Source organism: Lolium perenne, chromosome 5 (genome assembly GCF_019359855.2).
Source record: "Lolium perenne isolate Kyuss_39 chromosome 5, Kyuss_2.0, whole genome shotgun sequence".
In the NCBI taxonomy this organism is placed as follows: domain Eukaryota; kingdom Viridiplantae; phylum Streptophyta; class Magnoliopsida; order Poales; family Poaceae; genus Lolium; species Lolium perenne.
In genome coordinates, this window is record NC_067248.2 from 23317876 (window position 1) to 23385659 (window position 67784).

Genomic DNA, 67784 nt, shown 5'->3' on the forward strand with positions numbered 1-67784 from the left:
CTTGCTGGCCATGTATGCCTATATAAGTAGCCTGGACCCCTCCTTTACCCCTACCCCTTAGACTTTCATTGAGCTTAAACACAACTTTGAGCTTAGTCTCCCTAGGGTTACCATCCCTCTGTAATCAAGGCATCCTGGTTGTTGATTTGGATATTGCTGAGTGAGATTCTAGTACAAGCTACTCTCTCTCCCTCATCAATCTCTTCTTCTCCAACCCCAATCTCTCACCGGGAATTCTGCCGCATGCCTCTTCCGGGTGATTCTATTGGCGTGGTCCATCGAGCCACGGGTGTAAGTATCGGGTGTATCGGGTTGGTGTGCGTGCGTGAGTACCGGCGTTCTTCGTGTTCTTCGTGTTCCTCGCGTTCTCCCACCTCTTCCCTTGGTTTTCGGGGTCAAATCGCGAGATCGGGCCAATCCCGGGATCTTAGATCTCATCATCCTGCCTCCTAGAAATTAAATACCAATGAAAAGAACTTTTTAAAAAAGTCCCATGAATCAACTAAAAATGCATAAATAATGATGTATAATGATAAATATCATTCAAAACTAATCATATGAGTCATAATATTGATGATGTAAAATGCATGTATCAGCAACTCATCGTCGAAGTTGATCTTCATGCCTGAAAGTTGATATATATGACATTGGAAAACATTGAAGTGTTCAATCACGATGTTGCCATCACGGTGCTCAAGCTTTGCAAGCCTTTTGATTACCGCATCCTTGTTCATAGATGTCTTCCTCTCATACATTGACTCCAACTGATGCCACATCTCATATGCATTTGTGTCGTTTGCAACATGGTGGAATATATTGTGATTGATGTACAATCGAATCATACTTATTGCCTTTCGGTTCAACAAACTCAGTTCTTCTTCCATGACATCGTTTGCAACATGGTGGAATATATTGTGATTTATGTACAATCGAATCATACTTATTGCCTTTCGGTGCAACAAACTCAGTTCTTTTTCCATGACATTGTCCGATAACTTGTCTTTCACAATTGGATGGTACAAATCCTTACAATAAAGCATGTCTTCCATCATGGGCTTCCATAATGAGTAATTCAAGTTTTATCATGCCACTTGTGGTTGTGCCTTCTCCAAAGCCACTGCGATCAACAACCTATGAGCAACCTTAAGCTCCGATACCACTCTATTGGGAAATTAGCATGGTCAAGCATAATCTAAAAATACATGGTGGAATAAGATGTAAATTTCAGCACCACTCATGCACTAACTCCACGGATCGTTGCTATATCACGGAAGAAAACATATGCATCAAACATATATGGAGGAACAGATTATGCCCCAATAGAGGACAAGTTATGGGTGTTCTCGGCACACATATAGCTGATTTCTGCGATTAGGGAGGACAAGTCCTATGTGCTCTCAGCACATAGGTGTAGCAACAAGCAAAGCAACAAGCAAATCAACGCACAGAGACACCAATCCTTTTACGTGGAAAACCTCTCAACTTGAGAGGAAAAACCACGGGCCGAAGCCATCCAAATCTTCTTTCACTATAATCAAATTTGGATACAACAAGTTCTTCTTTAGAGAGCACTAGAGGATCTCTGACATCAAGATGCAAGCATATCTTGGATGCCATTACATGATTTGGGGAACAAGAGCTAGAGATTGGATCAATCTCACCAAAGATGGTGGAACAACAACTTGAAGGAGACAAAGATGCAGATGTGGTCTTCACAACCTTGTGGGCAAGGCCCGGCGCTTGATTAGCTTCTTCCTTCACCTTCCTCTCTTTCTATTCTCTCTTGGCTTTCTTCTCCAATGGAGGCTATCCTGAATTTTTGACACTTCATCTAGTGGTGGCTGGATGGGAGGCTTAACATCCCCCTTCCCTCATGTGCGATGTCCAAAATTGACCCTTTATCATAACCCTAATGGTGAGTGGGCTCTTGCACCTGTTTGGGCCGCCTGAAAGGCTTCAATAAGCCATCTCCTCACAGCCCATATGAGGAGGATAACCAACAACAATCATGCTAACCAAGAATGTGTATACACAAGAATAATGATGACGACCAACCATGTGCTAAATGCAATTGCAACTAAGGAGGAGTATGTGCATGTTCACACTGGCTAGCAGGAGTAGATATAAACCTCAGTGTGCTCTAGCTGAGAGGCCTGGGTGATCGTTCTAGTTTCTCTAGAAATTAAGTACGTAGTTGGTAGTTGGTGAAACGTTGAGTGTTTGATCTCACAATAATGAATATACAAGCCGGGGTGAGATAATGGGATTAGGAAACATCAAGAATTCACCTCAAGAGCTCTAAATTCGGACATAAACACTCTTGTTCGGTGTTAGGGCAGCTGCATATATATCAACCGACAATGCTTTTGCACGATCGACCACGTGAGCTTGTTGCAGAACATGATCCATGGTTTGAAGCAGCTCGTAGGAGAAGATGTTCGCATCATGTTTGCACCTAACCACATCCAGGCGGTGTGCATGTCCAAGAACGTCACTAGTAATGCTCGATCTGTACTAGATCCTCGCTATATGTTTCTTATTGAGTTGTGTGTAGCTATCCCTCTAGACACTATTAGTAGTAGTACAGATCGAGACATTCAAATCCGTGAAGAAACGAACTATCTCTGAGACTGCGATGCGACGAGTCGCCAACGTGCAATTTACAGACTGTATCTGCATGTAGGTGTTCCAACCGTAGGGGCTAGAATCTACTGCCCGCTTCCTGCACCGGCCATCCAACGAACAAAGCCCTATGTTTAATCATCGCCGGCAGCCCGCAGTTAGCGATCGGCAAAACATGCGAAGCAGCACCTGATATTCCGGCGAGGTTGCGTCATCCTTGAGTTATCGCCGTTGCCGTCACGTGTTGTGTGTTGCCTTCATCTTCTATTATCTATTACTCCATATACTAAAAGTAAAATATGGATGTTTAAAGAAGACACCACATTAATCTACATGTACTAAAATTATTTGATCCGTTAATCTTAATTATAATTATAATGGTTAAGATTTAAAGCCAGAAAAATTACGTAAATTGTAGTCATGGACAACCTGTCACGTACACATCGGCAATTATAAGGACGAGTCATCACGCGAAAAGGTAAAAAAAAAAAGATGGGTCGTCCCAGCAATCAGAAAAAAAAACATGGGACAAAGATACCTACCTATCCCGGCCAGAACATCACGTGTATGATGTGGTTTCCCGTAACGAGGCAGTTCGGCTGTCAAAAATAATGGCTGTGATCTACACGTATGTTCGTTCGTTCAATACGTGTAAGGAAAAAAACAAAAACTAGCTGATTTGTTTCCTTACAACTATATCCCACTTAATATAAGGAAAAAAGTAATATTTCCAGATGATGTAGATGGTACGTGTATTCTTTACGAAAAAGAAACTAGGCATTCTCTCTCAAAAAAAAAAAAACTATGCATCATACGTAGCTTAGCTAGACCATAGTTACACAGCACATGTGATAATGTAAGCTGAAAAGGTACTGATCCGTGTAGTATATACGTAATGTATGAAAAAATAATTGCCGACTGGTATTTCTGAAATTTCGTTAGAAACCAGTTTTATCTACCACCAATTTTTTTCTACCGGACTACATTTGATAATATTAATATAATTTGCTCAAATTTAAATACCTTTGAGAAATTTTTGAAGAATATATGAATTACTTTTGAACATCTCAGGCGTAACAGTAGCATGTATTTCCGATATTGCGAAGAACATGAAATAAACGGTGCCTACCGGTACAAAATAGAAAAAAGAAAACCTTGGTTATCCATATATTTTTTTCCGCATTAGAAAAGCTACCGCAAATTCAAAATATATTATTCAGAACACAAGGTACGATCTATACCGATCTACATGCGCATCTACCCGACATGATCTCATATCATTTTTTTTCACATCGGTCAAATACTACCCAAGTTAATATAATTTATCAAATATAAATATATTTTGGAAATTTTGAAAGAATATATGAATTCACTTTGAATATCTTGGGCAAAATATCGGCCGGTATTTCTGGTGCCTACCGGTAACTTTACCCAACTGATAAAAAACATTGACAATAGTAGAATTTTTTCCGCCTGAGGAAAGCTTTCACGAATTCCAAATATATTATTTACTAGACTAGGTACTATTCATGCCAATCTAATCGTACATCTATCAGATTGGATCTCACATAAAATAGATGGAAACTAGGTGGAATATACACTACTACCGTCTCTCCCTTAAAAAGAGAACTCACGGTGCTAGGTTGTCGATTGATATCTTCCTAGGCATATCAATACTAGCAAAAAAAAACTTCGTACACGAAGCTAGCTAGGTAGATCATGGTGGAAATGCAAATATATGCTAAAAATATAGAGTTTAAACTGTTCAAGAGGTGTATCATAGGTTGAGTATATTGATCAGTAAATATGCATGTTTGAGAAAACTGGTCAAAACAAGTGGGTTTCTAATTTCGGTTATAACACATATAAAGTGTTACACATGTTTATAAAAATTAATTCTGCTCTCTAATGCAAACCTTCCTCGGGGGATAGGGAAACTGCGACAGATTCACATTGAAATAAGAATAAATAATTGCACACCTCGCATTTGTGAGGGCCACACTGCTAGTTCAGTAAAAGTCATAAAACTTCACATTCATTAGTGCACGCTGAGCACACATGATTTGTACTAAGCTGCAGTTTTTTCAACCAACTCGTTTATAATATGGAGAAAGCAATTGTGTGTGCAAAAGTGAGGAGAAAGCTCGGAAGTGGAGAAGAGAAGATAGGAGGATGAGGAAGATCAGAGAACGTCGGTTCTGAATAATATACTAGTCAAACATAATACAGATTATAGACTTTAGTTGGTTTCGCCTATATTCTTTTTCTGATATATGTGGTTACCGAGTTTCAGTTTAGGCCTGAACCAGCGACTAGGTAAAAGGTGACGCGGCGGCGGCAGGTCGGCGATGACACAGCGCGGTGGCAGATAGATAGTTGTGGCCAGCCGGCCAGGCATGGTGGAAAGTCAAAAGCAGAGCTTTGTTATACAAACAAAACAAAACAAAAAACAGAGCTTCTCGTTCGTTGGAGGGTTCCGGCAACAGCCTGTAGTTCTAGCCACGAGGGCACTCGGACTAAGAGTCTCTTTGTTTGGGCTGGCTGCAGCTGGCTGTGCTGCTGTGGAGAGAAAGTTGTTGTCCTGAGAAAGCTCCTCATTTGAGTTTTGCTCTTTGGCAACTTGGTTGTCTACCTGGCTAGACCAATGAATTATCTGAAATACCCCAAATTTAAAAAATGTAATTTGCTAATGTAAGTTTAGAAAATATGCTTACCAAAAAGAGAAATCGATAATACACTGTATTCAACACCAAAAATATTATAAATTTGTATAACATTTTTTATATTCATTACATGTATTACCCAAAATATAATGACGCAGAGGTCAGATCAATCGGATACTAATCTTATGGACCAGAATTATACATAATATTCAATGTTACAGGGAGCTGTCAGAATAGTACACTAGTTGTTCTGTGGAACAATATACTAGTCATATGGAACAAAACAATGGACGCAAAGGTCGGACATCGTGGCGGACATCGGTCACTCCATGCATCAACAGGAATCCAATTTCACGGCGCAGCAGACAGCGTCCGCCTTGCACGTCTCCGGCTGAAGCTGCTGCTCGAGCTGCCATCGTTGCGTCACGGTCGCGGACAAGTAGCGCACAGATTGGTGAGCATCAGACGGCTATGTGCGGACGACCGGAATTGATTGCCGACGGCGGCAGTAGGGCGCTGGATGCGAAACTTTAGTCCGCGGCGGGTGGAGCAGTGGCGGTGTGGCGGCCGTAGGTGCCGACGGTGGCGGCTGCGCACGAATCGTGGGATAGACACGGGATGGGAAAAATAATGATTCGGCCAGGGAGAAAGGAGGCTCGGTGGCATTGTGCGGTAATACCTACGAACTATATGGGTAAAGATGTATACCGTGTCGGGTTTGAGTGAAAAAAAAGCTTGGGAAGCACCTCTGATACGTGCTTTTTTGTGTATGTGGGAGACAGACATGCTTCAGTAAAAGCCCACCGCACAGCCCACCCCTTTGTTTCGTTTGAACAGCTTATTTTTGTGGAAAGCACCTAAAAGCCGAAACAAAGAGGCCTTAAAAATCGTTAAAGCTTCCTTAACTTGGTTCTACTAATAATGAACCTCTAAAACTTCTCATTGTTTTAATCGGGTACCACTCGACTTGAAGAGTTGAAATCAATATTAAGATCAAAACCATTCGTATCAACAAAATAATTGAGGTTTTCCGTTTTTAATACCAGACGTCTCAGATTTGTCTAGCGTCTAGACAAACTTCAGACATCTATTTATAAACGGATGGAGTAGTAGAGGTTATTCTAGTATTGGATCCAGCATCTCATTCCTTAAAGCGTTTTCTTGGAGTACCATGACAGCCTCCGGTGACCTGAAACTTTCATGATTACTCATAATTTCTTAACTATATTTGGTAATTGTTAAAATGGAATAGATAAAAATTCAAAACCGTGGGTATGCATTCATTTGTGAAATTGTTGATATGATGTGATTTTAACCGGGCAGAAGGTGTTTTCTTTTTGCGGGTGGAAAACCTCCCAACTTGAGAGGAAAAACCACGGGCCGAACACACCCAAATCTTCTTACACTATAGTCAAATGGGGATACAACAAGTTCTTCTTTAGAGACCACTAGAGGATCTCCGACATCAAGATGCAAGCAGATTTTGGATGCCATTACAAGATTTGAGAAACAAGAGCTAGGGATTGGATCAATCTCACCAAAAATGGTGGAACAACATCTTGAAGGAGACAAGGATGCAAATGTACTCTTCACAACCTTGTGGGCAAGGCCCGACGCTTGATTAGCTTCTTCCTTCACCTTCCTCTATTTCTCTTCTCTCTTGGTTTTCTTCTTCAATGGAGGCTATCCGGGATTTTTGTCACTTCACCTAGTGGTGGTTGGATGGGAGACTTAACATCCCCCTTCCCTCATGTGCAATGTCCAAAATTAGCCCTTGGCCATAACCCTAGTGGAGAGTGGGCTCTTGCACCTGTTTGGGCCGCCTCAAAGGCTTCAATAGGTCATCTCCTCACATCCCATATGAGGAGGATATCCAACAGTAATCATGCTAACCAAGAATGTGTATCCACAAGAATAATGATGAAAACCAACCATGTGCTAAATGCTGCAATTTCAACTAAGGAGGAGTATGTGCATGTTCACACTAGCCAGCTGGGGTAGATATAAACCTCAGTTCGCTTGAGCTGAGAGGCCTGGGTGATCGTTCTAGTTCCTCTAGAAATTAAGTACGTAGTTGGTGAGACGTTAAGTGTTTGATCTCACAATAATGAATATACAAACCGGTGTGAGATAATGGGATTAGGAGACATCAAGAATTCACCTCAAGAGCTCTAAATTCGAACATAAACATCCTTGTTTGGTGTTAGGGCAGTTGAATATACATCAACCGCAATGATTCTGCAAGATCGACGACCACCGGAGCTGGTTGCAGAACATGATCCATGGCTTGAAGCAGCTCGTAGGAGAAGATGTTCGCATCATGTTCGCACCTAACCATATCCAGACCGTGTGCACGTCCAGGAACGTCATTAGTAATGCTCGACTGTAGCGTGACTATTTCTATGTTTTCTACTAGATCCTCGTTATATTTTTCCTATTCAGTTGTGTGTAGCTATCCCTCTGAAAACTATTAGTAGTAGTACAGATCGAGACATTAAGTCCGTGAAGAAATGAACTATCTCTGAGACTGCGATGCGACGAATCGCTAACGTTGCAATTTATAGATTGTGTCCGCGTGTAGGTGTTGCAACCGTCGGGGCTAGAATCTGTCGCCTGCTTCCCGCACTGGCCATCCAACGAACAAACAAAGCCCTTTGTTTAATCATCGCCGGTAGCCCGCAGTTAGCGATCGGCAAAACATGTGCAATAGCGCCTGATATACCGGCGAGGCTGCCTCGTCGTCGAGTTGTTGCCGTTGCCGTCGCGTGGTGTGTGCTGCGTTCATTCAGTAAAATTCATAAAACTTCACATTCATTAGTGCACACTGAGCACACATGATTTGTATGAAGCTGCATTTTTTTTTCAACCAACTCGTTTAGAACTTAAGCAGTGATTGGTGCGGGTATCATCCTCGGAGTTCCCATCTTAATAATATGGAGAAAGCAATTGTGTGTGCAAAAGTGAGGAGAGAGCTCGGAAGTGGAGAAGAGAAGATATGAGGATGAGGAGAAGATCAGAGAACGTCGTTTCTGAATAATATACTAGTCAAACATAATACAGATTATAGACTATAGTTGATTTCGCCTATATTCTTTGTTTGATATATGTGGTTACGTGAACCAAGGCATAGCATGGTGGCAGTGAGCTGCTGATAGCTCTCAGTCCACCCGAGTTTAAGTCTCCGTACTCGTATTCTTGGTGTTGTGCATACAATTACCGCTATAAAAACACAGGGCTGCTGGGTTTCTTCCCCAGTATGGCCAATCATTTTTTTATATATGTGGTTACCGAGTTTCAGTTTAGGCCTGAACCAGCGACTAGGTAAAAGGCAACGCGGCGGCGGCAGGTCGGCGACGACACAGCGGTGGCAGATAGCTAGTTGCGGCGCCAGCCGGCCAGGCATGGTGGAAAGTCAAAAGCAGTGCGTCTCGTTCGTTGGATGGCTCCCGCAGGGAAGAGGGAACACATAGCAGCTTATAGTTCTAGCCAAGGGGGCACTCAGACTAAGAATCGTTAAAGCTTCTTTTAACTTGGTTCTACTAACAATGAACCTCCAAAACTTCTCATTGTTTTAATCGGGTACCACTCGACTTGAAGTGTTGAAATCATTATTAAGATCAAAACCATTCGTATCAACAAAATAATAGAGGTCTTTCCGTTTTTTACTACTATCTCCGTCTGAGATTTGTCTAGGGTCTAGACAAACTTCAAACATCTATTTATGAACGGAGGGAGCAGCACAGATTATTCTAGTATTGGGTCTAGTAACAACAGTGCTCCTGATTCATCTCCTTCCTTAAGGCGTTTTCTTGGAGTACCGTGACAGCCTCAGGTGACCTGAAACTTTCATGATTACTCATAATATATTAACTATATTAGGTAATTGGTCAAATGGAATAGATAAAAAAATCAAAACCTCGGGTATGCATTCGTTTGTGGAATTGTCGACATTATGTGATTTTTAACCGGGCAGAAGATTCTTTCTTTTTGCAGGTTATTATACTGGATCCACATGTGGTCATTTCAGCAGCCACATATGAACTTCGGTTGTACTTGCTTAATGGTGGTCGTACGAGCTACCTTCGATCAGGGTGGATGGCAGCATACTACTAGGATATATAATACATAGGCATATCATGTATTGTTTTTTTTTATTTTGTTGGCTCATTCATGTAGCCACTTTTATGTGATCCTTGAGGTTGTATGACTATAAAGCTTGAACCTTTTAAATAAAATGTTATGCGCATCAGTTTGATGAAGAGCCCGGGGTGATATTGTTGGAGATATGCCCAAGAGGCAATAATAAAATGGTTATTATAATATCTTTGAGTTTATGATAATGTTTACATACCATGCTATAATTGTATTAACCGAAACATTGATACATGTGTGTTATGTGAACAACAAGGAGTCCCTAGTAAGCCTCTTGTATAACTAGCTTGTTGAGTAATAGATGATCATCGTTTCATGATCATGAACATTGGATGTTATTAATAACAAGGTTATGTCATTATGTGAATGATATAATGGACACACCCAATTAAGCGTAGCATAAGATCACGTCATTAAGTTATTTGCTATAAGCTTTCGATACATAGTTACCTAGCACTTATGACCATGAGATCATATAAATTACTTATACCGGAAAGGTACTTTGATTACATCAAACGCCACTGCGTAAATGGGTGGTTATAAAGGTGGGATTAAGTATCCGGAAAGTATGAGTTGAGGAATATGGATCAACAGTGGGATTTGTCCATCCCGATGACGGATAGATATACTCTGGGCCCTCTCGGTGGAATGTCATCTAATGTCTTGCAAGCATATGAATAAGTTCATAAGAGACCACATACCACGGTACGAGTAAAGAGTACTTGTCAGGAGACGAGGTTGAACAAGGTATAGAGTGATACCGATGATCAAACCTCGGACAAGTAAAATATCGCGTGGCAAAGGGAATTGGTATCGTATGTGAATGGTTCATTCGATCACTAAAGTCATCGTTGAATATGTGGGAGCCATTATGGATCTCCAGATCCCGCTATTGGTTATTGGTCGGAGAGAAGTCTCAACCATGTCTACATAGTTCGCGAACCGTAGGGTGACACACTTAAGGTTTGATGTCGTTTAAATAGATATGGAATATGGAATGGAGTTCGAATTTTTGTTCGGAGTCTCGGATGGGATCCAGGACATCACGAGGAGTTCCAGAATGGTCCGGAGAATAAGATTCATATATAGGAAGTCACTTTCCAAGTTTGGAAAAGATCTGGTGAATTTATGGAAGGTGGTTTCTAGAATTATCCGGAAATAAATCACTATGGAAGGAGGAGTCCCGGAGGGACTCCACAAACCCTAACCAGCCAACCAAGTGGGAGGGTGGAGTCCATGGTGGACTCCACCTCCTTGGCCGGCCAAGAAAAGGGGGAAGGGGAGAGTCCCTGTCCCTCTAGGTTTCGTCCATAAGGCAGTTTTTCTGTTGGGGTCTTATTCGAAGACTTTGGGCAAACCCTTGGGGTTCCACCTATATAATGAGGAGGAGAGGGAGGGGGCAGACCATGGCTTGGCCGCACCACCCCTGCCCCCTTGAGGCCGGCGCCCATGGCACCCCCTCTCCCCAAACCCTAGCATCCCTCCTCCACTACTTCTCCCGCATATGCTTAGCGAAGCTCCACCGGAGATCTCCATCGACACCGCCACCACGCCGTCGTGCTGCCGGGATTCCGAGGAGGATCTACTACTTCCGCTGCCCGCTGGAACGGGGAGAAGGACGTCGTCATCAACACCGAACGTGTGACCGAGTACGGAGGTGCTGCCCGATCGTGGCACCGTGATCAAGATCTTCTACGCGCTTTTGCAAGCGGCAAGTGATCGTCTACCGCAGCAATAAGAGCCTACTCTTATAGGCTTTGGAAATCTTCAAGGGTTAGTCTCGTTCATCCCCTCGTTGCTCCCATCTTCTAGATTGCATCTTGGCTTGGATTGCGTTCTCGCGGTAGGAAATTTTTTGTTTTCTATGCAACGTATCCCTACAGATATCCCTCATTTCGAAAGAAAAAAACACTTTGCGGAGGTCTATATGTTATACCTGCACATGGCACTTATGTGCTTAATAAAGCCAATGCGTCAGGTTACTTTGCGAAAAGTAGAATAGGGAAGCATAATTTCAACTAGCACTGCTTCAAACTTGAACATGCATCATGAAAAAATTCCCTAGGCTCCGCCAAGTTCTAGGTGAAGAACTTACCAATGCACAAGATTGCTTGGCAAAGACTCTAGGCTCGATATTTGCCACAGGTAAACACCCAAGACGCAAGGGACAGGAAGACCGTGTTCTGTTGGACCCAAAAACTCATTCTCTGCATAACGGTTGGGTTATGTTAACAATTATAGCATACTATAGCATAAAAATCTGTTGGACCCAAAAATGAACTTCAAATAAGGCCTCATATTTATATTGGACCCAAAAATCACAGCGATGGGGTCAGTGAGCCAAGTACGATGCAAAATAATATTTTGTTTATGCATATGACAAGGCTCGCTAACACCACCCCAAGATCACTGCAAAAAAAAAACTAATCATCGGCCATATGACAAATATTAAGGATTTAAAATGAACTTCAAATAAAGCCTCATATTTATATTGGACACAAAAACTATGGAGATGGGGTGAGCGAACCATGTATTGTGCATATGACGAGGTTCGCTCAAACCACCCCACGATCACCGCCAAATGAATTAATCATCGGCCATTACAAATATAGCATACAAATCTATGTATCATACTATAGCATACATACAAATATATATAGCTAGCATACAAATCTATATAGCTAGCATACACTATACAGCATACAAATAGCATACAAATCTATATAGGTAACATACAAATCTATATAGGTAGAAAATAAATCTATATAGCTAGCAAACAAATATATATAGGTAGCAAAAAAAATATAGGTAGAAAATAAATCTATATCCTACCGTGGGGGAAGGTGGAGGTGGCAGCAGCGACGACGAACGGTTAGGGAAGGAGGCGGCGCGGGCGAGGAAGGTGGTGGCAGCGCGGACGGTCGGTGGTGACGTGTCGGGAAAGATGGCAGCGGCGGCGGCGACGCGTCGAGGAGGATGGCATTGGAGCCGGCAACACGTTGGGAAAGGTGACAGCGGTGGCGCGTCTGGGAAGGGGGCGGGTGTAGGGATTCGTAGCATAGAAAACAAAAAATTTCCTACCGCGAGAACGCGATCCAAGCCAAGATGCAATCTAGAAGACGGTAGCAACGAGGAGATGAACGAGACTAACCCTTGAAGATTTCCAAAGCCTACGAGAGGAGGCTCTCATTGTTGCAGAAGATGATCACTTGCCGCTTTCAAAAGCGCGTAGAAGATCTTGACGGTGCCACAATCGGGCAGCACCTCCGTACTCGGTCACACGTTCGGTGTTGATGAAGACGACGTCCTTCTCCCCGTTCCAGCGGGCAACGGAAGTAGTAGCTCCTCCTTGAATCCCGGCAGCACGACGGCGTGGTGGCGGTGTCGATGGAGATCTCCGGCGGGGCTTCGCTAAGCGTTTGCGGGAGAGGTGTAGGAGGAGGGGCGGCTAGGGTTTGGGAGAGGGGTGGCCTGCCACTTAGGGGGTGCGGCCAAGCTATGGCTTGAGGTGGCCGGCCCCCTCCCCTTGTCCCTCATTATATAGGTGGAACACCCAAGAGTTGGTCTACAAGTCTTCGAATAAGACCCCAAACCAAAACCTTCCATATGACATGAAACCTACCCAAGGTGGGATTCCCACTTGAGGTGGGATTCCCACCTTTCCTTGGGAGGGGGTGGCCCGCCACCTTAGGTGGAGTCCACCTGGGACTCCACCCCCTAGGGCTGGCCGGCCAAGCTTGGTGGAGTCCCTCCTTCCGTAGTGATTTATTCCGGACTTTTCTAGAACCTTCTAGAACCTTCCATAAATGCACCGGATCATTTTCAAACTTATAAAATGACTTCCTATATATGAATCTTATTCTCCGAACCATTCCGGAACTCCTCGTGATGTCCTGGATCCCATCCGAGACTACGAACAAAACTTCGAACTCCATTCCATATTCAATATCTACTAATACGACATCAAACCTTAAGTGTGTCACCCTACGGTTCGCGAACTATGTAGACATGGTTGAGAACTCTCTCGGACTGTTATCACCAGAATTTGACCGAGTCAGAGGTGGGCCGCGATCAAGATGGATTTGAAGAATATACATAGAAGAAATATGTGAATCGGCCTTTGTATGCAAAATATGGGCTAGTTGGCCCGTGTATCTGTAACATATTAGGATACGTGTCGGTTAGTTAGAGTTTTACCCGTGCACGGTTAGGTGCACGCCTAAATTAGAAAGTCCCCTGGACTATAAATATGTATCTAGGGTTTATGGAATAAACAACAACCAACTTTCAACCAACAAATCAATCTCGGCGCATCGCCAACTCCTTCGTCTCGAGGGTTTCTACCGGTAAGCATCATGCTGCCTAGATCGCATCTTGCGATCTAGGCAGCAGAAGCTTCATGTTGTTCATGTGTTGCTCGTACTGAAGCCTTTTTGATGGCGAGCAACGTAGTTATCATAGATGTGTTAGGGTTGGCATAGTTCTTCGTATAAACATGCTATCGAAGTGCAACCCTCGCATATCTAGCCGCCCTTACACCTATCTTAGGTGTAGGGGCGGCACCCCGCTTGATCATTATTTAGTAGATCCGATCCGTTACGGTTGCTCCTTGTTCATCAAGGATTAGTTTAATATCTGCAATAGTTAGGCCTTACAAAGGGTTGGAGGATCCAGCAGCACGTAGGGTGTCGTTTGCTAGTCCTAGACAGGATGTTCCGGGGATCAACCTCGCGTTGGTTTTTAGGCCCTATCTAGGATCGGCTTACGATCACCGTGCGTGGCCGCGAGGCCCAATCGTGAGTAGGATGATCCGATTATGCGGTGAAAACCCTAAATCGTCGTAGATCTCATTAGCTTTATCTTGATCAAGCAGGACCACCATATATTCGTGCACCTCGTATGAATCATGGGTGGATCGGCTCCTTGAGCCGATTCACAGGATAACCTGAGAGCCGATCGAGGCTCGTATTTAATGTTTACGTGTATGCCATGCAGGAAACTAAGCGAGGCATCTCCATCACCTTCCTGACCAGGTATAGGTCAGGTGGCACGCCCTTGCAATCAGCATCGGACGTGTGACCAGAAGGCTTTGCGGGCCATCGCTCGGAGGGACCAGGGCCAGCCGCAGCCCTAAGTTGTTCCCGGCTCTACTGTGTTGCCCGTCGCTGCCCGCCGGTGGGTTTTGACAGCAACACATTCCGGCACGCCCGGTGGGACACATCAAGGAGAGTTGCCACTCCAGTCCCGTCCACCGCTGCCATTTGCATTGGCAGCACCAGAAGTACCGAATTCACCGGCGTTCGTCGTCTACAAGATCGGTGGTGACCCTAGTGACTACCAGTTCTTGCATGAGGCGCCTAAGGAGATCCCTCACGGGTACACGTGCACGTATGTGCCAGATTGCGGTAACTGGGCGCTCACAAACCAGGCCACAACATCAGGGACTTCCGGGAAAACAGGAGGGACGTCAGCGACAGATCTTGAGAAGCAGACGTGGCTGACTAAGTACGCCACCCCGACGAACCTCCAGAGCTCAGCTCCTGCAGTTGGCTCAGAGCTGGAAAAGCAAACATGGCTGGCTAAGTACGCCACCCCGGCGAATCTTCAGAGTTCAACTCCTGCAGCCAGCACAGCGGATCAGATCAGTACCATACTGAGAGACCAGTTCGGCATGGTGCCGAAAAGGAGGGCAATCGGCTATTCCAAGCCGTACCCCAACGACTACGAATTGATCCCGCTACCACCTAAATATCGGCTCCCTGATTTCTCCAAATTCAGTGGATCAGATGGTTCCAGCTCCATCAAGCACGTAGGCCGATATTTGGCACAGCTAGGACCGGCCTCAGTGTCGGATCAACTACGCGTGAGGTTCTTCTCACAGTCCCTCACGGGATCGGCTTTCGGGTGATACACCTCGTTGCCACCAGACTCCATCCGGACTTGGAAGCAGTTGGAAGAACAGTTCCATATGCAGTACCATTCAGAGGCTTCCGAGTCCGGCATTGCCGATCTAGCACAACTACGTCAGAAGCGTGGAGAAACTGTGACAGAATACATCCAGCGCTTCAGGAATCTTAGGAACCGATGTTATTCGGTTCGTATAACTGAAAAGGAAGCAGTCGAGTTGGCAGTGGCGGGCCTCGCAACACCGCTCAAGGACATGGCCTCCCAAGCAGACTATCCCTCACTGGCGCACATGGTTCAGAAACTGTCGGCATATGAACAGCGCCACCCGGACCTGTACCAGGATAAATTCAAGCGTGCAGTAGTCCTGGTTGAGGCAGAGGAAGACGAAGTTTCTGCGGGAGATCAAGAAGTAGCAGTGGCTGAATGGACTGGGGGGGCAAACCCCGTGTCCTGCAAATGGGTAAAGCCACCAGGCCCGCCCAGGGGGTTTGATTTTGACGTGACCAAAACTGAGCAAATCTTCGACCTCCTGCTCAAGGAGAAGCAGTTGACGATTCCCGAAGGTCTCAAATTCCCCACGGTACAAGAGCTGAACGGAAAGCCATACTGCAAATGGCATAACTCGCTCTCCCATGCCACCAACGACTGCAGGGTGTGGCGTCAGCAGATCCAAATGGCGATAGAAAAAGGACGTCTGATTTTCAACCAGTACGCCATGAAGGTCGACACCCAACCTTTCCCCGCCGTTAACATGGTGGAATGCACGTACCCCGAAGGTTGCCAGCCAGGATCCTCGTTCAGCATCAACATGGTAGGACTTGGACACCACGCTGGCAAGGATGGAGACGAGGGCAGCTGCTCTCATAGCAAGGATACAGAGGAGGCCGCTCCACGCGATCGGCTCCGTCACGATGGCAAGCGCTACGTCACAGAGGGAGAAGTGAAAAACATAAGATATCAGCGACCCCTCTCTGATCACCTCCTCAACAAGTATGTGAGTCAGTATGACCAACGCCGACGATCCAGTGATGATGATGAGAGAGATCGTCTGGCTAGAGAAGCCAGAAGACATCGTCGGCACGATCGCGATGAGGAGGAGCACGAGCGCCGTGCCAAAGAAAAGTCAAGGGAGCAAGACGACAATGATAGGCACTGGGACTGCCCCTTCTTCAGACACTGCTGGGATTCAGGAATGAGCCGATTGCCCACAATCGGCAATTGCCCAGAATGCAACCAGAAGAAGAAGGAGGCAACCAACGTGTCCGTGTTCAAGCGCTTAGGGCCTCTCCCGCCACAAAGCAAACGCGCTGAGTCCCCTCGATGGGAAGATCTCGAGGATTCAAAAGACGAGGGACAAGAAGAAGAAGAAGACAGGTACCACCGGCCAAGGTGGTGCCCTGATGGACTCAGCCGTTCCCAAAAGCGCAGGGTTCAGCGATTGCGCGGCCTGGAGGAAGCCGAGAGGTTATACTTGCATACGTTAAGGAAGGCACGGCCTGATCTGGCTGCGAAAGTTCAACGAACCCTGGACGAAGAGGGTCGTCCACGGAAAATGGAGTGGCGTCCCAAGCAAAGGAAAGCCGATGATGAAACATCGGCTGGGACAAACATGGTGTTCATCCTCCCTTCGGAGTTCAGTGCTCCAGGATTAGACGAGGCACCTGTGGCACAACTTGACTGCGGCCCACGGCCGGTTATCTTTGAGAAGCCACGAGAAAGAAGCTATAGACATCTGAAGGCCCTGTACTTGCGAGGTTATATTGATGGGAGGCCTGTAAATAAGATGCTGGTAGACACCGGAGCGGCAGTCAACATCATGCCATACTCTATGCTACGTCGGCTGGGACGCTCTAGCTCAGATCTAATCAAGACCAACGTGACATTGAGCGATTTCAACGGCCTAGCGTCTGACGCACAAGGTGTTCTGAATGTGGATCTGACCGTAGGAAGGAAAACTATCCCTACAACATTCTTCATCGTAGATAGCAAGAGCACTTATGCTGTTCTGCTAGGAAGAGATTGGATCCACGCCAACTGCTGCATTCCCTCCACAATGCACCAATGCATAATACAGTGGGATGGAGATGAGGTAGAGGTCGTCCACGCCGATGACTCAGCCGAAATTTCAACAGCTGGCATGAACGCATGGGAAGCAGCAGGCCAAGAACCCCTCTCAGGTATCAATTTGGACGACTGCGAGCGCATCGACGTGACGAAGGGAAGGGTGAAGCTGGTTTTATCCACTGGCCTGACCATGTAGCTGAAGCAAAGCGATGAGCAAACGTGGCGAGGCTGATCCTTGTGATCGGCCCCAAAAATCTATGAAGGGACATTACAGAACCTTCAGTCAGCGCTTCAATCAATATGGAGGCCGATCCCAGCAATCGGCAAAAAATATCCTCACCACATGTTTTGCTTGTGTTCGTCATTGATCCTACCGGAGCCGATGTACGAATTACAGAGCCGATATCTGCCATTCCCTGATAGATTCGGCTCGGGGGGCACCTAAACACGATGAACATGTGCAGGAGAACATGTGTGCAGTTAAATATTGGGGCCGATAGGAAAAAATCGGCCAGTAAAAAAAAAATTTACATGACATACAGCCGATGCAAGGGCATCGACTTTAGAACTAAGAAACGAAGCCGATGCGCAGCCATCGACTCTAGTACAATTATACGAGGTTTACCGGATCTCCACCAAATCCAGTTCAGCTGTGGGGCCCTCTGCTTCTTCGCGGGAGTAAAACAAGGAGAACTTCTTCAGCTGCTTTGAGCCGATCCGGGTTCCTGAACCTTCTTGTCGAGGATTTTCAACCTTTGGTACTAGTTCAGCCGTGTTGACAGAAGGGGTATATCGGCTTTCTAAGGAGGAAAGGTGATCAGCTTTGGTGCATCCTCTCTAACATTCTCGCCTCGAGTAAGGCTCGGGGGGCAGCAGGCCTGGTGGATGCTCTGTTTAAGAGCCGATTGGGGTACCATCGGCTGATCTTTCGTCGCAACCTTCTTCACAAAATGATGAGTGTTAAAGAAGACCATTAGGTTTGGTTGGAAGAATTCAAAGGCTTCCCTGAAGATTCTACATTATCCACCAAATTTCAAAATCATCAGTTGAAGAATGGGAGGGTAAATTTTAAAGGACCGATGCGTTGCTATCGGCTCATTACGCATTGGCAAAGGGGACAAATCGGCAAGATCAGTAGGAGAGGAAATCGGCTAAGTTAAGCTCAGAGGAAATCGGCAAAATCAAATTGGGAAAAGTTCTTCATTGATAGGCGAGATTTCTTACATAAAGAGCTGATTGCTCTCAAAAGGAAGTACTAGGGGATACATTGCCCCATCTACTGCTACTGGTCCTATACTAGAGGTCCTATCTACGGGCCGTCGCTGCCCTCGTCGTCGCCGCTGCTCCCGGCGGGCTCATCGTCGCTCCAATGGCCGCCGACCGGGCCCTCATTGTCCTCGTCCTCTTCGTCAGCGTCATCATCGTCGCTGTCGAAGTCGCTGAGGTTCCCCGGCCAGGGGCAGAACCGCTTGGCCGGCGGCTCGTCGGAGGAGGTGTCGTCCTCCTCCTCCTCCTCTTCTTCCTCCTCCTCCTCCTCGGGAGAGGTGAAGTCACAGGAGAAGCGATCGTCGTCACTCTCCTCCTCCGTTTCCCCGTCGGCGAGGAAGCGGAGGTCGCTTTCCCCGTCGGTCAGGGACTGATCGTCCTCCGACCAGATGGAGAAGTCATGGCTAGACTCCTCCCCGGCCTCAATGGCGCGGCGGGTGTTGGCTGCGTGGACCTCCGCCGGGTTCGGCTCCGGCGTCGGCTCGCGAGAGGAAGAGGACTGGGTGGAAAGATCTGATGAAGCAGAGGAGGAAGAAGACATGGTGGCGCAGGAGGGCTTTTGGAGTGCTAATGCGAAGAAGATGCGGAAATAAACTGTGCGGAGCGGTTAAATAAAAGGGGATATAGTGGAAATTCAATGCCACAGCAGTTTCCGAGGAAGTGGTGCCTAAAAGAAAAGAAAAAAACTGCCAGGTCACGCGGAGAAGTTGAGAAGGCAAGGCATCATGATGACGGATACTGCAACGGTTCTGCCACGACATGACCCAACGAAGGAAAAGCAGAGTGATTTTGGAATTACCAATTCCAAAACCAGGGGGGCATGTGTTATCACCAGAATTTGACCGAGTCAGAGGTGGGCCGCGATCAAGATGGATTTGAAGAATATACATAGAAGAAATATGTGAATCGGCCTTTGTATGCAAAATATGGGCTAGTTGGCCCGTGTATCTGTAACATATTAGGATACGTGTCGGTTAGTTAGAGTTTTACCCGTGCACGGTTAGGTGCACGCCTAAATTAGAAAGTCCCCTGGACTATAAATATGTATCTAGGGTTTATGGAATAAACAACAACCAACGTTCAACCAACAAATCAATCTCGGCGCATCGCCAACTCCTTCGTCTCGAGGGTTTCTACCGGTAAGCATCATGCTGCCTAGATCGCACTTGCGATCTAGGCAGCAGAAGCTTCATGTTGTTCATGCGTTGCTCGTACTGAAGCCTTTTTGATGGCGAGCAACGTAGTTATCATAGATGTGTTAGGGTTAGCATAGTTCTCCGTATAAACATGCTATCGAAGTGCAACCCTCGCATATCTAGCCGCCCTTACACCTATCTTAGGTGTAGGGGCGGCACCCCGCTTGATCATTATTTAGTAGATCCGATCCGTTACGGTTGCTCCTTGTTCATCAAGGATTAGTTTAATATCTGCAATAGTTAGGCCTTACAAAGGGTTGGAGGATCCAGCGGCACGTAGGGTGTCGTTTGCTAGTCCTAGACAGGATGTTCCGGGGATCAACCTCGCGTTGGTTTTTAGGCCCTATCTAGGATCGGCTTACGATCACCGTGCGTGGCCGCGAGGCCCAATCGTGAGTAGGATGATCCGATTATGCGGTGAAAACCCTAAATCGTCGTAGATCTCATTAGCTTTATCTTGATCAAGCAGGACCACCATATATTCGTGCACCTCGTACGAATCATGGGTGGATCGGCTCCTTGAGCCGATTCACAGGATAACCTGAGAGCCGATCGAGGCTCGTATTTAATGTTTACGTGTATGCCATGCAGGAAACTAAGCGAGGCATCTCCATCACCTTCCTGACCAGGTATAGGTCAGGTGGCACGCCCTTGCAATCAGCATCGGACGTGTGACCAGAAGGCTTTGCGGGCCGTCGCTCGGAGGGACCAGGGCCAGCCGCAGCCCTAAGTTGTTCCCGGCTCTACTGTGTTGCCCGTCGCTGCCCGCCGGTGGGTTTTGACAGCAACACGGACCAATAACCAATAGCGGGATCTGGAGATCCATAATGGCTCCCACATATTCAACGATGACTTAGTGATCGAATGAACCATTCACATACGATACCGATTCCCTTTGTCACGCGATATTTTACTTGTCCGAGGTTTGATCATTGGTATCTCTATACCTTGTTCAACCTCGTCTTATGACAAGTACTCTTTACTCGTACTGTGGTATGTGGTCTCTTATGAACCATTCGTATGCTTGCAAGCTATTTAGATGACATTCCACCGAGAGGGCCCAGAGTATATCTATCCGTCATCGGATGGACAAATCCCACTGTTGATCCATATGCCTCAACTCATACTTTCCGGATACTTAATCCCACCTTTATAACCACCCATTTACGCAGTGGCGTTTGATGTAATCAAAGTACCTTTCCGGTATAAGTGATTTACATGATCTCACGGTTGAAAGGACTAGGTAACTATATATCGAAAGCTTATAGCAAATAACTTAATGACGTGATCTTATGCTACGCTTAATTGGGTGTGTCCATTACATCATTCATATAATGACATAACCTTGTTATTAATAACATACAATGTTCATGATCATGAAACTATGATCATCTATTAATCAACAAGCTAGTTATACAAGAGGCTTACTAGAGACTCATTGTTGTTTACATAACACACATGTATCAATGTTTCGGTTAATACAATTATAGCATGGTATATAAACATTTATCATAAACACAAAGATATATAATAACCACTTTTATTATTGCCTCTTGGGCATATCTCCAACAGCGGGTAGGGTTGGCTAAGGCAGATTTGGATCCAGAATGAGGGAAAGAGAGGAGGGAGGATATTAGTAATACCACTTTGTGAAACATAATAGAAGTGTGTTTCTGTAGCAGCACGCTGCAGATAAGTTAGTAGTCGCGTGCCTCCATGGCCGGCCTATTGCGGATAAGTTAGTACTTGTGATTCTCCTTGGCGGGCATGCTGCCAATAATCTTGCCCATGTAATCTCCCTCCTTTGGATCTGACCCTAAGACGAACATCTTCGAGAAGCTCTGTCATAGGAGCTTCACGATCAATCGACGAAAATCTTTGCTAAATTTTGTGTTTTAAGAGAGTATGATACGGTTATAGGCATATATATATAGCACCTAAATTAGTACGATTACTATATGCTTATCGTCTCATACAGTGTAACCATTGACGTATCGTGCGCACTCACGAAAAGGAGACGATAGTGTGTTGGTTAGGTACGGACACCGCATGCCAGTCGCGTGGCAAATAAGGGCACGCTACCACTATCTTCATACATGTCGTGTGCGTTCATCATAGCCCATTGCAGAAAATTTCTTGTCATCCGTACAGGTAGTCCCTATTTACTAGTGGCGTGTCATTCCAGAATGTACGCTATCACTATGGCGTTACTAGTCGCGTGCCAGTATTCCACCCGCTGCTAAAAATGGCAGTCGTGTGCCACATTTGGTGCCCGCTTCCATTAGTCGTGCCCCTACAGCTTTTTCCCTACTAGTACCTCTGTGGCGTGCTTCTTTGGCCCACGGTATTTCTCTAGGTGAAAAAACTGATCAGGTTTTTTTTTCTTTGATTTTTTAGGTGTCCAGAAGGTATGTAAAACAATAAAATACGAAAATGAGGTTTTCTGCCTCCTAGAAATTAAATACCAATGAAAGGAATTTTGTAAGAAAGTCTCATAAATCAACTAAAATGCATAAATAATGACAAATATCATTCAAAACTAATCATATGAGTCAGAATATTAATGATGTAAAACACATGTATCAGCAACTCATTGTCAAAGTTGATCTTCATGGCTGAAAGTTGATTTATATGATATTGGAAGACATTCATATGTTCAATCACGTTGTTGCCATCACGGTACTCAAGCTTTGGAAGCCTTTTGATTACCGTAGCCTTGTCATAGATGTCTTCCTCTCATACATTGACTCGAACTCATGCCATATCTCATATGCATTTGTGCCGTTTGCAACATGGTGGAATATATTATGGTTGATGTACAATCGAATCATAGATATTGCCATTCGATTCAACAAAATCAGTTCTTCTTCCGTGACACCGTCCGATAACTTGTATTTCACAATAGGCTGGTACAAATCCTTACAATAAAGTATGTCTTCCATCATGGGCTTCCATAATGAGTAATTCAAGTTTTATCATGCCACTTGTGGTGGCACCTTCTCCAAAGCCACTACGATCAGCAACCTCTGAGCAACCTTGAGCTCTGATACCACTCTATTGGAAAATTAGTACGCTCAAGCATAATCTGAAAAATACGCGGTGGAATAAGATGTAAATTTGAGCACCACTCATGCACTAACTCCACGGATCGTTGCTATATCACGGAAGGACACATATGCATCAAACATATATGGAGGAATAGACTATGCCCCAATAGAGGACAAGTCCTGGGTGCTCTCGGCACACATATAGTTGATTTCTGCGAGTAGGGAGGATAAGTCTTATGTGCTCTCAGCACATAGGTGCAGCAACAAGCAAATCAACGCACAGAGACACCAATCCTTTTACGTGGAAAACCTCTCAACTTGAGAGGAAAAACCACATGCCAAAGCCACCCAAATCTTTTTTTCACTATAATCAAATGGGGATACAACAAGTTCTTCTTTAGAGAGCACTAAAAGATCTCAGACATCAAGATGCAAGCAGATTTTGGATGCCATTACAAGATTTGGGGAACAAGAGCTAGGGATTGGATCAATCCCACCAAAGATGGTGGAACAACATCTTGAAGGAGACATATAAGGATGCAGATGTGGTCTTCACAACCTTGTGGGCAAGGCCCGACGCTTGATTAGCTTCTTTCTTCACCTTCCTCTCTTTCCCTTCTCTCTTGGTTTTCTTCTCCAATGGAGTCTATCCTGGATTTTTGTCACTTCACCTAGTGGTGGCTGGATGGGAGACTTAACATCCCCCATCCCTCATGTGCAATATCCAAAATTGACCCTTGGCCATAACCCTAATGGAGAGTGGGATCTTGCACCTATTTGGATTGTTTGAAAGGCTTCAATAAGTCACCTTCTCACAGCCCATATGAGGAGGATATCCAACAGCAATCATGCTAAACAAGAATGTGTATCCACAAGAATAATGATGACAACCAACCAAGCGCTAAATGCAATTGCAACTAAGGAGGAGTATGTGCATGTTCGCACTGGCTAGCCGGAGTAGATATAAACCTCAGTTCACTCCAGCTGAGAGGCATGGGTGATCGTTCTAGTTTCTCTAGAAATTAAGTACGTAGTTGGTAACACGTTGAGTGTTTGATCTCACAATAATGAATATACAAGCCGGGGTGAGATAATGGGATTAGGAGACATCGAGAATTCACCTCAAAAGCTCTAAATTTGAACATAAACACCCTTGTTCGGTGTTAGGGCAACTGAGTATACACCAACCGATAATGATTTTGCACGATCGACCAACGGAGCTGGTTGCAGAACATGATCCAAGGCTTGAAGCAGCTCGTAGGAGAAAATTATCGCATCATGTTCGCACCTAACCACATCCAGGCCGTGTGCACGTCCAGAAACATCATTAGTAATGCTCGACTGTAGCGTGACTATTTCTATGCTGTCTACTAGATCCTCATTATATTTTTCATATTCAGTTGTGTGTAGCTATCCCTCTAGACACTATTAGTAGTAGTACAGATCGAGACATTCAAGTCCGTGAAGAAACGAAACTAACTCTGAGACTGCGATGCGACGAATCGCTAACGTTGCAACGTGTAGGTGTTGCAACCGTCGGGGCTAGAATCTATCGCCTGCTTCCTGCACGGGCCATCCAACGAACAAAGCCCTCTGTTTAAGCATCACTGGCAGCCCGTAGTTAGCGATCGGCAAAACATACGCAGCAGTGCCTGATATTCCGGCGAGGCTGCCTCGTCGTCGCGTGGTGTGTATTGCGTTCATTCAGTAAAAGTCATAAAACTTCACATTCATTAGTGCACGCTGAGCACACATGGTTTGTATTAAGCTTCAGTTTTTTCAACCAACTCGTTTATAATATGGAAAAAGCAATTGTATGTGCAAAAATTAGGAGAAAGCACGGAAGTGGAGAAGAGAAGATAAGAGGATGACGAAGAAGATCAGAGAACGTTGCTTCTAAATAATATGCTAGTCAAACATAATACAGATTATATACTTTAGTTAGTTTTTCCTATATTCTTTGTTCGATATATGTGGTCACCGAGTTTCAGTTTAGGCATGAACCAGCGACTAGGTAAAAGGGGACGCGGCGGAACGACACAACGCTGGCAGATAGCTAACTGCGGCCAGCCGGCCAGGCATGGTTGAAAGTCAAAAGCAGAGCGTCTCGTTCGTTGGATGGCTCCTGCGGGGAAGAGGGAACACATAGCAGCTTGTAGTTTTTTAGGCTTCTAGCCAGGGGAGCAGTCAGACTAAGACTCGTTAAAACTTCCTTAACTTGGTTCTACTAACAATGAACCTCCAAAACCTCTCATTATTTTAATCGGGTACCGCTCGACTTGAAGAGCTGAAATCGTTATTAAGATCAAAACCATTCGTATCAACAAAAGGTCTTTCCTTTTTTTAATAATATCTCTGTCTATAAACAGACGTTTAAGATTTATCTAGCGTCTAGACAAACTTCAAACATTTATTTATGAACGGAAGGAGTAGTAGAGGTTAGTATTGGGTCTAGTAACATCCGTGCTCGTGATTCATCTCATTCCTTAAGGCGTTTTCTTGGAGTACCGTGACAGCATCCGGTGACCTGAAACTTTCATGATTACTCATAATTTATTAACTATATTCGGTAATTGGTTAAATGGAATAGATAAAAAAATCAATACCTCAGGTATGCATTTGTTTGTGGAATTTACATTACGTGATTTTAACCGGGCGGAAGGTGTTTTCTTTTTGCAGGTTATTTGCAGGCTTATATACTGGATCCACATGTGGTCATTTCAGCGACCACATATGAAGTTTAGCTGTACTCGCTTAATGGCGATCATACAAGCTATCTTCGGTCAGGGTGGATGGTGGATGGCAGCATACTACTAGGATATAGAATGCGTAGGCATATCATGTATTTATTTTTATTTCGTTGGCTCATTCATGTAGCCACTTTTATGTGATCCTTGAGGTTCTATGATTACTATAAAGCTTGAACATTTTAAATAAAATGTTATGCGCATCAGTTTGATGAAGAGCCAGAGGTGATATCCCTCGTTTCGAAAAAAAAATGCTTTGCGGAGCTCTATATGTTATACCTGCACATGGCACTTGTGTGTTTAATAAAGCCAATGCGTCAGGTTAGTTTGCGAAAAGTACCAGAGGGAGGCATAATTTCAACTAGCACTGCTGCAAACTTGAACATGCATCATGAAAAATTTCCCTAGGCTCCGCCAAGTTCTAGGTGAAGGACGACAGCTTAGGTACCCCTCGCGTCGTCTCCTCTAAGGCGACGGGAGGGGCGAAACCCTACCCCCCCGCCGCCGCCGCCCCCCCGCCTTGCTCCCCCTTCCCTCGCCGTCCCCTGAGGCGGCTGCCGGCGAAGACCAGCAGCGCCTAGGATGGGGGCGGCGGGGATCCGCGCGCGGAACCTCTCCGTGGTCGTATTGAGGCAGGCGGCCACGGGGAGGTTGGTCCTCTCCGGTGCTCTCAGGCGGCGCTCCGCCCGCCGTGCCCCCTTTCCAGCTCGGCCTTGCCGGCGTTGGGTGGTGGTGGGAGGCGGTGGGGCGCTGTGGGTGGCGGCCCTGGTTGGGACCAGGTTCTCCGGGGCGGCGGCCCCGGGTGGCATGGACGGTGTCGGCCCTGCGGCGGGCGGCAGCCGTGGCGTGGTATCTTCTTCCTCCCGGCCGTGCGGGCGGCGCGGAGGCGGCGGTTGAAGGTCGCGGCGGCGCGGGGCTGCTCGCCGGCTCCTGCTCCAGATCCCAAGGTGAAGCCTTCTCCTAGCTTGATCTGTTCATCCCCCTGCTCGATCTCGGGCCTGGCAGCCTTGCTCGCCGGATCCTGTGGACGGGCAGGCGGGTTTGTGTTGGGGACATGGTATCGGGGGAAACCCTTGGTCGATGCTGGCCACGACGAGGACGACGCTGCCAGCGCCGTTCCCCTTCTTGAAGGCCTCGTTGAGGTACCTACCTCTCCGCACCACCACGCCTCTGATGGGGCGAAATCCCCTGGTTTCCCGTGTGGACGACGGCGGCGTTGCGACGTCGCTCTCCTTCTTGAAGGCGCCGTCTGGGGTCCTGCAACGGTGTTGGTCGAACAGTGACGCTTGGAGGTGGCCATGGTGACTCCGGTCGCTTCTCGTTGGTGCGTCTTCGTCCGACAGCTTCGTCTGGTGCTTCGGTGGTGCCTGTGGTGGTGCTGTTCTCGGCGTAGCTCCCTGGGCGTCTATGATGGCTGGCCTAGGTGACTTTGCTCCCTGCTTCATTGTGTTCTTGGGGGAACTTCTTTGCCTCCCGACGGTACGGCGTCCTTTCGATCCAGGGCGAGGGACAGGGGTCCTTTCCGGAGGCGAAGTCGATGAAGCTTTGAGCCTGTTGCCTGTTGGTGTAGACGACGACTCGTCCCCGGTTGCTTCTCTCTTGACCATGCATCCCTCTGGTCTCTCCCAGCGTTGGATAGTGCTAGGTGGCTCAAGCTGTGTGTTTTTGTGTATCCTTAGCTTGCTTGTGTTCCTGCTGTAAGCTGTTTGTAATATGCACGTTGTATCTGCCGTTGTGGCGTTATTAATTTAACGCAGGGCTAAGGCCTTATGTTTAAAAAAAAGTTCTAGGTGAAGAACTTACCAATGCAAAAGATTGTTTGGCAAAGACTCTAGGCTCGAGATTTGCCACAGGTAAACACCCAAGACGCAAGGGACAGGAAGACCGTTCTCTCCACGGCACTACTGCGTGCCTCTGTCGACGCCCTGCACCATTCCAAGACATGCCCTGTGCTCCCAAGATCCACACACAGGTGACAACACCATGCACATGGAGAGATTCGGCCTAGTGCCAAACCCCAGGTTTATTGTTTTTCGTCACCACATGGCCGCACCGCCCGTTTGGCGCCTAGCTCAGATCTGTGTTGTTGTTTAAGGACAAACATGGTTTAATTTATGTTGGAGTCAAGCTATACACAATGCCAGGTTACGTACACTGTACGTGGCATCTACCCCATCCAATTTCCATTTCAATGTTTGTTTAATTAGCCAGATCAGGAGGAAGCATAGGATTCTTCAGCCCATGGTCAGGAGAGACCAGGGGCAGACATTGATCCAATCAGGAGATGGATGGATCCTGGCAATAGGATCATGACATGATTCATTGCAAGGGGGCAGCATGGCTACAAGGGTTTTAAGACATTGCCAGATCCAGAATTCCAACTTGGAGTAGTACAATTCTCTACTACTAGGTACTACTAGTGAACTAGCTAGGGGGGGTTACTAGCTAACAAGTAACCTTAAGTTAGGGCAACACTGAGATGGTGTTCCCAGCACCTAAAACTTCAGTCCTAACAAGTCTTAACTAACCTGACCTGAGCTACATCGTCGCGCATTACGTTTACAAAAATGGCGACCGTAAAGAGATGGGGGTGGTGCGCTACGTCGTCTCCTTGAAGCTCTTCGTCAGCCAGATGGCAGTCTCCCTGGGGGATGCCTTCTCGGGGCCAAAGGGCTTCAGCAGGATGCCCAGCTCGTCATACCGCTCCTGCTGTAGCAGCTGCGCGCTGAACTCCAGGAGCCCCTCCAGCGCCTCCGCACGCTGCTGGAACGACGACATGTCGAACCGCTGCAGCCTCGAGTCATTGGAGCCCCGGCTTGAGGCGGCCGTGGCGTTGCGGCCCGAGGAGTCACTCCCGTTGTCCCCGTCAGCCGTGCGCAGCACCTGGATCGTGCACTTGTCCTTGGTGATCGACTGGTTGACAGAGGGAGGGGTAGAGCAGGAGCCGTGGGCTGATGAGAGCTTGTGGATGGGGTGGAAGGGGTCTTCCGATGAAGCCAGTGGGAACTCTGCAATCCTGTCAATTCGGGGTGCGTTCACAGAGACATCGGGGGAGCCGCCTAGCTGGTCCAGAATGCTGATGCTGCGCTTGATTGGTGTTGTTTCATATGTCGACAGCGGGAGGGATACCCTTCGAGCAGGAGCGCTTTTGCTTAGAGATGTTGTTGAGGGCAGCTGCACAGGAGAAATTGGATGCTCAGAAATCATTTGTACCGGCACCAACTAAACAAAGTGGCAAAGTCATGCTGAAGCCAACAAACTAAAATAAAGATTAAAAATGCACCAGGACAAGAACTTAATAACTCTAAAAGAGACGTTAGATGCTCGGTAAATATTGGACCATTTGGTTGGCACTTCAGTAATGTCAAGAGCTTTAAGAACATAGAACAAGCTATGTGAAAATACCTCAGTACGGCTTGTTCTGGTATAAGATGATTTCGGAGTTTCAAACCGATTTCTGCCTGTGAATGTCTTGGCTGGAATACTCTTGGGAGTCCTCAGGATGCTTGGTGTCTTCGTTATCATGGCTTTACTAGTAACCTCTTCCTCAGCCTGGCTGCTGTCAATGGATAACTCTTTGAAACTCTGGGTAGTTGTATATTCTTTGATGCTCCGTATAGAGCTGACAGAGTTCCGCTCAGGAGATGGTTTGCTAAATGTTACAGTCCTCTGACTTCCCAAGGAATTTCTCCTGGCCATTCTTCTGCGCGCGGAATCAGCAACATCATCAGGATATGTCATCTTCTTAACTTTGTCAGTCAGACATTCATGGATAGGAAGCATATTGCGAGTAGGACTAGATTTCAGTTGGACTTGAAACACATAAGGCTGAAGTTGTGGATGCTTGAGCAGTTCTGCAGCCTGGTCATGTAGTGGATATTTTATTTACATCAGAGAACAAATTTGTGCTAAAATAAATAAAAGATTAGCAAAGACTAAGAGAATATCGAGGAATTACGCTTGGTCTGTGCTCTGGACTTTTCCGCAGCATGCTCTTGATAAGTCCCCTACTGCATTAAGGAAGTAGGACTTTCAGAAGCATGCTCAGTATTCAGGTAAGAGGTGACAGGCAAAATGAAGTGAGAAACAAAAGAAAGGTAGCTAACAAACTTACAAGGGACCAGAATATTTTGTGGGTAATGGTGATACTATTGACTTTGTGATCTTGTTAATCAGAGCTTGCATGTCCTGCAACAAAATGACGAAACCAGACCATCATCAGCTCTTGGGTCTTAACATGATTACTAGAACAGAGACAGTAGCACAAATATCTAATCAAATAGACTAGGGCATATATGCAATACAATGGGCATCTAGTACTAAGTGTTTCTATCCAGGTTTACTAATGTATTTGTAGGACACAAGAATCCAATACATGCCAAATAAATCTAACTTAAAAGCATAAAGTGTTCACTAAGTAAATATAACAATGTTTTGTAGTTTTCACCATCAAGTTGCAACAATGTATAAATGGCTTACATCCATTGGCATAAGAAAGAAGGCAAGTTAGGGACTTACAAAAGCTCTAAATGCAGGTCTGAGAGCTGTCATTTCGTATATACAGCATCCTGCAACAAAAGAATATAAGTATTGAATCACACATTTTATATCTAGGTTCAGGAAAGTATTTTGTCAAATACCTAGAGACCAAATATCAGACTTGCTACCATATGGTATATCAGCAAGAAGTTCTGGGCACATATAACTTGGTGTTCCTACCACCTGGGAAAGGGAGAAATATAGTAGTAAGAACACAATCGCATATGTACAAGAAAGACAAAAAAAATATTTGATTACTTACAGAAGATGCCAGATCATCAGAAGTCAATATTTTTGCAAGCCCAAAGTCACCTGCATTATTAGATTTGGAAGTGCATCATTACCAGGATTGCAGAATAAATACATAAAGTGCTGCACTTTTCCTGAGACTAAGCTACGTACCGAGTCTTATAGTTTGGTCTCTGGCAATAAAAATATTGGAGCACTGAAACAAATTAGCAGCTTTAGTATACATTATCACCACACATTAAAAGACAGCTACCATTATATGCTCCAAATGAGATGCTCTTACTGACCTTCACATCTCGGTGGAGAATGTGATTTGCATGCAAGTAATCTAGAGCCATTAGGAGCTGTACGAGCCACTTGCAAAGCTTCTGCAAAATCAGAAAACAGGGTTGACAGTGCATTCCTCGACAGAACAAGCTAAAGATGCCAAAATGAGAGCAAGGAAAGGACCGCACCTCCTCAGAGAAATAGGTACCATTTGCTCTTTTAATAGCTTCAGACCTATAACAATAGACATTGTGTTAACTAGAGGGAGTTGAGTTGTGACCTAACTATTTAAACGATATCACGGCATACGTACATGTCTCCTCCCTGACAGTAACCTATAATAATGCAGACATAGCATCCCTGCAAGTTTAAACGCACAGAATGAGCAAACTGCATATCAAGTAAAACTGAAGCAATTTCGCCTTCCTACTACTTGTTGATATACTCTTTTCTTGTACGTTTCACCTACCTTTTCTACCCATGAATCTTTGTACTCCACAATGAATGGATTTCTCACTGTCGCAATAAGCTGCATCTGCACGAAGAACATTTCCGCGCAGCTCAGTAAAAGACAGCACAGCACAAGACAAGACAATATATATTGCAGGTTCTGAGACTCAGATCAGCTCCTCACTACTAGCCAAACAAAACTCAATAGCATCACCATGAGCAAAGTAATTTATATTACACAACCAATTCTTGGCCACATCTAGTCGTGTACCCAGAATGAAATTACTAACTAGGTGCCAAAAGATGAAAAGGTGTAGCTTGCCAAGATGAAGCAGAAGAGGATTTACCTCCTGGTGTGCAGACCGGCGAGTGCGGTCGGTTTGTCGCGCAAGCCGGATCTTCTTCAGCACATACCTGCAGGAGAAACAGAGCTCCATACCATCAGAATGACTGAACAGAACCATACGACCCCAGAAGGTAAGTAAGTGAAAGGGCGGTGCTAGTGAGCCTCACTTCTTCTTCTCCACCTTGTGCCTCACCAACAGAGCGGAGCCAAATGCTCCTTTTCCAATCTGCTCCAAAACCTCATACTGATCCATCTTCGTGGAGTTTGCAGCTCACACACAGCAAGATATGTTTTGTTTCTTCACTGCCCTGGAGGGTAATAAAAAAGAAGAAAACAAATCAGTACTTCTGCCAAAGAAATGGTGAAGAATGTGGAACAGCAAGTGCATTGAAGTAGGCAGTGACTCCATTTTTTTGGCTAAAGTAGCCAGCCAACACTCCAAGAAACATTTTCAGGGAAAAGGGGAAGGGGAAACCGTAAGCTCACATGAGAACACAATAAAAGACAAGTGAATCCGAAATTACGGACGCAAAGGAACGGAAGCACTGGGTGACAAAACCTGCCGACAGCTCCTCCTAAACTGTTCTGAAAAGAAGAAGATGAAATAAAGGAGGAGACGGTGGAGCTCCGGGGCCGCAAATGTCACATCTCCAGGCAGGAGCAAATCAGTATTCAAGAGTAGGGGAGAGAGAAAGAAAAAAAGAGGATCAGCCCCACTGCACAAGTCAAGCGGCTGCCAACTCCGATTCAAACCACCCCCAATGATTATTTTCCAGACCAAATCCCAAATGCCTGCTCCATGAGCACACCCAGCGGGAGCGAAATGATCCCCAAATGGCGGCTATCGATCTAAACCAAGAACCCAATCTAAGTATAAAAGATAGAGGAAAGAAAAGGGATGAACAGTCCAATCAGGTCGGAGCTCTGGAGCCTGAAATGCCAGCTCCAAGCCCACCGGACGGGGAGGGGGTGGACTTACGAGGTCAGGAGCGCAGATCTCGCCGCATTTGATCGGAGACGGAGAGGGTTGGAGCTTGGAGTTGAAGAGGCGGCGGCGGGGGAGTGGGGAGAGAGAAAGATGGGGTTTTTGGGTGGGGTTCAAACTCGGCGAGAGGCCCGCCTGCTGCTTTCCGAATCCCCACAGAGGTTATATAGCGCAAAGGTAAAGCGGAGGCGAGCTGGGGGAGAAGCCTCGCTCCCTCCCGAGGAGAGAGAGAGAGAGAGAGAAGAGCAAGGCGGCTAGAGAGAGAAGGCGATGGCAGTGAAGAAGGAAGTGCGATGACTGAAGAGAGGGAAGGTAGTAGTGTGTGTAGGGTCATGTGGTGTGGTCAACTTGGTGGGTTTATCTTATTTTTTCAAGGATTTTTTTTTAAGTTCTTGGATTGCATCCATGATATGATCATATGATGAGGACAAAAAGGGGTCATTAGTGTGGGTGATTATACTAATGGGCTGGTGACATTTTATTTTATTAGTAAGGGCTTGTTTGATTCGAAGATTTTCACACAGTAGGTATAGAAAATATACACCATTGAAATGGCATGGTCTCTCCAATCCTATAGAATGAGAACACTGCAAGATTCTGGATCCACGAGCGTTTGATTACACAGAAAAATAAAAGAAAGTGTAAAAACAGGTTGGAGTGAACAGGATATTTTCTCGAAAACATGGTGCGAATAAATCCTTTGTAGGAATTACAATGGATTACAACTCCATGAATCAAACAACGTTTGTAGAGAAAAAAAATTCTATAGATCCAAATCCTACACAACTCTTTTTGATCAAACAAGCTCCAAAAATAAACATTTCACTTGCCATGTATGCAATCAGATGAAGATAAGAGAGGATGACTTATTACGCAATAGTTAAATCTTCGTAATATACTGGTTGAGTTTCTTTTTTATACATATTAATTCAGTTTCTTCGCCGAACAAATTAGCCCACAATATTATTCCCGACGTAAATTGACAGAAATGATTTGACTAGCGGGCAAAAATGTCCCATAGCCATGGCCCATGGGTGGCTGACATTTCTGGTAACCATACTGTAAATTGCCGCACGAGATTCTCAATCAATTTAATTATTCAAATCTGGTAGCATTGAAACATTTCATGTTCGGTTTTGAGTGGAGGGGTAATGGGGAGTTAAGAGCTAAGGAGTTGGGAAGTGGGATGGAAATGAGGAATCAGGAGATAAAACATACTACCTAATTTGCAATGAATAAGACATCTATTATTTTTAAAAAGTCAAACCATTTAAGTTTAACTAAGTTTTTACTAAAAACCGTTAACATGTAAAATACAAAATGAATATAGTTAGATATATCATGAAATATATTTTCATATGACATCTATAAAATAACATAGTTGTTGACATATTTTTTTATAACTTTATTTAAAACTTATTTGGCTTGACTTTAAAAAAATAAAAGTCTTATTCATTGGAACTGAGTGAGTATAGAGTTAGGTTACCAACTCATCCTAAAAAATGTACATGTGATTATTTGCATGGTATTTTAGCATCTTCAATTTAATGCATGCCTTCTGTGTAAACAGTATTTGCATGGTAAACCCATCGGAGAGGAGATTCGAAATTTCCGTTATTGACCAACCCCACGATATTTCGCTTAGTAACTAAATCCTTGACTGACAAACGCAAAAAAAAAAAGTGAAACACACGCAAAATATGTTGTGCAGCGAATTTTCTCTAGAGGGGGCTTCAACGATCGCCTGGATTAGGTACGATTTAAACACAAGAATGAAAAGAATCATTCTACTGTTTTGTTTCGTTTTCGCCGATCTCAAATTTTTTGCTTATATTATTCAGAAGATAGGCCCAGATTGAAAACTATTTGCTAATGACAATAGACTACATAGGGTTGGGGCTCACACTATACAGTGAAACATTATTTCTCCTGCATGCAACCAATACTAGCACAACTTGCAGTACTATATAATTCACCCATAACTACTGTGGCATCTTTTTTTATAAAACAACAACCATTAAAAAAATGTATAATCTACACGTATTTGTAAGCATAGGAAAAAAAGAGTTACGTGTAGTACATGAAGCCCACTGGATGCAGCCTTCGTTTTTCATCGCAGGAACTTACCTGATCGACGAGGCTGTGCATACGACAGTTTTTCATGGTCAAATTCCTAAAACTTTATCGAAGTTCAAATAGGCCAAAATTAGGAGGCAAACATAATGCATAATGGTCCTTCTGTTTCTTTACGTAATGCATCCAACCATTTCAATATTCAAATGTGAGCAATAATTGGACCATGGCACGTGAGTGATGTGACAAAATAGCAGTGAGAAGATTCCTCAGTGGTCAATTCCAAAAGAGTAAAAAGTGAGGAGCAAATTTGAAAGAGCGCATCTTTTCATCTATAACTAAACCTACAGACAAAATAAAAAATACATAAAATTGACAAACTATTTTATGATAATCCTTTCTGTTAATCTTCTTAAGGTAGTAAGTCGATGCAACTGCACAAGAGTTTTAAGCGCGCTTTCCGTATGCAAAGATTTCCAAACATGAGTGTGCTCCGGAAAACAAGAGTGGAAAAAAACCAAAGGGACTCTTTGGTTCAAAAGAAAGTTAGAAGAATATGAAATTTCCCTATGATGACACCCTTCATTTGTTTCCCTTGGTTCAAAGGAATGGAGCAAGATAAAACACATACAATTTCCTTTGGTCTAGGTATTAAGGGGATAATTAGTTGGGATTTTACCATCTACTTGGACCTCAACTCAACTCCATACACACGAGATGTTAAATATAAATACACCGCCTAGTCTCTTTCCATCATTGGTTCAATTGTCTTGTGCATCAATCTTTCATGGTATTAGAACCAAGAGGTCTTAAGTTCAAGACCATGCTCATGTAGTTTTTTTTTAAAGATTCTGTATCATGCACCGAACTCATGCTAAGAACTAAAATAGCCTAGACATGAGGAGGAGTGTTAAATATAAATACACTGCCTAGTCTTTTTCCGTCAGTTCGGACTTTTGGTTCAATTGGCTAGTGCATCAATCTTTCACGAGGAACAAGACTTAGTAGCGTATAATTTGACAATTGTTATTAGGATTCTTGTGTTTTTTCTATTTTATTTACGAAAAGATGAGCATAGCATCGGCCTATGCATCATCCATTTGTGAGACAAAATGAAATACATGGTTTTTGTGCAGTCTCGACTCATCAAGGCCTCCCAGCGCCTGGCACGAGTGACTCAAAAAGGAGCGTAGTCCAAGTGCACAACTAATATGGAGTAATCTAAACTCAAAAATTATTACACCATCATTTTGATTATATGCAACTACTGTAAATGCATAGATATGGACTACGAAAGTTAGTTTCAACAATTTAAACCTTATTCATATGGACTGAAAGAAGACATGCATGTTAGAGTATTGTAGCTTGTCTAACATTTCTTCAGTAAGTTATAGGATAATTTCTTCAAATATGTTCATAAGCACAACAAGTGATATGGAGAAAAATAAACTTTGCTCGTGAGATGAACAAAGGAAAACTACCAAAAAATAGTTGGTTTTATAGAACACATCGAAAAGTGTCTTGATCTTTCACAAAACAACGTCGCACTGGACGCTCAAATTCGTGCTGAGATGAATATCGGAAGAAAATCGTAGTGCGTTTCGTCTTGATCAATACATCGGTTCTAGAAAAAGTGATCTAAGAACCAGAATCCTTAAAATAATCATTTGAAATCTCTACAGTCCAAAGAGAACCGATGACATTCACCTTTCTTTCCTTTTTGCAGTCTTGCTCCTTCTATGCTTTTGGTCGCATGCCATGCCATGGCGCCTTTTCTCTGCCTGATGAAATCGACACATTGTGCCATATGCGCATGTATCACCTTCTTTTGATGCATCATCCATTGCTGCTCGGTAAAGCTGCTCGATCGCATTCACATTCCTTGGATCAATACTGTTATCAAGCTAATCGCAGAAAATATTCTTTGTTTGGCTTCTCGATCAGTTGCTCTCGGTGCTAAAGTACTTGCACTACATTACTTAAAGATAGAGAAAAACAATATGGGTACCTGCATGCACTACGGGTTGCAAGCACAGGTTAGAGCATCTCCAGTCGCGTCCCCCAAACCGTCCCCCAAACCGCGCCGGATCGAGCGTTTGGGGGACGTGTTTTGTTCGTGCCGCGTTTGGGGGACGTCGCTCCCCAGCCGCATCCCCCAAACGCCTCCCCCAAATGAATATTTGTGCACGAAAATAAAGGTTTTCATTCAATTTTGATTATATATTACAAAGTTTGAATGAAAACGGCTAGATTTCATCTAAACCTAGACTACTGACCGCCCGGCGGTGCGTTCGACGGCCCCGCCCCGTCGTCGCCTCCCCTACGCCGCAGCTCCTCCTGCGCGCGCCTCCTCTCCTTGCGTTCGGCGGTGGCCAGACGGTGCCGCTCCCGCCGCGCGTCCTCCGCCGTCCCCTGCTACGCCGCCTGGAGGGAGAGCTCGATGGCGCGACGAATTTGCGCCTCTTTGCGGGCACGGGCGTCGTCTTGGAGCTTCTTCTCCGACTCGAAGGACTCGACGAGGGCGCGTTGCTGATCGGCCGTCTCGTCCGGGTGCGGCCCGTCGTCGTCGGACCACTCGAACTCGTCGTCGTCGTCGTCCTCCTCCACCTCGGTCTCCTCCGGCTCGGCCTCCTGCTCCTCCATTGGCGCCTCCTCCTCCACATCTGTTGGCGCCTCCATCATCGCCGCCGCAAACGCGTCGGCCTCCGCCGCCAAATGGTCTGTCCGCCTCCCCCATAGCGCCGTCAGCGCCGCCTCCCGCTGCCGACGCTCCTCCGCCGTCACCTGCTGCTGGCGCTCGATCGACTCACGCAGCCGGCGCTCGATCGACTCACGCCGTTCACGGTACAGCGCCTGCCGCTCATCGCGATGGCGCCGGCGCTCATCAGCCCACCGCTGCTCCATCTCCTCCCGGTACCGGCGCCGTCGCGCCTCTTGTCCCGTCGAGGCGTCGAACGCCGCAACGGTGTCGCACTGCTGCTCCTGCCACGCTGCTGCAATCGCGTCCTCCTCAGCTGCGGAGGCAGGGGCGTAGAAAGCCGCTAGATCCGCCGTGTGCTGCGCCTCACGCCGCTGGCGGGCCTCCTCCTCGAGTGCCTCCTCGAGTGCCTCACGCCGCTGGCGGGATGGAAGTGGAGGAGACGGCGGTGGAGGGAAGTGGCCATCGCCGGGGCGGTTCGCCATTGCCACTGGTGGTGGAGGAGACGGCTGTGGAGCGACGAGGGCTGTGTTTGTTGCCGGCGGGGTGTGGTGGCTACCATTGATGAGCCGGGAAACCTTTTATAGACGCCGGCGTGGGGAAGAAAGCGCGGGAACAGACGAGAAGAGGCGGGAAGATCGCGCGGGAACGGGCGGCGGCGTGCGAACGCCGGCGACGCGTGGAGGCTGCGCAGCACCGACGAGACGTCTCGCCTGCCCCTCCGTCGCCATTAAGGCAAAGATGCCGCCGTGTGTCACTGCGCGCGAATAACTTCCGTCGCGAGGTAGGCGACGGTTAGGTTAAAATTAATTGTGCCGCTGACGGGTCGGCCCCGCCACTCCCCGCCTCGCTTTTCGTTGTGTCCGGCGTGCCCGGTGCGTCCCCTGTGGGACGGGGACGGGCTCGGGGCGCCGGACACCGTATCGGGACGCGCCGGACAAAAATGAGCTTTGGGGGACGCGACTGGATCGTTTTTTTTTGTCCGGCGCGCCCCAAATCCCTTTGGGGGAGGACGCGACTAGAGATGCTCTTAAGTCGCCATCATCCCGTAATTAAACAAGCGCCAAAATGGTTATCTCTCCGTTCCGTTAGGTGCGGCTTTTATTTTCTTCTCTGCTTGTCCATGCATCCAAACTCCCTTTTTCTTGTTCGTGCTGTCGTGCAAGGCCAGGGAACGACGAGAACTAAAATATTCGTCAGGGATTTATGTATGTGAACATGTCATATGTGTTGCGAAAGGTGACTTTGATTATATTCTCTCTTTGAGCTTGAGGTTAATGTCATATGGATTCCTGCGACGATTCTGTTAGGACAGCTTGCTGCTTCCGAGAAAGGAAGGGCTTTGTTGGCCTCACCCAAATCCTTTATTTCCTTGTCGTGAGTATGACATGGATGTTATTATTTTAGTACTCCCTCCACGCTGGTTTACAGGGTATTACGTATTTTCAAAAAAAAACCTTTAGCAACTAATTTAGTTACAAAATATCACAAGAATTATACTATTGAAAACTTCTTTTAAATATGGATCCAATGGTATAATGTTTGTGCCATATATCTCGTATTTTGTTGACCAAATTTGTAGTTAACTTTTTTTCTCAAAATACGCAATACCCCTGATTTTTCCCTCTTCCTCTATCCTCTAGGTACATCGTTTGCATCAATAGAGAACCTTTTCCTCTGTATGAATCTATATTATTCTATTCCAATTTCTTCCCGACACTTTCCAAGAAAAATCCCGAATTGGATCCAAAATTGACGGGTTAATGTGAGCTTATCCATGGAGGTGGTACTCATTCTTTACCACAATGTAAGTCGTATTTATTTTATATTATTATTATTTAAGAAATAAATCTACAGAAATAAATATCAGTGTCTATAATAGAAATTAGATGCTCTGCAAAAAGAATACATGCAATGGTGTATCTATTGATATGATTCGGTTTAGCCAACAGGGTGGAAGGGTGGGGCAGGTCCCACCCTAAGATTTGGCTCAACCCATATGTCTTATATAGAAAATAAAGAAAAATAATAAAAAAGCCCATCCCAAGTAAGGTTTGTCCCACCCTAAAAAATGGGCTGGATTCGCCACTGGTTTAGTAGATGTTGTTATTTCTATGAAGTTGGTTAAACTTGAGAAAATTTAATTTGGGGTAAAATAAATAGGACTTTCAATAAGATTTACTACTCCTTTCTCGGTATTTAGCATGCCCGTGTCATATCACAAAACAACAATAAGATTTGACAAGTTTACTGGTTTTACACACCATACAAAGTCATTGTGAACATCTCGCCTACCAGAGTCTAGATTTGTAGTAATACTGGGTTGCAACACCTTCAGTAGTATTTAGCACACACACATGCTTGATCTGAGAGAATTTTTACTGCTCTCACGGGAGAAATGATTTTATTCCTCCAGAATTACTACTCCTCCTACTAAATCAGCTGGCACTTATAATGGATTAGAGTGAGTATAATATTTATGTAAAACTCCCACGCTCCAATTCTTCGGAATACAAATATTTCTAGCAAGAAAAAAATCGAAACAACTGTAGGACAATCAGCCGCACTGTACATATAATTGTACGTGCATATATAGATGCACGAAAATGAAATCCGACAGGGACCTTACTGGGGCTCACATGGAGAGGAGCAGTGGAATCCAATGCACAAATCGAGTTAAATACAGCCACAATTAGACGCATCTGATGAATCATACACGCATGTGAAGGAGGCAATCTCATCGAGCTGAGAAAGTGACCCGTACCGCTTAACCCTCGACCGATGTACTTACGCATATAACTGTAGAAAAAAGAATTTCAACTCAAGCGAGAGATCTATTGGTGTGGTTGGGCTGCTTGCGAGGTAGAGTAAATTGTGTGCGCGTCTTGCAATGGCACCCTTTCTCCAATACCAGTATTCGTTTGCCAATCATTTTGTCTGCGTGGTTCTTACACATGGAATTGTAATCTTCGAGCAATCGAGCAACATTACAAGATTTCATTAAACGTGTAGTGTTCAACAAACGTAGTCGTGTTTTCGTCATATTGATACATAAAACTATCTTGAATTGATGAGCAGAAGTATACTCTGGTCTCTGGGTGTGAATCATAAACCTCCACACACAACTGCGAACACGCTATAGTGAAGGATCAGAATGTTTGCGGAGAAGGCCTTCACCTCTTTGGCTTTACCCGCCCCCTTGACAAGGCCAGCCGGGTTCGCAATTCACAAAAACCGAATAATTGAAAGTTTTCTCAAGCTTTGACTGAATGGCCGTCTTGGCTGCCTTGGCTTTGCTAGACAGATGGGATGTTGATGTAGAGTTCACTGCCATGGAGGTCCTACCGAAATGTTATCCCTGAGAGTCGGAGGCGATTAGGTTTTCTATCTCCAATCGGTGTCGCTGTCGATCTGCCACGTCTCCGTTGGTGTTATGGCCATGGAGGCACGGTGGATCTTAGTCCTTGTAGGCGGGAGATCATTGTTATTTGTTGTTGTTTTTTTTATCTGTTTAGGGTTCGTGTCCTATTCAGAAAAGCTGATGGTGATGACTTTTTTAAGATGGATTAAATTCCTCCCGACTAGCCTCTGTTCTGGTGATGCATCTAGCATTGCCGGAGGGCATGTGGAGGTTTGTCTCTAGTGGATCTCGCTGGATTTGGTCCATATTTATTCTGATTTATGCTTCTTTTCATCGGTAATGGCTGCTACTCTCGTGCGTTAGTTCTTTAGGGTCTTAGCACGACGACTTCTCGTAGGTGTAGTACAACGAGCTCTACTACGAGAAGCTTTGCGCATCTCAAATGAGGGAGGTGTGAGGGCGGTGGCGCACCTTCGGCTCGTTCGAGTCCTTGTAGTCATCACTAGGTGGTCCGAACACCTTTCTATAATTTTTATTACTTTGTGTATCCTTATATTACTGTTGAGAATTATGAATAGATCAGTGGACTTTTTCGCCAAATAGAAAAAAAATTATATTTTGTTGACTTCGCTCTCTTAGGAGATTGGAGATTTTTGGCTCTCGAGCTCCGGTGCATATTAAAAATAATTAAAAATTATATTTACAAGATTTAAAAAGTGATGCAATTAAATAGTAAGAGTAGCTAATGATGTATCCCACAACCGTGCAAAGTCTCAAACCGAAATGTTTCGTATTTTGAGTAACACAAAATTGAAAAAAATGTAAATGTGAACATAGTAATTTTAAATCTCCAAAAAAATTCAGATTTTTTCATGCTTTGAAAGAAAGTGAAGGTTTAGAAACAAATAAGACGGCCAAAGAAAAGAGTGAACGTGAGACCGATGGAGAGCACGATATGGAGATGGATATAGTAATAAGGGCATCTTCAGCAATCTGACACGAACAAAGCAAAGTTGTCCGTTTCCGTTAAAACGGACACCTGGAGGCCAAACTCTAGCCCAGTGGATCAACGCATAGTGATCGTCATGTCTTCATCGATCCATTTATGGCTCAAATTTGGATCACAAATGTGTCACACCAATATAGTATGGTCAGCGCCTTCTCCTTATTGCCCGCCTGCCAGCGACCGCGCCCGTTTCGCCTTCTGCATGTCGCGTCCACTTCGCTAGTCTCGCCATCGCTATTTGCCGCGGCAACTTCCTGCAACCATGATGGCGTCATAGCAAGGGATGGCCCTTCCGCAAGACCAAGCATGACCATGAGGCTAGCTAGTCTCGGGCCGGCAAGAGGAAGGAAAGGGACCGCCGCTACGTCCATGTGGACTACTCGCGGCAGCTATTCGATGAGGGTCGCACCGTGCCCTGGCCGGATGCCAACCTGCCGGCGGATTGGCTTCTCAACTCGCGGTGGGTGTCGGTGCCTCATGTAGCACGCGATGGACGCGAGCGGCGCGGCGAGATCCTCCACCGCTGTTGTATCCTCCCGCTGGATCTGCACGAGGATCCGGCCTTCGATATCAACTCCTTCACTGGGCACTCCTTCGGGTCATGGGAGTTCGACCCACGCCACCGAGCGGGCTACCTAGCTGATGTGGTCTTCTTCAACCGGGAGCGAGGCGTAGGCCTAGACGAGGAGGAGGACGACAAAGATAGGGACCAACGTAGGCCTAGACGAGGAGGAGGACGACAAAGACAGGGACCACGCGAATGACCTCTTCGACAACATGGGGCGCCTGCTCCGCCATACCTGCTCGTTGTCAACCCAGAGATCTAACCGGTGGAGGTGATCGAGGAAGAAGCCCTAGAGCTGGCAATCGTCCAGAGCAAGCTCAATTCGCTCGGCTAGTGGCATGGCCTTGCTACCCAGCTACGAGACTCCGCCCTAGGGCAGTGAAGGTCGATAACGCCACCGGTCACTCCTGGCCGTGGGTGCCACAACCAGCATTGTACTGGCCTTGACCGTGGGCGCCTCCAGTCTTCGTGGATCTTGTCGACATTGGCGTGGAGGAGTAGGCGCCCATTGTACAGACCCTAGTTAGGGTTTTAATTTAAGTCTTTTTCATTTTTTAGCACTATATGTAAATTACTATGTATTAATAAAAAAATATTATTGAGAGAAAATGTATCGGGCTGCTGGGATGTCCACGATTCTCCAGACATAAACTCAAAACTAACCATCTTCGTGTCCGTGATTCGATCCATCTATTATATACTAAAAGCACAATACGAAAGTCTAAAATAGAGACACCACATTAATCCACATCATCTCAATTATTTTAATGGTTAGATCTAAATTTAATGGCTGAGATTTAATGCAAAATTATTCGTAACATAACCGTGTAATTCCTTGGTTGACACGATATATATCTAGAAAGTTATGTGCTTTTGATACGTGTATACTCCCGTATGAATTAAAGTCCAGCAAATTATTTCCGTGAAAGATGCCCATGGAAATAGCATAGTCAGTTCAGAAAAAAAACAATATATGGCTGAGTCTGTTTGGAATACAGATCCGTTAAAAAATGGGGATTCACTAGACCTATTCTGTAGAATCGTAACAGCTCATTCTGTTCAGAAAAATAGATACGATGCACTAGCTTATAGCTAGGTCCCTATGAATAGCTCAGTCCGTCCAAAAAAAAAACCGATGTGATGCACTAACTTAGCTAGCTAGAGCGCTTAAATTGTGACTTTGGACGGAAATATCTACTATTATATACTTATAAAAGCAATATACACATCTAAAATAGAGACGTCATGTGAGATCACATCATCTAAATTTATTTTAATAGTTATATCTGAAATAGAAGGCTAGGATTTATCGAAAGATGTCACGTAATGTTGAATGTAGCTCGATTTGACAAACTTGACATGCTCTATGGTTGTATGAGATAAAATGTGTCCGTCCAAAAAAAACGATGTGATGCACTAACTTAGCTAGCTAGAGCGCTTAAATTGTGACTTTGGGCCGAAATATCTACTATTATATACTTATAAAAGCAATATACACATCTAAAATAGAGACGTCATGTGAGATCACATCATCTAAATTTATTTTAATAGTTATATCTGAAATAGAAGGCTAGGATTTATCGAAAGATGTCACGTAATGTTGAACGTAGCTCGATTTGACAAACTTGACATGCTCTATGGTTGTATGAGATAAAATGTTAACACAAAAAGTGACACTGTCTAGACAAAACATGAAAAAACAAACTTGACACGGTCTATGGTAAAGTCCTATCTTCATAGAACTCTTGGTGCAACTTCTTTTAGCATATCTACAATTTTAATAAGTCGATGTAAAAACGATCTCTTATAGGAGCATCGTTGGTGTATCAACAACATTTTTAGAAAATAACAACATATTTAATGTTAGTACGGACATAAAATAATTAGGAAAAAATTGCATGATCTACACCGATTACACGAATCTATTAATTTCTATAATTTAGGATAACCGATTTGGTTTTATGATCATACATGATCTATGCAAACATTGAGTACGCACGCATAGATTTGGTGCAAGCATTTCATGGTTAAATCTTGAAGATTCTTGAGTGTTTCTAAGAAAAATACCGATCACCTGCCATATTTATCTATCTATTATATATCAACCAAAATTAAGATAGATGAGTTCTAAAACTGAGACGACACATCACCCCAATTATTTTGATAGTTAGATGTAAAATATATTGCTATGATTATAAGAAGATATCAATAGTTATGTAGCTGTATAATCTGGCTTGACATGGTCTGAGTATCAAAATTCAAATATCAAAGAGAAATGTCATCAAATAACCGTTATAAAAGACATGTATTTCTAAGGAAAGGCAATTATATAATAGTTTGCATAAAATATCTGATCAGACTCAATTCGGATGTCCGGTTCAAATAGCCTGCTAGATGTACAACATAAATTCTTCTAAGAGTTGGTAACTTGGTATTTCATACCATGCATGACCTCATTAACGGAATCAAAAGATGTAATATACTGTTTGTACTTTTAACTTGCAAAAACCATGAAAATTGTTCCCGTAGTAAAAAACTGATCCATAAAATTTTGAATTATCACACAAACACTTTTGACACATTAAGGATGATGCCGTCGCAATTTGCAAGGGCCACAATTCTAGTTTAAACAAAGAAAACCAACATATTGCATGTCTAAAATGCGATAGGATGTTGGGATGCAGAGAAAAAAAGAAGCGGGAGAAGAGGCCAACCCCGCGAGTCGGCAGTGACGATCCAAAATCTGATGGATCATGGATAGATGCTTGCACCTGCACTTTGCAGCATACGCATATGCACTTTTGCTCAGGTCACCGGTCACGTCACGCGCCCGTAGCTACATCCATTAATCCATCGGCGAGTTCGTTCGTTTATTCGGCGCACAGTACGAACCCGTCGACAGCGAGGCGCCTGTGGTGACTTCGTCAATTTCAAGATCCAATCCGCCGGCTCAGTCTTCCGGAGGTGCTCATAGGGGTAGGGTGTGTGCGTGTGTGCGTTCATAGGGGTGAGTGTATGCGCGTGTATGTGAGCGCCTGCGTTTGTACTGTGTTTCTAAAATAACGCGGTCTTCCCTTCTTTTACTACGCTTTACTCCATCATTTACATCTCCTTTTACTTTCGCTTCTACAAATGCAGAGTTGCAGACTGATCGACCTGCATATCTCATCCATTACACTACAGCGAAAGCTCTCATAATCGCTCGCCCATATGTTATTTGTAAACTTGGTTAAGCTTAAGAAAAATTGCCTTAGGATAAAATAAAACTGACTTTCAATAAGATTCTCTACCCCGTTCTTGATATTTTGCATGCTCATGCCATATCACTAAACATCGATAAGATTTGACCTAGCTTACTGATTTCGAAGGGCCTTCGGCTGAAATTAATTAAAGTAGAATACGAGAGTTTTGTACCAGAAAGCCAACTTAATGGCTAAAATCGGCTGGGGTAGCCGACGGAAAACAAAAACAGAGGCTAGACCACCTCTGACGTTAGCAAGAGGGAGAACTAAGAACTTAGGATGCAGCTTGCTGCCCTCAAGGCTCTTATGTCCTCCTCCACGATAAGCTCGAAGACGCGGTCGACTCCATTGCACTCCCGCTGAAAGATGCGGTCGTTTCGCTCTTTCCAAAAAAATCCATAGATACTTTGTATGGTGTGCGAAATCAGTAATCTTGTTTTTTTTTTCACGATACGTAATCCGCTGAACATCATCGGACCGAGGCAACCGAAACATCATACTTTGTGTTACGATACGGTATCTAACTACAACACCAATATTTTTTTTTATCATTAATTATTGTGACCTTTATCGAAAAAAATTAATTATTGTGACATATCAGTTTTTTATTCCTGAAATGCATATACTTGCGCTCTCTCTTTGGGCGAATTTCCGCTCTGCCATCTTGCGAGTAGAACCGGTTGTTTTAGCACTCAAGAAGACAATTCACTCTAATACCGTGTTTTTGGAACATATATACTGGAGTTTAAGAAATCATTCCTTTTTTTAATCAATCATACCCCACGTTAGCAAAGAGGGCTTTATCCATTTCCGTTGACCTTGACCATGCCGGCCGGGTTCGCACCTCACAACAGCCCAGAAGAAAACATCCATTCGTTCTCCAACTTTGACTGAGTGACTGTTTTGGTCGGTCGCTTTACCTAACTCTTTTGACTTGGCTTTGGTAGACAGTTCGGACATAAAGGAGTGTCCAATTAGACTAGCCTCAATGAAAATATGATACATGTCATGTTGGTAAAAATCTAATGTGTTACATCAATTAATGAGATGAGAGATGAGAGTAGTATTATAATATGATACCGTATCATGACACATAAATCTAGAAAACTTCATGATAAATACATCATGTACACACATTTGCATTGAGATTCAACAAAACATTAAATATGACATAAGTATGATACCATATTATGATAGTATGCATTGTGGAGATGGTATCACAAACTAATATCATGTACATGATACTAGTGTATGATATTACCCATTGTGACTAGTCTTAGGCAATTGAGCAGTACCTGCCAGGTCGGTCCCATCAATACCGTGCACTGTTCACTTCACCTTTGAGCGTCGGCAAGTACTCATTTTCGTTTGAACATCTTTGGTTCCTTGGCGGATGAATTTCTCGTAAACATGATGTCTCGTTTCATGTTACTTGCAACTATAATCACGATAGTACTAATTTGGCTGATAATGGTAGTACTGTTCAGGAGAAGATGTTTGATGGGGTGATTCATCTGCTATATTTGCTGATTGTGTGGATCTGGCTTCTCTTATTGATAAGATCTCCTTCAAGTTTAGTCCTAGAGAAGTAAATGAGGTGGCACATGAATTAGCTAGGAACTCTTATGAAACAAATTCGATTTGTAATTGGGCCGATGAGCCCCCTAACTTTATTTTACCGTTCCTCCTCAACGATGTAACTATTATTTGAATTCGGTGCAACAAGTTTCTTACACACTCTTTTTCTTACCAGGGTACCTAAGGGGACTGGAAGGTTTTTAATGAGACGGCTTGCTTGCGTAATATATGATGTTTCAAAAAAAATCAGTGTGGTAGACAATTCCCTATTGTACAGAGGGATTTCTTTCTTTATTTAATTTCTTTTCGGTGTATTTTCTGAAATGTTAAGGCGGTGTCTATATCCTAAATTCAGAATAAGATCATCTCATCCTATCCTCGTTCTGGTGGTTGGTTTTGCGCCGACAGACTGAGCGTGGAGTCTTCTGCTTGTCCGATCTCGTAGATTGGTCCGTTTTCATATTTGCTACTTTGGTTTCACGTCCAATCTCTTTCAATGTACGATTCTCATCATTAACGATGGTTGCTGATCTAATATGCTATCTCTATGAGGTCTTAGCACGACGATTTTACGTCTGTCTACTACAACAAGCTCTACTAGAACAAGTTTTGCCTGGCTTTGGTGAAGAAGGGGCGAGAATGATGGCATGTCATCGCTAGGTGATCCAAAGATGTACTTGTAAATTTTATTACATCTAGAACTGTTTATACTAATGACGATGATTATTAATAGATCAGTCGAATGTTTGCAAATATAAAAATCAGCGTGTCAAGCAAATTGACCTAGTCGGATAGCAGTAGTTTTTTTCTCACACCCAGCTGCACCATCCGTTGTTTAATAACCTTAGGGCTCATCTGATTCATAGGACTTGTATAAAATTGTGTAGGATTGAATCCTATAGAAAATTTCATACGCGAGCTGTTTGTTTCATAAGAACATATCACGTACGAAAAAATTCCTATAAAAATCTTGTAGTGTAAATTCTATAGGAAAAGAACATTATCTCATACCTCATGAAAAATTCTTTGCCACAATCAAATACAGTTCATATTTCCGTAAGATTCATAAAGACATGAAATCTCAATCCTATATCTTTCATATTTTTATGTTTTTTCTATCACATGAATCAAAGTTGTACTTAGATATCTCCTCTTGAATAGAAGAACAATGACCTATCGTGTCGTTTGTAAAGCCCAAAATTTGTTTTTTTCCTTTTTTTTGCCGGGAATAAAGGAGAGGGGATTCGGTGCACATGGGCTCCAGTGCTCCATGCACTTTCATATTTTTGAAAATTTAAAAACCTCATATTTCTATGTCTTAAAAAATTGTGACGTTAAATATATAGATAGATATGTAAAGGAGGAGACTACACACAAAAAATCCTGGTAAAAAATACTTTGTATTTCGAGAAATACAGAAAAAACAAATTTCTGACAAAAATATATACTATTTTAATACTGTTTTAATACCATTTACTGTTAGAAATTTATCTTTTTTATATTTCCAAAATACAGCATACTTTTTAACAGGACTTGTTTACATACACACGTACTGTATATCTATCTATATATTTCACACCATAATTATCAAAAACATAGAAATATGAGGTTTAAGAAGAATTAAAACTCTAAATGTAGAGAGCCCTGGTGCCCATATGTCAAAGATACTTTCTAGGAATAAAGCAGGTAAATCCTACCTGCATGGAAGAAAGTGGCCATCTAGCCGAGCACGGCAGGTCTGATGCACGTCAAAATTGCACGAAAAGAGGAGAACAGATGCACCGCATGCACTCGATCAAGTCGGCCGTGACGCAAAAATGCCAAACGGAACCTGGGTGCGCGTGCACCCAGTTATGAACAATTCAAAAAAATTCTATTTAAAAGTTTAAAAAAAATGTGAAGTAAATTTTTGCATGTTCATATTATGTTGATACTTACTCGTGTGCGTTTTTACGAAAAAAATACCATTGTATGTGGCCTACACAAAAAATGACAAAATGCCCAAATGACACTAGCTAGTGAATAGGATCCGAAATTTGCATTTTGCCATTTTCGTGTAGACCACATACAATGATATTTTTTTCGTGAAAACACACACGAGTAAGTATCAACATAATATGTAAATGCAAAAATTTACTTCACATTTTTTAAACTTCTAAATAACGTTTTTTTTTTCATTTTTTGGAAAACTGGGCACCCAGGTTTCAAACGTGCACGTCGGCCGTGACGATCCTAAAATCTGATGGATAGATGCTTGCACTTGGCAGCATATACGTATGCACTTTTGCTTGGGTGATTGGGCACGTCACGCGTCCGTGTATCCATAAATCCATCGTCGAGTTTGCTTGTTTGGTCTGCAGAGGTGTGGCGACACATAGTCGACCGCCACAAAAGCTCATCTTACTTTCTTCGTGCCCTCCGACAAATTTAAAAAAAAAAATGATCCACTAAGTGATGCTTTGAAGATGGCGACCGAACATATAAAAAATACACTGATAAGAAAAGAGGTTGCGAAAGCGGTCGATCAAATTCCTATAGATTAGCATAGTAAAGCAACTCATAAAAAATGTTTAGCATCATTTCCTTTCCATCAAGACATCATTTCTAGAAAACGAATTCTAAGAAATACAATCCTTAAATTAAAAATCCTATAAAAACCCCTACAATCCAAAGAGAACTTCTCACATCCACCTTTCTTAAATCGAAAATTCTATGTTTTTGGTCCCATGCCCGATGGGATCCTTTTGATGCATCATCTAGTGCTGCTCGGTAATGATGCTCGATCGCATTCACATTTGTTGGATCAAAACTGTTGTTTATGGAATCGCAGGAAATGTTCTTATTTGATTCTCGACCAGTTGCTACCGACGCAAAAGTACCTGCACTACACTACTCTTACCAATAAAGATACTCCCTTCAGCCGTAAATACTTGTCGTAGTTTTAATGAACATAGATACATATTTAGGGCCGCATGGAGTAGAAAAACACAATTGGTACGTGCACTATGGGTTTCAAGCGCAGGCTAAGTCGCCATCATCCCATAATAAAACAAGCGCCAAAATGGTTATCTCCGTTCCGTTAGGTGTGGCTTTTCTCCTCGCGCGCAGTACTGCTTGTCCATGCATCTAAGCTCCATTTTTTATGTTCGTGATGTCGTGCAATCCCGGGAACGATGGGACCGAATCAGGGACGGAGCTAGGAATACAAGATAAGGGGGCCAAATTTACATCACATAAGTTGGAGGGGTCATATAGCTAAAATTTACCAAATTTAGGGGTCAAATCTGCAAATTTTAAAGGGATGTTTCAGGGAAATAATAATCATGGGGGGGGGGGGGGGGGGGGGGCATGGCCCCAGCTAGCCCCCCACTGGCTCCGTCCCCTGGACCGAAGTATTCCTTAAGGATTTATGCTTGTATAAACAGGGCTTATGTGTTCGGCAAGGTCACTTTGATTATATTCTCTCTTCAGATGAATGTCATATGAATTCTTACGACGATTCTGTTATGACAACTTGCTGCTTCCGAGAAAGGAAGGGCTTTGTTGGCCTCACCCAAATCATTTAGGATGTGTTCGGTTTGAGAACCGGAGGGGATGGAACAGAATGGTTCCATTCCGAAGTCACGGGACGGTTCCATTCCATTCTATTCCGGTGTTCGGTAGGATTAAAATGGGCTGGACTGGAACGGTCCCCTAATTTAGGATTAGCAATTTAATTAGCAATAATTTAAAATTAGCAATCAAATTAGCACTAATCTAGTAAATCAAATCGGAGAAAAAAGCGCAAATTGGCCCGTGCGTCTGCTCGCCTCCGGCCGGCCGCCGCCTCTGCTCGTCGGTCGCCGCGCCGCGCCGCTAGCCCCCGCCGGCCGCCGTTGTTGGAGAAGAAACGCAGGAGAGAGAGGAGAGAGAGTTTACGTGAGGGAGAGCGTGAGAGACGGATTACTTTCGGCATTAGCGAGCCGTTCCTCGCGATCCGACCGATTCGGCCGGACGAGGCCGTTCCGCATATTTGAGGAATATTTCCTTTCGGAGAACCACTTCGTTCCGTTCCTTTGCCGAACCGAACACAAGAACGGGATCCAGGTGCGGAACGGTTCCGTCTCATTCCACCAGATTCTGGAACCGAACACACCCTTATCCTCTTGTCCTGAATATCAAATGGATTTTGTTATCTTAGTACTTGCTCCGGCTCTAGATACTTTTCGCAGATTTAATCAAAATGTAAATTATGTTCAAATTTATTGAACCTGTGACGAGTATTTAGTGCCGGAGTGTGGTGACACGGCATACCACTGCATGGTGTAGTATGCAAGTCTGATATAACACCAATGAAACACCGTTCCACTAGTATTATATCGCTCAGAGTGGTACAACAGAAACACATGCGGGTCCAAGGCATGTCTATAGAATTACATACAGACTCTGTTACATAAGATCCTCACAGCCTCCTACTTTACAATGAGGTAAATCTGCAAATAAACTCCAAAAGAACGACTCGTAGTCTAATATTATCACGAACTCTATTTGTAGAGTATTTAACTAACTCTAGAGGCTATGAATAGATTCTATATAAATAGGATCTAGGTTTAGGAAACTAGTTCCTTTCTATTGCTAAGCTAGGTTTTATTCTTGTTGGATGTGGTGTCTGACTCTTCTGACAGGTTCCTGTCCTTTGAAGTAGTTGTTGATTCCTCGGTCTTTGAGTTGCACTGTAGATCCTCATTCGATGCCTCCATATCTACGAGCGTACTCAACAAGTTCATTATAGGAAAGAGGTGTTTAATGCACTAGCTACAGCATTAGACCAGAAAGTCTAATACCAATGCAGGTTTTCATAACAATTTCTTCAAAAGGTTGCTTTTATTCAGAGGAACTATGTCCGTCAGCCTTCACCGGTTTACTAGAACTTCATGGAGTTCCTTTCCGGCAGCGTTCGCAGTTCCATATCCCGGAACAGGGAGTGACAGGTCACGATTCATTACACTCTGCAGAGGTGTGTTGCTTTACCCATAAGAGATCTTAACCTTGGTGCCAACCGAGTTGCATGCTCGTCCACACTTCCTTTGGTGTGAGGCCCGGTATAAGGTCTAGCCAATCATGTTCCTCCGCTACCTCGAACACCCATCCTTTGTTGCAAACTCCGACCCTGGGTCCACGCCGGTCCCATTATTCCCATAGATTTCAGGGTGGACCCCGACCACGACGTCAATGCAGGGCTCTACCATACATTCCTACGCCGGCAGTTGCAACCCATCATAGACCTCATTACCGTTGGGACTTCTACGGGTTCCCACCCCAGCATCATGTCTCTCGAGATCATGTGCACCCAGTAATGAGCATCCGTTGATGAACGAGAGGTGGAAACACTTTTGACTACTCCGTCCCACTCCGGATCTTATGGTTAACACGGGTATTACGGCACAAGAATCACTAGACGACATTTGTTGTTTAATCCTAGATGGATATAAACCCTTGCAATGGAACCTCCACCATATCAACACAATCCATTGTTCCATTGCCCACCACATAGTCATATTCATAGTTATGAAAATAGTGGTTTTGCTTTTTATGCAATAGTGATAAACATAGTACTTTGCAAGTAATTTGGTAAAAATACTCAAATGACATGAGCAAGTGATGAACTTGCCTTTCTTGACTGCAAGATTATGCAGACAAGGTCTTCGATACGTGATAACTCCAAATTCTGACATAGCATCATCGTCCGGTAAGGACGATGTTTAAAAGATTGGCAAGGATGCAATAATGCATAAGTATGAGATGCAATCGCTCTAAGAGTGACCTAACCCCGATGATTTAGGATTAGTGAGTTGAAATGATTTGTTTAGGGTGTGTTACACTTTTAGAGTGATTTACAAACAAGGTTCTTATTTAGGTTTGTGTTGTTTTAGAATCATAAACAAGTGGTAGAATGCATAGTAATAATCATACACACCCAGGAATAGTAGTGGTATAATAAGTAAAGAGCAGTTGTCAATTTTAAGTCCTATAATGCATGGTTGATGATTACTTATTATATAATTCAAAAGAATAACTTTTGAAGAACATGTTCTTTAATAAAGAACAAGTATGATAATTAGGTTCGTGGGGTTCTATTTACTATGGTTCCAATTGGTTTCTGGAGTAAGTATTAGATGGATCACAACCTAGTTGGATTCATCAGCTACTAGGCTTGTGTTGTTGAATTAAGCCTAAACATCTTAATTGCCAATAGTTGCTATCAAGGTGGTATACCTTGTTGGTGATAGCTGGCTAGGGTTTATAGGTCCTTATAAGCAGGGTTGATGGTGATTCTTTATTCACTTCAAAAGGATAACTTTTGAAGAACATACTTCTTAAGTATTAAGAAGTATATCAATTAGGGTTGAGGTGGTCTAGGTTTAACTGTTGGTTCTATTAAGTAAGGAATAATTGGCTCCTAAGTAGGATGGTTGATAAGTATCCTACACTAGTAGGGTTTAGTGGAATATGATTAGGTAATGCTCAGGATTTGGCATAGTTGCTATTAGGGTTCATCACAATGGTGTGATGCGAAGCATGGATAATTAAGGATGATTGTTTTGGTATTAGGATCTAGGGTTTACACTAGGTTAACCCTACTTGATTATCTTGATTTGTTGAGTTTACATAGATAGGATGCTAATTAGTAGTGATAGGGTTCCCTTATGTTATGTGGATTTGAACAAGCATTTAGATACTAAAATTTGAATCTATGGTTACTAATGAAGGAACATGATCACATGTTACTTTGTTTTTTTTTAGATTTGGGAACAATTTAGGGTTTATAAGAAGCAATGGAGCTAGGGTTCCTCATTGAATTAGGGTTTTAGGGTTCACATGAAATGATGAGTTCCCAGTTTTGTACCATATGAAATTAGGGTTGCATAATTACTATTTAGTTCATAGGTTAATATCTTCATTTATAAAGTTGAGGTGATTAATAACTTCAAAGTAAAATAATAATCAATTTGGCTTTTTATTATTTTTAAATAATTTACTAATTAGGGTAATTATTAATTAGGGTTTAAATTTCCACTAATAGAAATTGAATAGGATATCAAATAAAGAAAATGAGTTTCCATGTTTTCTTTATTTGCTTACTGGTTTTATTTAGTTTATCAATGTTTCCTTAATTTCTGAATTTTAATTGTATTTAGAATTAGAATTAAAGGCTTAATAACAAGTATTAAATAATTAAATTTTTATTAAAAATAAAAATTTCATTTTATATTTTTATTGGATAGAGTTTTCTTTTCTAAGAATTTTAATATCTTATTTTCATTTTTCTGAGTTAATATGAATTTTCTACAATTATTTGAAGTTGCAGGTATTATTGAATTTTGAAATGAAATGAAGCTGCTAAACGCACCCGGGCTATCCTACACTCTGAGACTGACCAGTGGGCCAGTGGTCCACGTGGTCTGCCACGTGAGCGTGGACTGGTCAAAATCGAGACCAAGTCCAGGAGCTCACGGAGGCCGGAGAAATCGGCAACAGCGGCGAGATTCCGGCGACCTACTGATGCGCGCTGATGTCTGTGCAACTATACGCGACATGAGGAGTCTAATGGTGGTGGCGCCGCCCACTATTTGTCGTCGGCGCTTGCTCGACGGCAAGCCCGAGCGGTGGTGCTTGGCAGGTCTCCGGCGACGGCACGGTATAGGATGCTAGGGAGAGAGTGGAATGGTCCACGAGGTGCAGGAGCTCACCAGGAACTCGTCGGAGTGCCCAGACGAGGCAGAGGTGGCCGGACGGCGACGCCATCGTCGGCGGAGACGGTGGCCGGGAGCGGAGAAGATGGGCTCGGTGAGGTCGATTTAGGACACGTCGGCTCGATTCCTGGTGCAGGCATAGCAAGTCGAGGACGGCGATTGATACGTCTCCGACGTATCGATAATTCCTTATGTTCCATGCTACTTTATTGATGATACCTACATGTTTTATGCATACTTTATGTCATATTTATGCGTTTTCCGGAACTAACCTATTGACGAGATGCCGAAGGGCCAGTTGCTGTTTTCTGCTGTTTTTGGTTTCAGAAATCCTAGTAAGGAAATATTCTCGGAATTGGACGAAACCAACGCCCAGGGGCCTATTTTCCCACGAAGCTTCCAGAACACCCAAGAGCCGCCAGAGGGGAGCCCTGGTGGGCCCACACGTGTGGCCGGCGCGGCCAGGGGGTAGGGCGCGCCGCCCTATGGTGTGGTCCCACCAGGACTCCACCGACCTTGCCCTTCCGCCTACTTAAAGCCTCCGTCGCGAAAACCCTATCACGATCGACGAAACCCGCAGAAACCTTCCAGAGCCGCCGCCATCGCGAAGCCAAGATCTGGGGGACAGGAGTCTCTGTTCCGGCACGCTGCCAGGATGGGGAAGTGCCCCCGGAAGGCTTCTCCATCGACACCACCGCCATCTTCATCATCGCTGCTGTCTCCCATGAGGAGGGAGTAGTTCTCCATCGAGGCTCGGGGCTGTACCGGTAGCTATGTGGTTAATCTCTCTCCTATGTACTTCAATACAATAATCTCATGAGCTTCCTTACATGATTGAGATTCATATGATGATGCTTGTAATCTAGATGTCATTGTGCTAGTCAAGTGGATTTTACTTATGTGATCTCCGGAGACTCCTTGTCCCACGTGTGTAAAGGTGACAGTGTGTGCACCGTGTGGGTCTCTTAGGCTATATTTCACAGAATACTTATTCACTGTTATGAATGGCATAGTGAAGTGCTTATTTATATCTCTTTATGATTGCAATGTGTTTTGTATCACAATTTATCTGCATGCTACTCTAGTGATGTTATTAAAGTAGTTTTATTCCTCCTGCACGGTGTAATGGTGACAGTGTGTGTATCCGTGTTAGTACTTGGCGTAGGCTATGATTATGATCTCTTGTAGATTATGAAGTTAACTATTGCTATGATGGTATTGATGTGATCTATTCCTCCTACATAGTGTGAAGGTGACAGTGTGCATGCTATGTTAGTACTTGGTTTAGTCGTGTTGATCTTTCATGCACTCTAAGGTTATTTAAATATGAACATTGAATTGTGGAGCTTGTTAACTCCGGCATTGAGTGTTCGTGTAATCCTACGCAATGTGTTCATCATCCAACAAGAGAGTGTAGAGTATGCATTTATCTATTCTGTTATGTGATCAATGTTGAGAGTGTCCACTAGTGAAAGTATGATCCCTAGGCCTTGTTCCTAAATACTGCTATCGCTGCTTGTTTACTGTTTTACTGCGTTACTACTGCTGCGTTACTACTGCTTGTTTACTGTCCTGGGCAAAGCACTTTTCTGGTGCCGTTGCTACTAATTATTTACACCACCTGTATTTCACTATCTCTTCGCCGAACTAGTGCACCTATTAGGTGTGTTGGGGACACAAGAGACTTCTTGCTTTGTGGTTGCAGGGTTGCATTAGAGGGATATCTTTGACCTCTTCCTCCCTGAGTTCGATAAACCTTGGGTGATCCACTTAAGGGAAACTTGTTGCTGTTCTACAAACCTCTGCTCTTGGAGGCCCAACACTGTCTACAGGAAAAGGAGGGGGCGTAGACATCAAGCACTTTTCTGGCGCCGTTGCCGGGGAGGAAAGGTAAAAGGCACTCATACTCCGGTTCCAGTGTAACAAGATTTTTCTGGCGCCATTGTGTGTGTGCTCGAAGCTATTTCCTTTAGATCCTGCAATTGCATCTTTTTGTTTCTTGTTTACACTAGTAAGGCATAATGGAAAACAACAAAAATATGAGAGATCTTTATGAACTTTATCTTGAATTAGGACATGATGTGTTTGAAGAGAGAATTAAAAAAACCATGGAACTTTATATGCATGCTAATGGGAATGTTATTAATATGAATTCTTTGAACACTATTGTTGCTAATGCTATGGAAAATTCTAAGCTTGGGGAAGCTGGTTGTGATGAGCATGATATTTTTAGTCCCCCAAGCATTGAGGAGAAAATTTACTTTGATGATACTTTGCCTCCTATTTATGATGATTATAATGATAGTAGTCTTTTGGTGCCACCTGTTATGGAGGATAAATTTGATTATGATTACAATATGCCTCCTATATTTGATAGCTACTTTGTTGAATTTGCTCCCACTACAATTGATAAGAATGACTATGCTTATGTTGGGAGTAGTAATTATTTTATGCATGAGACTCATGATAAGAATGCTTTATGTGATAGTTATATTGTTGAGTTTGCTCATGATTCTACTGAAAGTTATTATGAGAGAGGAAAATATGGTTGTAGAAATTTTCATGTTACTAAAACACCTCTCTATGTGCTGAAAATCTTGAAGCTGCACTTGTTTTATCTTCCTATGCTTGTTACTTTGCTCTTCATGAACTTGTTTATTTACAAGATTCCTATGCATAGGAAGCATGTTAGACTTAAATGTGTTTTGAATTTGCCTCTTGATGCTCTCTTTTGCTTCAACTACTATTTCTTGCGAGTGCATCATTAAAACTGCTGAGCCCATCTTAATGGCTATAAAGAAAGAACTTCTTGGGAGATAACCCATGTGTTATTTTGCTACAGTACTTTGTTTTATATTTGTGTCTTGGAAGTTTTTTACTACTGTAGCAACCTCTCCTTATCTTAGTTTTGTGATTTGTTGTGCCAAGTGAAGCCTCTAATCGAAGGTTGATACTAGATTTGGATTTCTGCGCAGAAACAGATTTCTATCTGTCACGAATCTGGGCTGTTTTCTCTGTAGGTAACTCAGAAAAATATGCCAATTTACGTGCGTGTTCCTCAGATATGTAAGCAATTTTCATTAGTTTTGAGTTTTCTGATTTGAGCAACGTAAGTATTTATTAAAAATTCGTCTTTACGGACTGTTCTGTTTTGACAGATTCTGCCTTTTATTTCGCATTGCTTCTTTCGCTGTGTTGGGTGGATTTCTTTGTTCCATTACCTTCCAGTAGCTTTGAGCAATGTCCAGAAGTGTTAAGAATGATTGTGTCACCTCTGAACATGTGAGTTTTTGATTATGTACTAACCCCTCTAATGAAGTTTATGAGAAGTTTGGTGTGAAGGAAGTTTTCAAGGGTCAAGAGAGGAGGATGATATACTACGATCAAGAAGGGTGAAAAGTCTAAGCTTGGGGATGCCCCGGTGGTTCATCCCTGCATATTTCAAGAAGACTCAAGCATCTAAGCTTGGGGATGCCCAAGGCATCCCCTTCTTCATCGACAAATTATCAGGTTCCTCCCCTGAAACTATATTTTTATTCGGTCACATCTTATGTACTTTACTTAGAGCGTCTGTGTGTTTCTATTCTTGTTTTTGTTTGAATAAATGCTTGTGTGGGAGAGAGACATGCTCCGCTGGTTCGTATGAACACATGTGTTCTTAGCTTTTAGTGTTCACGGCAAAGGTTGATTGTTTCGTTCATCATTATATGGTTGGAAACAGAAAATGCTACATGTAGTAATTGGTAAAATGTCTTGGATAATGTGATACTTGGCAATTGTTGTGCTCATGTTTAAGCTCTTGCATCATATACTTTACACCTATTAATGAAGAAATACATAGAGCTTGCTAAAATTTGGTTTGCATAATTGGTCTCTCTAAGGTCTAGATAATTTCTAGTATTGAGTTTGAACAACAAGGAAGACGGTGTAGAGTCTTATAATGTTTACAATATGTCTTTTATGTGAGTTTTGCTGCACCAGTTCATCCTTGTGTTTGTTTCAAATAACCTTGCTACCCTAAACCTTGTATCGAGAGGGAATACTTCTCATGCATCCAAAATCCTTGAGCCAACCACTATGCCATTTGTGTCCACCATACCTACCTACTACATGGTATTTTCTGCCATTCCAAGTAAATACTTCATGTGCTACCTTTAAACCTTCAAAATGCTTCTCAATTTGTGTTAATGTTTTATAGCTCATGAGGAAGTATGTGGTGTTTTATCTTTCGATCTTGTCATTTACTTTTGACAGACTTTCACAATGGACTAGTGGCTTCATCCGCTTATCCAATAATTTTTGCAAAAAGAGCTGGCAATGGGGTTCCCAGCTCCAATTAATTACAACTTGCATTAATAATTCTCTTCACATGTTTTGCTCTGATTCATCAGTAAGCAACTTAATTTTGCAAATAGACACTCCTTCATGGTATGTGAATGTTGGAAGGCACCCGAGGATTCGGTTAGCCATGGCTTGTGTAAGCAAAGGTTGGGAGGAGTGTCACCCATAAATAAATAAAAACTAAAGTACATGTGTAAACAAAAGAGAAGAGGGATGATCTACCTTGCTGGTAGAGATAACGTCCTTCATGGGAGCCGCTCTTGAAAGTCTGGTTGATAAGGTAGTTAGAGTACCCATTACCATTCGTTGACAACAACAAACACCTCTCAAAACATTACTTTTATGCTCTATATGATTTCAAAACTTAAAAAGCTCTAGCACATGATTTAATCCCTGCTTCCCTCTGCGAAGGGCCTTTCTTTTACTTTTATGTTGAGTCAGTTCACCTATTTCTCTCCACCTCAAGAAGCAAACACTTGTGTGAACTGTGCATTGATTCCTACATACTTGCATATTGCACTTGTTATATTACTCTGCATTGACAATATCCATGAGATATACATGTTACAAGTTGAAAGCAACCGCTGAAACTTAATCTTCCTTTGTGTTGCTTCAATACCTTTACTTTGAATTATTGCTTTATGAGTTAACTCTTATGCAAGACTTATTGATGCTTGTCTTGAAGTACTATTCATGAAAAGTCTTTGCTTTATGATTCATTAGTTTACTCATTATCTTCATCATTGCTTCGAATCGCTGCATTCATCTCATATGATTTACAATAGTATTGATCAAGGTTATGATGGCATGTCACTTCAGAAATTATCTTTGTTATCGTTTACCTGCTCGGGACGAGCAGGAACTAAGCTTGGGGATGCTGATACGTCTCCGACGTATCGATAATTTCTTATGTTCCATGCTACTTTATTGATGATACCTACATGTTTTATGCATACTTTATGTCATATTTATGCGTTTTCCGGAACTAACCTATTGACGAGATGCCGAAGGGCCAGTTGCTGTTTTCTGCTGTTTTTGGTTTCAGAAATCCTAGTAAGGAAATATTCTCGGAATTGGACGAAATCAACGCCCAGGGGCCTATTTTCCCACGAAGCTTCCAGAACACCCGAGAGCCGCCAGAGGGGAGCCCTGGTGGGCCCACACGTGTGGCCGGCACGGCCAGGGGGTAGGGCGCGCCGCCCTATGGTGTGGTCCCACCAGGACTCCACCGACCTTGCCCTTCCGCCTACTTAAAGCCTCCGTCGCGAAAACCCTATCACGATCGACGAAACCCGCAGAAACCTTCCAGAGCCGCCGCCATCGCGAAGCCAAGATCTGGGGGACAGGAGTCTCTGTTCCGGCACGCTGACAGGACGGGGAAGTGCCCCCGGAAGGCTTCTCCATCGACACCACCGCCATCTTCATCACTGCTGCTCTCTCCCATGAGGAGGGAGTAGTTCTCCATCGAGGCTCGGGGCTGTACCGGTAGCTATGTGGTTAATCTCTCTCCTATGTACTTCAATACAATAATCTCATGAGCTGCCTTACATGATTGAGATTCATATGATGTTGCTTGTAATCTAGATGTCATTGTGCTAGTCAAGTGGATTTTACTTATGTGATCTCCGGAGACTCCTTGTCCCACGTGTGTAAAGGTGACAGTGTGTGCACCGTGTGGGTCTCTTAGGCTATATTTCACAGAATACTTATTCACTGTTATGAATGGCATAGTGAAGTGCTTATTTATATCTCTTTATGATTGCAATGTGTTTTGTATCACAATTTATTTGCATGCTACTCTAGTGATGTTATTAAAGTAGTTTTATTCCTCCTGCACGGTGTAATGGTGACAGTGTGTGCATCCATGTTAGTACTTGGCGTAGGCTATGATTATGATCTCTTGTAGATTATGAAGTTAACTATTGCTATGATGGTATTGATGTGATCTATTCCTCCTACATAGTGTGAAGGTGACAGTGTGCATGCTATGTTAGTACTTGGTTTAGTCGTGTTGATCTTTCATGCACTCTAAGGTTATTTAAATATGAACATTGAATTGTGGAGCTTGTTAACTCCGGCATTGAGGGTTCGTGTAATCCTACGCAATGTGTTCATCATCCAACAAGAGAGTGTAGAGTATGCATTTATCTATTCTGTTATGTGATCAATGTTGAGAGTGTCCACTAGTGAAAGTATGATCCCTAGGCCTTGTTCCTAAATACTGCTATCGCTGCTTGTTTACTGTTTTACTGCGTTACTACTGCTGCGTTACTACTGCTTGTTTACTGTCCTGGGCAAAGCACTTTTCTGGTGCCGTTGCTACTGATTATTTACACCACCTGTATTTCACTATCTCTTCGCCGAACTAGTGCACCTATTAGGTGTGTTGGGGACACAAGAGACTTCTTGCTTTGTGGTTGCAGGGTTGCATGAGAGGGATATCTTTGACCTCTTCCTCCCTGAGTTCGATAAATCTTGGGTGATCCACTTAAGGGAAACTTGTTGCTGTTCTACAAACCTCTGCTCTTGGAGGCCCAACACTGTCTACAGGAAAAGGAGGGGGCGTAGACATCAGCGGTCATCATGGCGGTCACGGCGAGGCTTGGGGAGGCTCCGAACGGCGGCAATGAGGTTGGCCGGGGCGAGCTAGGGTTTCCATCTGGGGAAAAATTGAGCAGAGGAGAGGGAAATAGAGGGCGTCGGCGCGTTTTATAGGTTCTCCGTCGTGTGCTGGCGGTCAACGACTGCGGCGACGACGCGGGACGTGGCGTGGGCGTCGCGGTGTCGCTCTCCAGTGCGTGCGGGCGAGGCAGAGATGAAGAAGACGAAGACGTGCTCGTCCTCTTCGAGTTTATCTGGAGCGAAGGGTTACGGGCCAGTGTTGGGCTATGGTTTGGGGCTGGGCCTTGGGCTGTTCGGTGGGCTGCAGCGTGGGCTGCTCCATGGGCTACACGTCCAGGTGAGTCTGGTAAGTTTTCTCTCTTTTTCTTTTTAGTTTTTATTTTCTGTTTTTCAATTCTGTTTTTGAATTCAGTTTTGAATTCAAATCTGTTTGCAGATATTGGTAAATAATATTAACTTGGCAATTACCTCTTAAGTAATAATTCTACTTGAGACATACTATTTTGATTTTTAATATAATGATAGGTTCAACATACACAATACTTCAATTATGTATGTTAATAATTATAATGTTCCATTCTCTTCCTTTTAAGATTCCAAATATTTTTATTGTACTTATAACACTTTTAATTAATATGTGATATATTGACTTTGCTTTATCTAGCAAGAATTTATTAATGAATTATGATCTTTAGGCTTAGTTTCTCATTTTGAAATAGGATTTCAAAGGTGTGATTTCATGTGTCCTAAGTTTTGTAATTTAAGGAGTTGATCTAATGGCATGATTTCATGTGCCTGAATATTTATAGGGGCTTGATTGCTTATTTGATAATTTGACTACTTGCCTAACATTTTATGTGAACACTTATTTATTAAGGTCTTGTGGGGTTTATCTTAATTCTATTTTAAGTTTAATACTGGTACTATTATTTTAATAACATCTTGAAATACTTAGAGTAGAAACTACTCTCATTATGGTTTGGTTCTAATTATAAAGATAAGTGGTTGATAATCACACATGGTTTTATTATAGGGTTTAGCATTAGGTGGCTCTTTGTTTTATAATTGGAGCATAGGATTTGATTAATGAACCATTAGGGTTCAAATGATAATTACCTAATGACTCATGGGTTGAATCTCAATTATGGCTTGGGTTTATATTATGATCACCATAGTGATACATAGACTAAGGTTGAGGTTTAATTCTAGGTTGTGAGATGAGATGACACCATATTGCATGTGCTAGGGTTAATCTCCCCTAACCATGATACGATGCTTACATGCTTAATTGTTTATGTGCTCCTTTAGTAAATGAGGACTTGGGAATTGGTTTTATCTTCTACCAATAGATTTCTAATATTAGCCTTAATCTATCATTAAGGTAATTAAAGTGGTTATGGTTCTTTTTATAGTTAACTTTGGTCATGATGATGAGTGGTTTCTTACCATCCAAAGTAAAGACTTTAACTCTAAGCTTTTCTTATGTGCTTAAATCTTCTACTTCAAGTCCTTAGGGTTTATGATCACTACACAATTCATAATGATCAAGGTTTGGCTTCCTAAGTTATCTCTCAAGAATTAGGTTTCTCACTCCTCAAGAACTTGGATTATAATCTAGGGTTCTACTCAAGGAATGATGATATGATTATCTAAATATATAGTTTTCCTAAGAATTCTACCTTGCGATCTTCTGTAGCTTGTTCTTCAGAAATTCTGATAAACCTGCATCTTGTGGCATGCCTCCACCTCCTAGCTGCTTCATCTTGATCATAAATATTTTATGGAGTGGCTCAATGTGTTGGTTTTCTTGCATCATGGTGTAAGATGATGGAATGAATGGAGTGTGAGGCTCCTTTTATAGGCTTGGGCAAGCCCTAGTATCATGACACCTAGGTGGATGACTCTTGTTTTAATTTGATGAGTAAGGTGCTTGGTTGTCATTCTCTTATCCATAGCCATCCTTTAAGCATGAGGTGGCATAGCTTAAGATGCAAGCTATGTAGATATTTTCATCATATGTGGCATTGGTATTATCCTCTCATGTGATTTATTTTTGGATAGCCAAGTGGCTTTTGTTACTAAATATCTTGTGAATGATTTTATGCTTGTGGGTGAGTCACTATATCATATGGGATTGTATTATATGGGAATTGGGATCATAATGTCAAAAATAAGAATTATACCCCAAGTTTGAATGATGATTTTGATTTCACCAAGGCATGATTATATAAGTTTCAAAGTACTCATAGTTTATTTTATTCAAATAGTTTGAACTATAATTCGTAATGTAAACGAATTTAGTTTTGTAGTATTCCACATATTTAATAAGTTATGATTGCAATAAGAATGTGTGGCTTTTATGCACTTAGGTCCTTGTGTTTTGCTATATTTGGTATTTAGTTTTAAAGTGAATTTAATTGTACATCAAGGTAGTTGCTTAACTTTTAAGTGTTAATAATTTAGAGTTGCATCTTATATCTTTGATGGTTATATACCTCTGGGTAACTCGCGTACCACCGTCCCGTGTGCACTCCGCCCTATGGCCCCTACTTCTTCTCCCCTCGTGAGGATCCCTCCTCCGGGGTACCGTCGATTAGGCAACGACAGTTGGCGCCCACCGTGGGGCCTGTGGCGTCTGGAGGCCGGAACCGGGAGGGTTCCGCCATGGGAAGCTACGACGACACCATCGCTGTGGGGCGCGTCCTTTACGCCGGGAATCTGCCGATCGTCCCTCCGGATGAGTGCTGGATTCCGGCTAGGACAAACCCCGTTAAGCTCTCCATCGTCCCAATTGGCGGCATACACATCTTCATCGGGGAAACCGTCGATTCCGACGGAAACCCACTGGTAAGTAACGCAGACGCGACCGCCGCAGAGCTGGACGCTGTCGCGAAGATCCGATCTGAGACGCAGGAGCTTCCCAAGGAAGACTCCGCCTTAGATCTGGAAATTTCAAAGCCCACCCAATCCGCCCCTGAGCAGGAAACAACGGTGGAAGACCAATGCAGATCCGCCTGGGTCTCCCAGGTGTTAGAGAAGCAGAGGTGCCACTTCGTACACTTCTTGGCCCATACCGCCGGAACCGCCCCTCAAGAAGACGGAGCTGGTCCTGAGCAGGTAGAAGCACCGGAACACAACGCGGATCCGGATCAAGCTGAGCTTGTCGGAGAAAGCGAAACTCCGGTTGAAGAGTCGATTTTGGGCAATCTGAGCCCAATTTCGGGAGATACCCCCTCCATGGAGTCTGATGACTTCGTTTGCAAGATAAGGGAATGCGGATACAGTGATCAGCCTGAAGTCGACTCCGCCCAGCCTAAGCAGGTTCTCGCAACGATAGCAGCGCAGGGACAAACTGGATCTGAAGAACCAACCAGCCAATCTGACCCTCAACCATCCCACCAAGGATCTCCAATGTCTCGGGTGCGACCCCACAGAAATTCTTCCTCGGAGGAAATCCTGCCAGCTGAGGAGATGGTGGCGCGAGCAGTTCTTAACAAACCTATAACCCCGGGCGATGCCGCAGATTTGGAGGCTCTAGAGGCCACCAGACAGGAAATGCTGGCCACAGCCAAGAAGCTCGCTGATACCGAAGCCGCATTAAGGGAAGAAAGGGAACAAGCTGCAGGTCTGGCGGAAACTTTCGACAGACAGGATCGCGAAATTGCTGCTACACTCGAGCAGGTCAAGGGCATGGCGAAAGAGTGGGAAGTAAAGATGACCTATGCGCAGGCGGAGGCCGATCGAATTATTAGAGAAGCAATCCCGCCTCGCAGGATCAACTTCGCCACGCCCGCCGAGCACCGACCGCTGGAAACCCCAAAGGACAACATGCTAAAAGCTGCGGAACTACTGCAGAAGAAGGACGAAGAGGTTGATATCAACTATCTTCGCACACTCGTCGCTTCAGCAATGCAGCAGCAAAGCAAGGCGGATACTTCGCGCAGGTTGGAATCCAATCCGGATAACTGTATATCTACCGCGCAGAAGGACGCCCGCGCTGATCGGCGACCCGATGACGAATCACACACCGGATCCTCGGAGCGCAGAAGGAAAGCCAGGGAACACCCAAATCCAATCCCCGTACCATCAAAGACGCCACCGTCAGATCCAAGAAAGGGAAAGGATGCAATGTACTCTGGACGGGACAAGTACCGCAACCCCTCTCCTCCGCCCAGTGGTTACCCGCGACCCCCTCGCCGCCGTAGTCCAGCCGGAAACACCAGGCCCCCAGGGCATGGTGGGATTGTTATCCGCGACAACGTGCTGCCAAGAAACAGAAGCAGGGAGCGCTCGCCGGAACCTCGCCGGAACCAGAACAATGTTCGTGAGACCGAGCCCAAGAGGAGTCGGAACCAGGAGCGGGACCCAGAGCCTCGCCGGAGCCGCGACCCGGAGCCTCGCCGGAATGACCAGGGCAGCCAGCGTCACGGCGAAGGCAGCTACAGAAGCCGGAGCCAGCACCAGGAAGGCCGAGGAGAGTCAGAAGGCGGAAGCAAGAAATCGCACCGCCCACCTCGCAGGTCTCCCTCACCACCACCTAGCGGTGGAGGCGGAGGGGGAGGCGGAGGCAACGGTCGGAGATCTCGCTCTCGCTCAAAGTCTCCTCGCCACGGCTCACGCGACGCACGGGATCGCCTCAACGAATACAGAACCGACTACATTGGTCCGAAGTGCTTTGGCAGGATGATTCGAGAGGAACCAAAGCCAAGGATGAACCTCAAGCTACCCGGAAACCTGAAGCATTATGATGGCACCGAAAGGCCGGATACCTGGATTGAGGATTACTACAATGCTGTAACCTTTGCCGGAGGAACCCCTAACATCGCCTGCCGCATGCTTCAGTTGTACCTTGTAGGTCCAGCCCGGATCTGGCTCAGCGACCTCGAGGAAAATTCCATCTTTTGCTGGTTCGACCTGAAGAACGCTTTCGAGAAACACTTCAGGGGCACATACAAGAGACCTGCCACAACAAGCGACCCGTGTGCATGTATCCAGAAGAAGGGCGAAACATCGAGGAATTTCCTCACCCGATGGTTGGCATGCAGAAACGAGTGCGAGAACGTTGACAACCGCACAGCAATGCACGCCTTCATTGGGGGCTTGCAGCGAGGAGGATTGCTGCGACACAAGCTAACTTGCTTGGTCAATGCAAATAAACTGACGTTGGACGACATGATCACCATCGCCAGCGATCACACTGCCGCCGATGACGACGCAGGCGGTGATCTCGCAGCTACAGCAATCCCCCTGCATCAGCAAAAGAAGAACCGTGACAACGGTAGCAGCAGCAGCCATAAGCGCAAGAACCCTGATGACCAGAACAATGGCGGATCCGAGATCATCGCCATGGCGTTTCAACGCGGAGGTTCAGGAGGCGGCAGAGGACGCGGACGCGGAGGCGGAGCCGGCAGGGGTCAGCAGCACACCTCCGAGGTCACAGCTGGCGGATCCCGCGCCCCGCAAACCTATGAGGAGTACAGAGACATGCCTTGCCTGGCCCATCTGGATCCGGCTACAGGAAAGTCCACTCACACCAACCGCAACTGCAAGTGGGTCAATGATCTAAAGAACGACCCGGAGGCAGGATACAAGCGCGCCCGGAAGCACCGCCCACGCGGCAAAGGTGGCAAGGGAAAGAACAAGGACAAAGAAGATGATAGTTCCGAGGCGATGGATGCGGATGATAATTCGCCGGATCCCAAGGCAGGATCCGCAGGAAAATCCAACCCATTCGATAAAAAGAGCGTGGGGGCTTACCACACTTTCCTCGGAACCCCAACAGTCCGCGCTACCAAGTCAGCTACCCGGATCCTGAACGCCACAGTTCCGGCCAGTGCCGCAAGATGTCGTGGTCGGAAGTCCCGTGCACATTTGACAGGGAGGATCACCCTGCCGTTGTGCCAAAAGAATGCTACGCCTTGGTTGTAAGTCCCCGCATAGACGGGTATGACTTCTCCAAGTGCCTCATGGATGGTGGGGCCAGTCTGAACATCATGTACCTGGAGACTCTAGAGCGGATGAACCTCACCAAGGAACAGCTCAAACACAGCAACACTGAGTTTCAT

The 67784-nt window shown here is 44.2% G+C and overlaps 1 protein-coding gene across 1 annotated transcript; it reads right to left on the reverse strand.

The window, feature by feature from the left end:
• Positions 1-27949: 27949 nt before the first annotated feature.
• Positions 27950-32749, reverse strand: LOC127298780 (serine/threonine-protein kinase Nek2). The gene is made up of 15 exons (XM_051328631.2): positions 32495-32749; positions 31683-31823; positions 31517-31583; positions 31189-31254; positions 31033-31079; positions 30908-30953; positions 30740-30820; positions 30606-30648; positions 30466-30515; positions 30305-30386; positions 30183-30232; positions 29779-29852; positions 29623-29674; positions 29070-29525; positions 27950-28838 (listed from the first exon to the last, which is right to left on the reverse strand). The coding sequence occupies exons 2-15, from the start codon at positions 31766-31768 to the stop codon at positions 28263-28265; spliced, it is 1776 nt and encodes a 591-aa protein (XP_051184591.1). The 5' UTR covers positions 31769-31823; positions 32495-32749; the 3' UTR covers positions 27950-28262.
• Positions 32750-67784: the final 35035 nt, after the last annotated feature.

Coding starts and splice junctions, on each gene's coding strand:
- LOC127298780 (XM_051328631.2), bottom strand. CDS start 31,768: ATGGATCAGTATGAGGTTTTGGAGCAGATTGGAAAAGGAGCATTTGGC. Junction 31,584..31,682: donor CACAAGGTGGAGAAGAAGAA/GTGAGGCTCACT, acceptor TTTCTCCTGCAG/GTATGTGCTGAAGAAGATCC. Junction 30,649..30,739: donor TTCTCCACCGAGATGTGAAG/GTCAGTAAGAGC, acceptor AATTTGTTTCAG/TGCTCCAATATTTTTATTGC.